Genomic DNA, 72,089 nt, shown 5'->3' on the forward strand with positions numbered 1-72,089 from the left:
TCCAGATGATCTCATGCTCGTTCTCCTCCTGTCTCCAGTATGTTGGTTAATGTTGCCACCAAAGCCCAGGGTCAGGGTCTAAGCCCACAGGCCTGGACTTCTCATGTTCTCCTTCCCTTTCCTTAGGCTTCCACATGTGAATGCTGTCCATTTTATCTCCACAACACCTCTGGCATTCCTCCCTTCCACTTCCTTTTCATTGCCACTTCCTCTCACCTGCTGACTTAAATTGCATCCTACCTGGCCTCATTGCCTGAGCCTCTCTCCCCTCCAATCCAGCTCAAGTCCTCCTGTGAGAATAATAGCCCTGAAGCCTAGTACCAATCAGCTCACTCCCGATCTGTTAAATTGCAACAGCTTCCCAATACTTTGCATAAAACGTGAATACCACAGCCTGGCATTCAAGGGGTGCAAATCTATTTTTCTAGTCTTGTATCTTGCTAGTTCCCTTCATATTGTTTATGTTTCAGTCAAGAGGATTATATGTTATCCCCAAGTTGATTCTGTGTCTCTCTCCACCTTCAGGCTTTGCCACGTGCAGCTTTCATGTGAAACATCCAGCTTCTCAGCCCAAACACACATATCCACTTGTGAAAATCCAAACTATTATTCAAAGTGCATCTCAGATGATAAGTATTTCCTTAACGAAGTCTTTCGTGAAATTCATACTCTTCCAAGTGTTTTGGCTGCATTGGGTCTTCGTTGCTGCACGTGGGCTTTCTCTAGTTGCAGCGAGCGGGAGCTACTCTTCATTGCGGTGCCCATGCTTCTCATTGCGGTGGCTTCTCTTGTTGTGGAGCACGGGCTCTAGGCGTGCGGGCTTCATTAGTTGTGGTACGTGGGATCTAGAGTGCAGGCTCAGTAGTTGTGGCGCATGGGCTTAGTTGCTCCGCGGCATGTGGGATCTTCCTGGACCAGGGCTCAAACCCATGTCCCCAGCATTGGCAGGCGAATTCTTAATCACTGCGCCACCAGGGAAGCCCTGTTTTGTATCTTTCTTATGACACTTCTCATATTCAAACCTTGGTTACGCTTATGTGTATACTTGTCTCTCCACTAGATGATAGGATGCTAGGAATCTTCCACTATCCTTAACAGATCCTCAATAAATATTTGTCAAATGTTGGATGGATAAACAAGGGAGTTGAGTTTGTTCATTTATTTCCGTGGGATGTGTGTGATGCTGGGAACAAGCAATGTCAGGCCACCAGAATATGTGCCTGGAGCTGGAATGACAGCATTTTCAATCGAGGAAGACTGTTGTAATATACACTAAGCTAAGAATGATCTCGTCTCAGGAAAATTGGCCAGAATCTTAGCACACCATTTTCAGGAAAGGGATACTGTCTCTTTACCTAAGACTTGGTCTAATCTTAGTACCAGAAACCTGAAACCTCCTAACCGGAGAATAAATGTTTCAATTTTTAATATGTCATAAACGGTGACAGAGGTGAAGGTATCATATTAGCCTGAATATTGGCCACCCCACCATGCCAGCCAAGGGGTATGTGGTGACAGAGCAGCTAGAGAAGCCTGAGGAGGGTGGGTCCTCAGCTTCTGGTCATGGTACTGGCAGCAACAGCTGCTACTTGGCTCTGAAGGCAGCCTTCTGCCCTCCCTCTTTGGCTAAGAGATGGATGAGAAAAGTCACACAGCTAAGAGATCCAAGAAGCGATGGGGAGGTGGGTGTACAGATGGGGCAGGGGCTCCAGGAAGACTCTGGCCTCAGAAGTGCAGCTGAGCTGCATGAAACAGGATGATTCGTTAGATCGTCTTCAGCCTATACAATGGTGATGATCTCTAAATTGAGTCATAATATCTGCTTGAGAGACTGGGGTGTAAACTTACAGGTGCCTCATTTTGGAGCAACATGAAAAAATTACAGGCACATAAATCTAGAAGTAGATAGCTTCGGCTCTATCATAATGGATGATGAAAAGTGAGATTAAATGATTCTGAAATTTTACCTGACATGATAAACCTCTATGACTTAAGAAAGTGAAACCTGCTTGGCTGGACACAGCCTCCCTAATATTATTATGGTAAAAGGAATTTCTTATATTTCAGGTCGGGGAAGCCAAATATGGTCTTCATGTCACAGTGTCCTGCACCCATCCATACACAAGATATTACTTTAAGATTAGCATTTGCAAGAATTGGTAAATCAGTTAATAGACTTTGTGTGGGTTTTATTCTAGATAAATATATAAAGGGTTGATCCACTTTTAATATTTAAAAATTTTTCTCCTTTTCACCTTCAATATAGCCTGGACTTGTTAATTTGTTTTTAAGTTCATGGAGAACAACTGTGGCCATAATCTCTTAGCACACAGATGAAGAAGACACAAAAAATTGGGAAAGATGAAAATCTGATTGCAAATCCATGACCCCCTCTCCTTGTCAATGCCTTGCTGGCAAGATTCAACAAGTTGATAAGCAATGTCTGTGGGTCTCCAAAATACAAAGTCTTAAGAACACACACAAACGTGGGCATCAGTGTTTACAGAACTGAGGAAGGCAGTGGCTTCTGGCTGGAAACAGGCTTGATGTTCTAGGGTGAGAAACTCAGAAACTTTGGCTCCCAGAGTGGGGACAACCAGTTAAGCCCAGTGGATCCCCCTTGGTCTTTGGAGAAAATTTGCTCAGCCAGTTTCCAGTGTGCAGCCTGCTTCTTGGAGGTCAATTCTAGAAGCTCTGGGGAAGAACTGCAACTTTGTGCAGAATTTGCTAATCCACACAGTTGAAGAGGGGAGAAGCCCACCATGCTCTTTCTCACAAAACACAAAAAGGTGTTTTGCCTTTTGCCTTTTGCATCCAAAAGAAGAGATTTTAGACTCTGCTCACCAATAGGCAATAGTGTGTGAAAAGACTCTCTATGTGACCATTGTGTAGGAAAATGAAATTCAAAACAATGAGAAACCAAAAGAATGGGGGGTAAAATGCAAAGCATTGATAATATTCCTTATGGAAGCATAAAGTGGTACAATCATTAGTTTGTATACTCATTTGAATTATAAATGGATATAGACTTGGGTCCCTAAATCTCATGTTTAGAACTCTATGCTACTGAAGAATTGACCAAAATAATTTGAAGTATAAGGACACTAATTGAATCAGAGTTTGTAAGAGAAGGCATTTCAAAGTAACCTAAAGACTGAAATAATGATCTTAGGCAACTGTGCTTGTAATATTTTAAGTGTAAAAAGTGAATTGCAGAGCAACAGCATAATATGATCCTGATTTTGTATATAACACATTTTTTGCATGTATACATGCTTATGCATTCATTGAAGAGTGAGCTGAAAAAAACACTAACCTGGTAACGTTTGTTGCCTTGAAGGGAATGTGATTGGAAAGAACAGGAGATGAAGGACTCAACTTTTACAGCTACTCACATTAGAAAATAAATAAAAACACAGAGTATTGGAGGGAATAGAAAGCTGATTATTTGTGAATTGCATTTGTAATTTAAAAAATCCTTTCTGTCTTTAGTTGTGGTCCATAACTGCTTTAAGCATATGGAAGTATTTTTTCCATTTTATTTCTATAAAACAAACATAAATACCCTTTTGATGTTTGTGTTTTATTCTAACTGAGGCAATTGACATGCACAGTAAGCTCTTTTGGGTTTCCCTATAATATTTTCAAGACTGACCCTCTGCCTTTCTTAAAATTTAACTGTTTTTGAAAAAGAGAAACATGTTAGAAAACTCCAGATAGATATAATTATGTAATATTTGGGGGAGGGGTAGTGTCCTATTCCTAAAATGGCCCAATAGCTATTCATCAAACCAGGAATTTCCAGGCTCGTCACCATCATGTCAATCTTACAACTTTCCCAACAAGGTCCTGCCTCCCAGAAACTAAATCTGACTTTCTCCTTGAGCCAGTACCAAGTCTCTGGGCAGAGCTTTAATGGGAGGCTTTTGGGGTCAAGGGTTTTCTCCAAGGAGGCTCAGAAAATGCTTCCCTTGCAGTTGGAGTTTGAAGGCTGCAGCTCAGTGGCAGACCAGGACAGCTAAGAATATTTTTAAGCAAGTAGCCACTTTTCTTCTCCTCTCACAGCCTTGTATGTACCCTGTTCTCTGTGCTCTTCCCTCTGAGGTTCTCCCCTGTTCCGATTAAACTGTACATCATAATTGCATGGCCATCTCAGATACACTTTAAAATAACATGTTTACTTTGTGGAAGCTCTTACTTTAGGGAAACCAGAGGTCAGGATTGCAGTTTGTTGACACATTTGTGAAATGGCTTTGCCGTCCTACTTCCTTGTTCACATCCATTTTATCTTTCATGGTATTATCTCTTTTCCAAGTTTATGGTTTTCTAATACTACCTCTTGTCTATACTACTTTGGACATTGGACTGCCTAGGACACATCTCTCTACCTTCCAACCCTGTATCCAAGCTTGTCTAACTTTAGCAAGTTAACCATCTTGAAATGAATTCACATCAGTGTGTTAATGGCAGAAAATGGTTTAATACGTTAACTTCTTTCAGTCACATCTGCATTTTATATAGTGATTTTAAACTCAAGTGAAAGAATATATTTTCAACAACATTTTCATGGACTAGCACAGGCTAGAGAAGGAGAGATCTTTGGCCACAGCTGCTTCTCAGGGTCCCTCACATTGTAATAGTTACCCCAAGTTGAGATGCTGCAAAGGTTGTACTTGACAGGAAACAAGTGAACAATGTTCTTTTTAAAAAGCATACTCTCAGCCTCTACCTGAAGAGGAAATGAATGGGCACCCTGGCACTGTGATGGATTGATCTCAACATCCTCCATTCATCCTCCATCCATTACTCATGTTATTATATTCCTTACTGATTGGAAGTTATGTTTACTTGTGTGATCCTTGCATGTTCTTTGAGTAGCCCCCAACTATTATGACTTTATTACCATCTTTAGCATCGATCTACAGGCTCTGGACCAATCCCGCGTGTAGGTAGAGGGAGTTTAAAGGAGATTTAAATTATCCCTCCAGCTTCACTGACACTTAGGGCTGGGAGCTGATTCTGTGGCTTAGTCCTATCTTGCCTAAGACCTGAACCTAAATCACAATTTGTATGAAGAGCTCTATTTTTTTCCTAAACTTCAGACTCTGACTTGATAATTGGTCAGGTGCCCCAGGCCTTCTAGATTTGTCATTTTTAATCCTTTTTGGTCATGAACTCCTTTGAGATTCTAATAAAAGTCCTATCTATGTCTGCACATATTCTCAGACTCACATACCCTCCTCAATTTCAAATATAGTTTTAAGGTTTTTATGAACCCTAAGGTCCACCTAGGAATGGGATCCCCAAATCTTGTAGGCTTTTGTGTCACATATAGTGCACCCAAGCAGAAATCAGCTCAGCTGAGGTGGTACCTAAAACACATGCTACTGATCTCATCTGCCCTTGGGGCACCAAAATCTCGTGAGCAATAGTCAGGTAGAGTCCACCCAGGACAAATATTTGTCTAAAGTAATACCCAGAGAGGCTCTTTGACTTACAACTTTATGAGAAAAATAAAACTATTTGCTGAGCATGAGTGAGCACTAGAGAAGGAGAACAATACAGAGTTTACTATACTGATAAGACCTTAATTGCATAGAATGAATTACAGAGCAGCGAAATTCTGATATGTACTTTCAGTTCTGCACTAAGGAACTTTTGAACTCCTATATTCACAGTGGTTAAAAGAATTGTGACCTGTGTTCTACAGACTAATATAAGCTCAACCATGAAATATTTGTTAAACGCTGACTGTGTGTCAGACCCCAAGCTAGGTTTTGTATATAAAAATATGAGTGAGAAGCTCAAATATAGTACAGGAGAAAGATGTGTAAATAAATAATAGTAAAAGTACTGCTACTTTCTAAGTGTAGGCACTGTGTTAAGGGTGTCACATATATTACTTCACCAAATCTTCAAAACAATTCTAGAGGCTGGCTTATTATTACCCTCATTTTATAAATGGGGAAACAAAAAACATAGAGAAATTGAGTAAATTGACCATATACCATGGTGGAGCTGAAATTCAGACCTGAGTCCAGGGAAGACCCAAGTTCTGGGGACCCTCTGAAATATGGAATGCCCTTCATACACATTAGTTGGCTATTATCAAAAGCCAAGAAAAACGAAACCAAAAAAACAGAAAATAACAAGTGTTGACAATGATGTGGAGAAATTGGAACCTCTGTGCACTGCTTGTGGGAATATAAAATGTGCAGCCACTGTAGAAAATGGTATGGTGGTTCCTAAAATATTAAATATAGAGCTACCATATGATCTAGCAATTCCACTGCTGGGTATAAACCTAAGAGAATTGAAAGCAGGGACTTGAACAGATATTTGTACTCCCATGTTTATAGCAACATTATTCACAATAGCCGAAAGGTAGAAACAACCCACATGTCTGTGGACAGAAGAATGGATAAGCAAAACATAGTATATACATACAATAGATTATTATTCAGCCTTTAAAAGGAATGATACAACATAGGTGAACCGTGAAGACTATGCTAAGTGAAAAAAGCCAGACCCAAAAGGACAAAGGAATAATACAAATATAATTCCACTAATAAGAGGTACATAGAATAGTCAAACTCACAGAGCTGGAAAGTACAATAGTGGTACCAGGGACTGAGGGAAGAGCAATTGGGGATTTATTGTTTAATGGATATGGAGTTTCAGGTTGAGAAGATGAAAAAGGTCTGGAGATGGATACAGTGGTGACAGTTGCACAATAATGTGATATACTTAATGCCACAGAACTGTACACCTAAAATGGTTAAAATGGTAAATTTAATTTTTTCACAAAAAAGAATACAAAATTAATAATAAAAATTAGTTACTAAGGTGAATATCTACTTGGAACGAAAAAATCATAACAAACATTAAAAAAATTTAGCAAATATCAAAACATCACAAAATCCAGAAAAATAATACAATATTTTATATTAAGCTGCCTGATACAACTCTGTAATACCTTTTCCTTACATTTTTGTTTCATAACCTTCAATTACCTCTTCATATGACAAAAAGTATATCATTTTCTATAGAGAGAATAGAAAGATAATTTAGTCTTCCAGGCTGGTTGATTAAAATTTGTTTTTTGTTATTGATAATGGGATGCATAAAACTTCACACACATTTGAAGTTCTGCTTCACATTTGTGCCTTACAAGCAGGATTCTCATAAATTTAATTTTGTATTATTCCCATCAAAAAATATGATGTGGTTTTAATTGTATATAAAGCACTATCAGATCTATTCCTAAGAGGAAAGAATTACTGTCTTGACTAGGATGAGAACCAAATTCTCTGTCTACAATTTTATATATTTGGTGATTGAATTTTTTTTCCGACAATCTGCTCTGCCTCTACATTTCACAGTCTCTTTCCACAGTCTACCAATTTCCAGAGCTGGGAGGTGTTAGGACACTTTTGCATTTTGATAAGACTTTGGGCTCTGCATGTTTCTTTTGGCATAGTGGATGCTACCATAATGGCTAGCAATAAATTATCCATATACAGAAATGACTGTGAACCACATAAATATATCCCATTAAACCCAAACTAAAATTCAACATTCCCTCATCTGGATCTCAAAATACCTGCAGCCTCTCTAACAACATCTGACACAGGAAACCTGATGATGGTGAGATGTCAAAGTATAATTGTGGTTAAACATCTTTTGTAAATTTTATATAAACATATGACCACCTGAAGACATTTCTAGGGCCTTTCCAGGATCTTGGAAGTGGGTTCAAGCAAGTTGAAGTGTCCTGAAGCTTAAGCATCATATTTTCACATTAACACCACCTCTACCCAAGTCTCAACGTTTTTGCTTCTCAAAACAATACTATTCCACCGCAGACAGTTATAAAGTAGGCAAAGGCAAGAAGAGAAACCTAACTAGACATTAAAGTCACACCAACAAAGGACACATAAAACAGCCTGGGTCAAGGAAGCCTTTGGATGAATTCACCTACCTCGTGCTGGCCTTTACTAGGATAGCACTGTTGTATTTCAAGCCTTTCATCTCCACTTTCAGAAAATTAACACTAAGCACCTCTAATTCCACATCTTGCCCACCTGCCTTATCCTGCCCAATGGTGCCATAAAAGATCTGTTTACTCCTTTTTTTAAAAAACAAAAAGTTTTGTTTAGAACACATATTTACAACAAATTAAAAGATTAAAACAAATGTCGGCATGACAGAAGCAAAGAATAAAGTAGGCAAAAGTTCCCAAGGCAAGAGCTCCATGCTTTCAATGAATTTATGTCTTTTCAAGAGGTATAAGATGCATGGTATTGAGGGAATGTTTGGATAAGATGGATGAACCGCAACCAGGAACTCCAAGGTACAGTGGAGATTCCCGTATGATGACCGTATCCTGGCACCTGCTAGCCCAAACCGCAGAGATGGAAGGGTGTATGTAGGTGAGCTACAAATCGTGAGCTCGATGCAACCCTAGGTAATATTCTAAAATAAGTATCAAATCAATTGTGTTAATCAGGTAGGGAATAGTCAATAAAATGACAATAGGGTTATCGATAATGAACAAGATACGTAAAGTATAAAAACATGCAGACTTCAATCATGCAATAAAGAAGTAAATTAAATTTAGTCAAGTGGTGAAGAATATTAGCCTGTAGAGGGAGTATCAACTAACAAATCAGACAATTAAAAGTTATAAAAGAGATTAACATTAAAAACTGGGGAAAGATACACATAATGTACAAGGTTGTACAAAATGGTGTGAGCTTGAAAAGTTCCATTGCCTCAAGTACACACCCACATGTTGACCTTTGGCTCATGAGGAGGCCCCCTGGTCCTGGGTAATACCTAACTGCGTCCCTGCTCCTCTCTCAAATTCTTTAATTGACATTTCAACCTTGACCCTGATCTTCTGATACAGTAACCTCAGCCCAACGAGATCATATGTCTCTTCTCTCTATTTTAATCAGAGACTATGCAAAACTGTGAAAACAGTAAAGTTGAAATTAATCAAACCTACAGTATTAACATGTTTGTATTGAGTTTAGGAATAATTTAACCATTGGAATAATCTATGAAATATTATTTTTAAGGTGCTCAAAACAGTTAATAGAACTTGACATTTTAGAATATTATATATATGAGCCATTTTATTTCAAAGGTATAAGAGAACTTTCTTAAGTTTGTACAGTGTTTAAACATTTAAGAGAACATAATTTACTAATGCATACATTTGATTTATTACTTTTACCAGAGTTACTTTAATTATTAGAAAAGCCTGTCCCCCACCCCTACCCCGGCCTTTAACTTGTCAAGTGTGTAAAAGACTAACATGTCAGGCATTTGAAATATTTGAAAGACTCCAATAAACTAAATTTATAATTCATATATTTTAAAATATTTAAAGCAACTTTTAGTTAACCAGGCCTATCAATTCCATTGTATGTTTAGGGGAATTAGCATTGGATTGAATATTCATCAAGGATTAAGTATAATTTGTATTTTCCACCTAAAAATACAAAAGCTTTAGAAAAACTAATTTTTAAACTTAGCAGCTTTAATACAGTAAATGGTGATTAAAGCCTATGTAGGACTATATTTTATAAGATTTAAAGATAACTTTGGTGGTGGGGCACAACACACTGAAAGGCAGAACTTTTTGTTACTTACAGCTCTGAAGGAGAGAAGGCTGCCAGGCAGGGCGGCACAGTGGGTTGCACCTGGAGACAATGTAACAGCAAGCTTGAGCTGTAGGAGCAGGTTATATATGGCAAGCAGGGTGGGGTTAGCTAGGTTTCCCGGGCTCTCTATGGATTGGCTAATTTTAATAATTTTGGCGGGCCCTGGGGCATGGGCATGTCCCCTAGCTGTCTGGTACCTGGCCTGGTAGAGATTAGGATAAGTGTATAGTGGCCCCAGAGTGTGTGAGCCTGATAAGGAAAGTGGTTGAGGTGTGGACTTAATCAGTTGTTCAAGAAGGGGAGCTGTCTAGTCTCTAGCCAGGGCTTCAAAACTGAGTCAAGACAGCACAATAAATTAAAAGTTTATTAAATTAAAATTAAAAATTATGTCTATACCTATATATATCTCAGTTGAGCCCTTAATGTTTTGACACCAGTTTTCTTTTTTTTTTTTTATTGTGGCATTATTTTTAATTGCAAAACATCAAAAATAATCTGAATCCCATACGTGAGATATTGTTATATTATGAAGCTATACAAAAAAAGAGGGTGATGTGTATTAATTATTTGTGATTTTTAGCATATACTGTTGGGTTTTTTTCAACAAGTAAAGTTAGCATGCTTTTTAATGTCAGAAATTAAGAGGAAATATGCATGTACGCATGTTTGTTTATACATATATAGTTCTTATTTTTGCAAATGAAAACTAGAAAGGTATTATAATAAGAAATTGGTTACCAACAGATGGTGATTTGTAAATAAGGAGAAAGGAATGAGGAATGAATGACACTTCTTTACATGTGTGTTTTGCATAGTTTTGATTTTGGAATTTTTAAATATGCATATTAATAAAAGAAACTAAATCAACAAAAATGGAGAAAAAAGTAAAATTGAATGTAAATGTAAAAAAACCCAAGTGTATTTCCAATGAACAACACCTCACATAGAAAAAAAAAAATACAAATAATTTTGAACACAACACTTTGACTATATTTTCTCAGTCTAAGGATAAAAGAACTTAAAAAATATTGAGCCCTAATTAGTAAGCTTGTTGTTCACAGTGATAGGGGTGTAATAATTCTGAAACTGCATTGTGTGTTTTATAGGACTGAGCAAATGAAAAAATATATTGATTGACATCAGTTTTGAGCTCAATTATTTGGGTATTTGAGTGGCCTGAATAGCAGAGGAGACCTCTAGAGAGTAGGATATAAGTTGCCCTAAACAGCACAGAAAACATTTCATTATGATAGTAAAAAGGAGGAAATGAAAGCAGAAGCAAGAAAAATATGAAGAGTCCCTAAAGGCTGGTTTGCAGCCAGGCTCCACATTTGTTTGATGTTAACCAGAAGAATAAATCAGTCGTGAAAGAGGCCTCCAGTAATATTTTGGTTGAATTACAGAGTACGTTAAAGGCGCAAGTTATGCTTTTTAGGATGTTGATTTCGTGGTCCAGGCTTTCTGTTGAGTGGACACTAGATTGGTGTTCTTATCCCATGTACAAAGGGAAGTATTAATAACATCACAAACTTCTCCTTGACTAGCTAGGGCAAATCTATTGTCAAAAACTATTTTTGCCAGGGTTCTCTGGCCTTGATTAAGCAGGCTTAATATTTGTTGTACTTTAGAAATATGAGATACTAGAGTTTCAGACATTGGTAGGTTAGTTTCAATGATTTTTGACTGTTGGGTTAGAGCATTGGCCTAACCCTGTGGCCATTCCAACAAGTCCCAGAGTAGTAGCGAATCCCAATATTACAGGTATAAATGCTGCATGTCGATGATGTTTGGCCAGGGTCAGGAAAAATTATTAAAGTTTATATAAATTGAAGATCATTAGAGGCTGGAGTTCATCATGTGGCTGTGGCTGGGAGGTAATGGAAGGGCAAAGTAGAGGAGATGAGACCCTCGTTCGTAGGACCACAGTGTAGTTCTGTGCTGTTGCCTTTAGATTGAAAAGCTGTACCTTGATCTTGGTAAATGGTAATTATCAAAGAATGGGATTGGAGGAAGACAGCAATTTTTGCTGGGTATATGTTGAGGGTCAGTAGCTCCCACGTGGTATGTACTGAGGAAACGTGACAGCAGTGACTTGCCATGAGGGGGCACTCCAGAATCAGGGGAGATGGCTACTTCCCGATATTTTCCTCCTCTGGGCCAGATATCACCTGGATAAATGTGTGATGTCGTATATGTGGAAACAGATTGATAGCAAGTCCGACAGTTATGGGTAGTCAGTGCCTGAGAGGCTATTTCAGTCAAATGTATGCCTATGTTAGATATGTAAATATTCAAGAGTCTAGGGTATTGGGTTTGCATTTTACTTGCCTTATAGTCTTTTAGAGGGAAAGAGGCATAGACACTTAGGCATAGACAGACTAAGGTGTGGGTGTGGGTGCTGAAAACTGTGGAGGGGGAGGGGAAGAGGATGAAGGGGAATGCATGGTCTGAGGCCAGCAGAATTCTCCTGTTAAATCTAGGAGAGCACACAGTATGGATACTTTGGTAAGGCTGCCCTTTAGGAAGGAGCGGTGGATGGTATTAGAGCAACCTGAATCTTGGGAGCATTGGGGAGACATTGGACTTGGTCCCATAGGGGCTTAGCATGGTATAGGTTGAATTATAATCATAGGGATAGAACTTATTGTTTTAGAGGTATCAAAACGTAGAGTTGGGTCATGCAACAAGCAAATTGCTATACCTGGAAAGTCACTCCAGTCTGGTGGGTCCCACCTTTTATAGCAGGACTCAATAGTGATAAATCATTGGAAAATCAAGAGTCTGGGTCTTCTGTGGGTGGTGAGGCTTTCCCAGCTCTGGTATAGTTGGGACTCCTGGTAGTTGGTTGAGAGTCAGAGGTGAAGTCATCTCTTGGGCACTGTGATACTGCAGTATCCTTCCCATGTAGATATCCACTCAGGTTGCTGTGGGTCATATCTTTGTGGCTCTATGGTTTTAAACTGAGGCTGAGCAGCTTGTAGAATTTGAAGATAGTGTTGGGCCCTGGAAGCTTCATTTGCAAATATCTTTTAAGTCAAAAGTTTTGTGGGTACACAGCTAGCATGATGCTGGCATCCCTGATACTGCTGTCATTAGAGCAAAGTGCCAGAACATGACAGGCATAATTAAAGCTCCACTTAAAAGTAGCTGAATCTAAAAGTTCTCAGTTGTCCAAGGTTTTGCCCAGATAGGTGATGAGAGGAGTTCTGCTGCAAACAGGTTTTAAATCATAAGGCCTGATTTGGGTCCATGTGGTTAATAGGCTTTTAGGTGGTTTGACAATTAAAATATCCATGGCTGAGGCTGGAGCTCCAGTATTAGCTTCAGACAAGCCCCCCAATTTAACCAATTACTATGGGGTTTTTGTCTCAGTTATTTTTTTCTTGGTTGGTGTTGGGCAAGCCATTGAGATTTGGGGCTACAGGGTTTGCATTATTGAAGTTCAATGGCATTTGGGCCTCAGAATTTGCCATATTTGGTTGAAATAATGGCTTATTTGGAGGGTTTGTGTGTCTGGATTGCAAACCAATGAAAGTACCTAGACCCATAATAAGACCAAGATCCAACAGAATGGTGTGCAGCTACATCTTAAAGGTTTTTTGTTGCTTGGTGTTTCTGTCTGGCATGAATTATTACCAAGGAGGGGGTTCTGGTTTTATCATGATGGGGTAGAGTGTTGGTTCTAACATTATTTTTAAGTGTGATTTTAATTTATCAAGTGGAATTGCTCATCTCCCTTCTTGGTAGTCCACATCATCTGTGGAAATGGCCCTGGAGCAATAATTTCAATTTCCTTGAGGGGTTAAGACTGAAAGGCTGGATTAATCATCCATCCATTATAGCTTGAATAGTATAGAAGATTTTTAGGTGATGGAAATTTAGGTTCAAATGGGTCCCCTAACAAGTGGATGCATGCCGAGCCTGTAGGACAACCTATCATGGATGGGTCAGCTTGTTCATTGAAAAGAGCCTCAGGCCTGTTGGCCTTGGTATGAGCAGGGACATAGGTGACCCAGATTTTAAGACAATACTCATCAGCTGTTGCCAAATGGATGGCCCCTATGGCTCATTATCCTGGATAACGAAATTGTTCTTTTTCTATTGGCCAGACCAAAAGCAAGAACTTTGGCTATTACCCAGGAATTTTATAAAAGTTGTCGGTCTTTGAACATTATGTGGGGTGATAGCCAACCTCTGACTTGAAACCGAGTCACCGTGGCATCCAGGTCTTCCTGGATGGCCTTTAGTAATTGAGATTTTAAGAGAATATCATATATATAATGACAGCAGTGAGTAGAAACAAAGTAGGTATATTATCCAGGTCTTGGTGACAAAGGTTATGGGCCATGACAAGGCTGTTTAAATATCCCATAGGCAAATAAGTAAAGGTATATTGCGTACCTTGAAAGAAGGCAAATTGAGTCTGCGAAACCTCAGTATAAGAACAGAATAAAACACACTGGCTAGGTCAATGACAGCAAAAATATTTCCCAAGTGCCTTTGTCTTCGGTCACCTCAACAATATTGGGTATGGGTGCTTTGATGGGAGAAACCACAGCATTTAGATCATGATGACCAATGGTAAGCCTCCATTTTTTTAATGACCCTTTGTATATTTTTATCATTAAGATTTTACTTTCTGAAGAGACTTTTAGGTTCACAGCAAAATTAAGAGGAACATTCAGAGATTTCCATATATCCTCCACCCAGACACATATACTCTCTCCCACATTATTAACATCTCTCACCAGAGTGGTACTTTTGTTACAATAAATGAACCTACATCGACATATCATAATCACCCAAAGTCCACAGTTTACATTGGGGTTCACTCTTGACGTTGTGGGTTTATGTTCATTTTATGTGTTTGGATAAACATATAATGACATGTATCCATCATTATGGTATCATACAGAATATTTTCACTGTCTTAAAAATACTCTGTGCTCTGCTTATTCAACTCTCCCCATCTAACCCCTGGCAACCACTGATCTTTTTATTGTATCCATAGTTTTGCCTTCTCCAGAAAGTCATATAGTTGAAATCAGACAGTATGTAGCATTTCAGATTGGCTTCTTTCACTTAGTAATATATATTTAAGGTTCTTCCATATCTTTTCAAGGCTTGATAGCTCATTTCTTTTTAGTGTTGAATAATATTCCATTGTCTGGATGAATCACAGTTTAATTATGCATTTATGTACTGAAGGACATCTTGGTTGCTTCCAAGTTATGGCAATTATGAATAAAGCTGTTATAAATATCCATGCATAGGTTTTTGTGTGAACGTAAGTTAACTCATTTGAATAAATACCAAGGAGCACAACTGCTGGATAAAATGGTAAGATATGTTTAGTTTTATAAGAAACTACCAAACTGTCTTACGAAGTGGCTGTATCATTTTGCATTCCCATCAGTAATAATTGAGAGTTGCTGTTGCTCCACATACTTGCCAGCATTTGGTGTTGTCAGTGTTATGGAGTTTGGCCCTTCTAATAGGTATGTAGTGAAATCTCATTGTTGTTTTAATTTGCATTTCCTTGATGACATATTACGTGAAGAATCTTTTCATATGTTTTTTGCCATCTGTATATTTCTTTAGTGAGGTGTAAGTTAAGGTCTTTGGCCCATTTTTTTTCTTTTTGGCTGCACCACGCAGAATGTGGGATCTTAGTTCCCCGACCAGGGATTGAACCCATGCCCCCTGCAGTGGAAGTGCAGAGTCTTAACCACTGGAACACCAGGGAAGTCCCATGGCCCATTTTTAAGTAGGGTTTATTTTTTATTTTTATTTTTTATTTTTGGCTTTTACCTTCTTATCTCTTCTTTTTTTTTTTAACATCTTTATTGGAGTATAATTGCTTTACAATGGTGTGTTAGTTTCTGCTTTATAACAAAGTGAATCAGTTATACATATACATATATCCCCATATCTCTTCCCTCTTGCATCTCTCTCCCTCCCACCCTCCCAATCCCACCCCTCTAGGTGGTCACAAAGCATCGAGCTGATCTCCCTGTGCTATGCAGCTGCTTCCCACTAGCTATCTATTTTACATTTGGTAGTGTATATATGTCCATGCCACTCTCTCACTTTGTCCCAGCTTACCTTCCCCCTCCCCATGTCCTCAAGTCCATTCTCTAGTAGGTCTGCGTCTTTATTCCCGTCTTTCCCCTAGGTTCTTCATGACCATTTTTCTTTCTTTTTTTTTTTTTAGATTCCATATATATGTGTTAGCATACAGCATTTGTATTTCTCTTTCTGACTTACTTCACTCTGTATGACAGAATCTAGGTCCATCCACCTCACTACAAATAACTCAATTTCGTTTCTCTTTATGGCTGAGTAATAGTCCACTGTATATATGTGCCACATCTTCTTAATCCATTCATCTGTTGATGGACACTTAGGTTGCTGGCACGTCCTGGCTATTGTAAATAGAGCTGCGATGAACATTTTGGTACATGACTCTTTTTGAATTATGGTTTTCTCAGGGTATATGCCCAGTACTGGAATTGCTGGGTCATATGGTAGTTCTGTTTTTAGTTTTTTAAGGAACCTCCATACTGTTCTCCATAGTGGCTGTATCAATTTACATTCCCACCAACAATGCAGGAGGGTTCCCTTTCCTCCAAACCCTCTCCAGCATTTATTGTTTGTAGATTTTTTGATGATGGCCATTCTGAATGGTGTGAGATGATATCTCAATGTAGTTTTGATTTCCATTTCTCTAATGATTAATGACGCTGAGCATACTTTCATGTGTTTGTTGGCAATCTGTATATCTTCTTTGGAGAAATGTCTATTTAGGTCTTCTGCCCATTTTTGGATTGGGTTGTTTGTTTTTTTGATATTGAGCTGCATGAGCTGTTTGTAAATTTTGGAGATTAATCCTTTGTCAGTTGCTTCATTTGCAAATATTTTCTCCCATTCTGAAGGTTGTCTTTTCGTCTTGTTTATGGTTTCCTTTGCTGTGCAAAAGCTTTTAAGTTTCATTAGATCCTATTTGTTATTTTTGTTTTTATTTGCATTTATCTAGGAAGTGGGTGAAAAAGGATCCTGCTGTGATTTATGTCATGGAGTGTTCTGCCTATGCTTTCCTCTAAGAGTTTAATAGTGTCTGACCTTACATTTAGGTGTTTAATCCATTTTGAGTTTATTTTTGTGTATGGTTTAAGGAGTGTTCTAATTTCATTCTATTACCAGTAGCTGTCCAGTTTTCCCAGCACCATTTATTGAAGAGGCTGTCTTTTCTCTACTGTATAGTCTTGCCTCCTTTGTCTAAGATAAAGTGACCATATGTGCATGGGTTTATCTCTGGGTTTTCTATACTGTTCCATTGATCTATATTTCTGTTTTTGTGCCAGTATCATAGTGTCTTGATTACTCTAGCTTTGTAGTATATCTGAAGTCAGGGAGCCTGATTCCTCCAGCTCCGGTTTTCTTCCTCAAGATTGCTTTGGCTATTCGGGGTCTTTTGTGTTTCCATATAAATTGTGAAATTTTTTGTTCTACTTCTGTGAAAAACGCCATTGGTAGTTTGATATGGATTGCACTGAACCTGTAGATTGCTTTGGGTAATAGAGTCATTTTCACAATGTTGATTCTTCCAATCCAAGAACATGGTAAATCTCTCCATCTCTTTGTATCACCTTTAGTTTCTTTCATCAGTGTCATAACTTTTTGCATACAGGTCTTTTGTCTCCTTAGGTAGGTTTATTCCTAGATATTTTATTCTTTTTGTTACAATGGTAAATGGGAGTGTTTTCTTAATTTCACTTTCAGACTTTTCATCATTAGTGTATAGGATTGCAAGAGATTTCTATGCACTAATTTTGTATCCGGCTACTTTACCAAATTCATAGATGAGCTCTAGTAGTTTTCTGGTAGCATCTTTAGGATTCTCTATGTATAGTATCATGTCATCTGCAAACAGTGACAGCTTTACTTCTTCTTTTCCGATTTGGATTCCTTTTATTTCTTTTTCTTCTCTGATTGTTGCAGCTAAAACTTCCAAAACTATGTTGAATAATAGTGGTGAGACTGGGCAACCTTGTCTTGTTCCTGATCTTAGTGGAAATGGTTTCAGTTTTTCACCATTGAGGATGACGTTGGCTGTGGGTTTGCCATATATGGCCTTTATTACGATGCGGTAAGTTCCCTCTATGCCTACCCTCTGGAGGATTTTTATCATAAATGGGTGTTGAATTTTGTCAAAAGCTTTCTCTGTATATTGAGATGATCATATGGTTTTTCTCTTTCAATTTGTTAACATGGTGTATCACATTGATTGATTTGCGTATATTGTAGGATCCTTGCATTCCTGGGATAAACCCCACTTGATCATGGTGTATGATCCTTTTAATGTGCTGTTGGATTCTGTTTGTCAGTATTTTGTGGAGGATTTTTGCATCTATGTTCATCAGTGATATTGACCTGTAGTTTTCTTGATTTGTGACATCTTTGTCTGGTTTTGGTATCAGGGTGACGGTGGCCTCGTAGAATGAGTTTGGGGGTGTTCCTCCCTCTGCTATATTTTGGAAGAGTTTGAGAAGGATAGGTGTTAGCTCGTCTCTAAATGTTTGATAGAATTCACCTCTGAAGCCATCTGGTCCTGGGCTTTTGTTTGTTGGAAGATTTTTAATCACAGTCTCAATTTCAGTGCTTGTGATCAGTCTGTTCATATTTTCTATTTCTTCCTGCTTCAGTCTCGGAATGTTCTGCATTTCTAAGAATCTGTCCATTTCTTCCAGGTTGTCCATTTTATTGGCATAGAGTTGCTTGTAGTAATCTCTCATGATCGTTTGTATTTCTGCAGTGTCAGTTGTTACTTCTCCTTTTCCATTTCTAATTCTATTGATTTGAGTCTTCCTCCTTTTTCTCTTGATGAGTCTGGCTAATGGTTTATCAATTTTTTTATCTTCTCAAAGAACCAGCTTTTAGTTTTATTAATCTTTGCTATTATTTCCTTCATTTCTTTTTCATTTATTTCTGATCTGATCTTTATGATTTCTTTCCTTCTGCTAACTATGGGGTATTTTTGTTCTTCATTCTCTAATTGCTTTAGGAGTAAGGTTAGGTTGTTTATTTGAGATGTTTCTTGTTTCTTGAGGTAGGGTTGTATTGCTATAAACTTCCCTCTTAGAACTGCTTTTGCTGCATCCCATAGGTTTTGGGTCATCGTGTTTTCATTGACATTTTTTTCTAGGCATTGTTTGATTTCCTCTTTGATTTCTTCAGTGATCTCTTGGTTATTAAGTAGTGTATTGTTTAGCCTCCATATGTTTGTATTTTTTACAGATTTTTTCCGTAATTCATATCTAGTCTTATAGCGTTGTGGTTTGAAAAGATACTTGATACGATTTCAATTTTCTTAAATTTACCTAGGCTTGACTTGTGACCCAAGATCTGATCTATCCTGGAGAATGTTCTATGAACACTTGAGAAGAAACTGTATTCTGTTTTTTTTGGATTGAATGTCCTATAAGTATCAATTAAGTCTGTCTTGTTTAATGTATTATTTAAAGCTTGTGTTTCCTTATTTATTTTCATTTTGGATGATCTGTCCATTGGTGAAAGTGGGGAGTTAAAGTCCCCTACTATGATTGTGTTACTGTTGATTTCCCTTTTTATGGCTCTTAGTATTTGCCTTATGTATTGAGGAGCTCCTATGTTGGGTGCATAAATATTTACAATTGTTATATCTTCTTCTTGGATTGATCCCTTGATCATTATGTAGTGTTCTTCTTTGTCTCTTGTAATAGTCTTTGTTTTAAACTCTATTTTGTCTGATATGAGAATTGCTACTCCAGCTTTCTTTTGATTTCCATTTGCATGGAATATCTTTTTCCATCCCCTCACTTTCAGTCTGTATGTGTCCCTCGGTCTGAAGTGGGTCTCTTGTAGACAGCGTATACATAGGTATTGTTTTTGCGTTCACTCAGCCAGTCTATGTCTTTTGGTAGGAGCATTTAATCCATTTACATTTAAGGTAATTATCGATATGTATGTTGCTATTACCTTTTTCTTAATTGTTTTGGGTTTGTTATTGTAGGTCTTTTCCTTCTCTGTGTTTCCTGAGTAGAGAAGTTCCTTTAGCATTTGTTGTAAAGGTGGTTTGGTGGTGCTGAATTCTCTTTGCTTTTGCTTGTCTGCAAAGGTTTTAATTTCTCTATCAAATCTGAATGAGATCCTTGCTGGGTAGAGTAATCTTGGTTGTAGGTTCTTCCCTTTCATCACTTTAAATATGTCCTGCCACTCCCTTCTGGCTTGCAGAGTTTCTGCGGAAAGATCAGCTGTTAACCTTATGGGGATTCCCTTGTATGTTATTTGTTGTTTTTCCCTTGCTGCTTTTAATATTTTTTCTTTGTATTTAATTTTTGATGGTTTGATTAATGTGTGCCCTGGCGTGTTTCTCCTTGGATTTATCCTGTATGAGACTCTCTGTGCCTCCTCACTTGGTTAACTACTTCCTTTCCCATATCAGGGAAGTTCTCAACTATAATCTCTTCAAATATTTTCTCGGTCTTTTTCTTTTTCTCTTCTTCTTCTGGGATCCCTATAATTCAAATGTTGGTGCATTTAATGTTGTCCCAGAGGTCTCTGAAACTGTCCTCAGTTGTTTTCTTTAGTTTCTTTATTCTGCTCTTCAGTAGTTATTTCCACTATTTTATCTTCTGGGTCACTTATACGTTCTTCTGCCTCAGTTATTCTGATATTGATCCCTTCTAGAGAATTTTAAATTTCATTTATTGTATTGTTCATCACTGTTTGTTTGCTCTTTAGTTCTTCTAGGTCCTTTTTAAACGTTTCTTGTATTTTCTCCATTCTATTTCCAAGATTTAGTATCATCTTTACTATCGTGATTCTGAATTTTTTTTCAGGTAGACTGCCTATTTCCTCTTCATTTGTTAGGTCTGGTGGGCATTTACCTTGCTCCTTCATCTGTTGTGTGTTTCTCTGTCTTCTCATTTTGCTTCACTTACTGTGTTTGGGGTCTCCTTTTCGCAGGCTGCAGGTTCATAGTTTCTGTTGTTTTTGGTGTCTGCCCCTAGTTGCTGAAGTTGGTTCAGTGGGTTCTGTAGTCTTCCGGGTGGAGGGGATTAGTGCCTGTTTTCTGGTGGATGAGGCTGCATCTTGTCTTTCTGGTGGGCCTGTCCATGTCTGGTGGTGTGTTTTGGGGCATCTGTGGCCTTATTATGATTTTAGTCAGCCTCTCTGTTAATGGGTGGGGTTGTGTTCCTGTCTTGCTAGTTGTTTGGCATAGGGTATTTAGCACTTGAGCTTGCTGGTCGTTGAGTGGAGCTGGGTCTTGGTGTTGAGATGGAGATCTCTTGGGGATTTTCACCGTTTGAAATTACGTGAAGCTGGGAGGTGTCTTTTGGACCAGTGTCCTGAACTTGGCTTGCCCACCTCAGAGGCACAGCCCTGAGGCCTGGCTGGAGCCCCAAGAGCCTGTCATCAACATGGCTCAGAATAAGAGGGAGAAAAATAAAGAAATAAAGAAAGAAGATAAAGTAAAATAAAATAAAATAAAAGTTATTAAAATAAAAAATAATTATTAAAAATAATTTTTTAAAGTAATAAAAAAAATGAAAGAAAGAAATAAAGAAGAGAGCAACCAAATCAAAAATCAAATCCACCAATGTTAACAGGCACTGAAAACTATACTAAAAAAAACAACAAAAAAAAAACCGGACTGGGGCTTCCCTGGTGGCACAGTGGTTGAGAATGGGCCTGCCAATGCAGGGGACACAGGTTCGAGCCCTGGTCTGGGAAGATCCCACATGCCGCGGAGCGATTAGGCCCGTGAGCCACAATTACTGAGCCTGCGCGTCTGGAGCCTGTGCTCTGCAATAAGAGAGGCCATGATACTGAGAGGCCCGTGCACCGTGATGAAGAGTGGCCCCCATTTCCACAACTAGAGAAAGCCCTCACACAGAAACGAAGACCCAACACAGCCATAAATAAATAAATAAATAAATAAATAAATAGTAATTTTTTAAAAACCCCAAAAAAAACAGACAGACAGTACCCTAGGACAAATGGTAAAAGCAAAACTATACAGACAATATCATACACAGAAGCATACACATCCCCACTCACAAAAAGAGAAAAAGGGAAAAAAAATATATGTATTGTTGCTCCTTAAGTCCACCTCCTCAATTTGGGATGATTCATTATCTATTCAGGTATTCCAAAGATTCAGGGTACATCAAGTTGATTGTGGAGATTTAATCTGCTGCTCCTGAGGCTGCTGGGAGAGATTTCCCTTTCTCTTCTTTGTTCACACAGCTCCTGGGGTTCAGCTTTGGATTTTCCCCCACCTCTGCCTGTAGGTCACCTGAGGGCATCTATTCATCGCTCAGACAGGACGGGATTAAAGGAGCAGCTGCTTCGGGGGCTCTGGCTCACTCAGGTCGGTGGGAGGGAGGGGTATGGAGTGCGGGGCAAGCCTGTGGTGGCAGAGGCTGGCGTGACATTGCACCAGCCTGAGGCATGCTGTGTGTTCTCCCTGGGAAGTTGTTCCTGGATCACGGGACCCTGGCAGTGGCAGGATGCACAGGCTCCCGGGAGGGGAGGTGTGGATAGTGACCTGTGCTCACACACAGACTTCTTGGTGGCGGCAGCAGCAGCCTTAGCGTCCCATTCCTGTCTCTGGGGTCCGCGTCAGTAGCCGTGGCTCGCGACCGTCTCTGGAGCTCCTTTAAGTGGAGCTCTTAATCCCCTCTCCTCGTGCACCAGGAAACAAAGAAGCAAGAAAAAGTCTCTTGCCTCTTCGGCAGCTCCAGACTTTTTCCCGGACTCCCTCCTGGCTAGCTGTGGCGCACTAGCCCCCTTCAGGCTGTGTTCACGCAGCCAACCCCTGTCCTCTCCCTGAGATCTGACTTCTGAAGCCCTAGTCTCAGCTCCCAGACCCCACCCGTCCTGGCGTGTGAGCAGACAAGCCTCTCGGGCTGGTGAGTGCTGGCCAGCACTGATCCTCTGTGTGGGAATTTCTCCACTTTGCCCTCTGCACCCCTATTGCTGCACTCTCCTCCGCGGCTCCGAAGCTTCCCCCCTCTGCCACCCGCAGTCTCCGCCCGCGAAGGGCTTCCTAGTGTGTGGAAACCTTTCCTCCTTCACAGCTCCCTCCTAGTGGTGCAGGTCTCGTCCCTATTCTTTTGTCTGTGTTTTTTTCTTTTTTCTTTTGCCCTACCCAGGTACGTGGGGAGTTTCTTGCCTTTTGGGAGGTCTGAGGTCTTCTGCCAGCATTCAGTAGGTGTTTTGTAGGAGTTGTTCCACATGTAGATGTATTTCTGATGCATTTGTGGGGAGGAAGGTGATCTCCACGTCTTACTCTTCCACCATCTTGAAGCTCCTCCCTTCTGTTTTTTTTCTAATTGTTGAGTTTTAAGAGTTCTTTTTATATTTTGGATAACAGTACATATTTTATCAGATGTGTATTTTGCATATATTTTCTCCCAGTCCATGGCTTGACTTCTGATTCTCTTGGCACTGTCTTTCACAGAGCACAAGTATTTAATTTTAATGAAGTCCAGATATCAATTATTTCTTTTACAGATTGTGACTTTTGTGTTATATCTAAAGCCATTGCCATTTCAACGGTCATGTAGATTTTTGCCCGTGTTATCTTCTAGGAGTTTTATAGTTTTGCATTTTACATTTAGGTCTCTGATCCATTTTGAGTTAACGTTTTTGAAGGGTGTAAGTTATGTGTCTAGATTTGTTTATTTGCATGTGTATGTCCACTTGTTCCAGCACAATTTGTTGAAGAGACTACCTTTGCTCCATTTTATTGCCTTTGCTTCTTTGTCAAATATCAGTTGCCTACAGTCAGCCCTCTGTATTAGGGAGTTCTGCAACTGTGGATTCAACTAACCACAGATTGAAGATGTCTTACTTCTTCCTTTCTGATTTGTATGCCATTTATTTATTTATTTATTTATTTATTTATTTATTTATTTATTTATTTATTTATTTATTTATTTATTTATTTATTTATTTATTTATTTATTTATTTATTTATTTATTTATTTATTTATTTATTTATTTATTTATTTATTTATTTATTTATTTATTGTGCCTGATTGCTCTGGCTAGGACTTCCAATACTAAGTTGAGTAGGAGTGGTGAGAGGGGGAATCCTTGTCTTATTCCTGATCTTAGCAAAAAAGCTTTTAAATTTCACCATTGAGTGTGATGTTAACTGTAGGTTTGTCATATATGAGCTTTATTATATTGAGGTATGTTCCTTCTGCACCCAATTTGTTGAGAATTTTTAATTATGAAAGGATGTTGAATTTTGTAAAAAATATTTTTCTGCATATATTGAGATGATCATATGATTTTTATCTTTCTTTCTATTAATGTGGTACATCACACTTATTGATTTGTGTATGTTGAACCATCCTTGTAACCCAAGAATAAATCCCACTTGATCATGGTGAATGATCCTTTTAATGTGCTGTTGAATTCATTTTGCTTGTATTTTGTTGAAATTTTTGCATCAATATTTATCAAAGATATTGGCTTTTAGCTCTTTTCTTGTAGTGCCTTTATCAGACTTTGGTATCAGGCCTTTAAAATGAGTTTGGGAGTGTTGCCTCCTCTTCAATTTTTTGGAAGAGTTTGAGAATTGACATTAATTCTTCTTTAAATATTTGGAGAATTTACCAGTGAAACCAACTGGTTCTAAGCTTTTCTTTGATGGGAGGATTTTGATTACCAATTCAATCTCCTTACTAATAACTGGTCTGTTCAGATTTTCTATTTCTTCATTATTCCATCTTGGTAGATTATGTGTTTCTAGGAATTTGTCCATTTTTTCTAGGTTGTCCAATTTATTGGCACATAATTATTCCTAGTAGTCTCATGACCTTTCACATTTCTGAGGCATTAGTTGTGCAAATCAATTTAATAGTTAAAATTATATCATCATCTTAATAGATGGAGAAAAATTATTCTGAAAAATTCAACATCCTCTTTCATTTTGATTTTATTTATTTGAGTCTTCTCTCTTTTTTCCTTGGATTGTCCAGCTGAAGGTTTGACTATTTTATCTTTTCAGTGTTTCAGTGAGTTTTTTCCTATTATTTAGTCTCTATTCCATTTCCCTGAACTGAGGGGTTTAATTAACTTGATATCTGTACCTGAGAAAAGTATATAACTAAAGGAATGAAACACTGTCCCTGTCTTCATGGAACTCACTCCTGAAACTCTAACAGGCAGATAAGGTGGAGACATGGTTAGTTCAATAGTGGACATAGCACAGGCTGCTTAAAAATAGTACTTAGACTGCAGGGTGGCTGGGGTAGAGGGCTATTATAGGAGAGATTTATTTGGACAGGTACAAGTTAACCAGGTGAAATAGTGAGAAAAAGCAGAGATAATCCCAGACAGAGAATACAGAATGTCCAAAAGCACAGCTGAGATGAAGAGAATGATTTGGAAAACTATAAGTACAACTCTGAGAGACCGATATTACTGTCTTGTTAGTTCATTCAAGATTATTTTATTAAACACTTACTATGTATCCAAGTGCTTACATGTGCAACCGAGATTCAGATGGTTTGTATTTTGCTTAAGATCAAACTTAACATAAGAGTTGAATGAGCTGGAGCCAGGATTCAGGCTCAGCCCTTCTGATTTCACAAATACCATGATCCTTCCCTCTCTCTCCTCTTTCCACAAGTGGTAGAGAAGGAATTCTTGAATTAGATGGAGACTTGGACCAGATGACCTGCAAGATTTGGGATTGTGTTCTGTGAATAACATTACTAATCCTTTAATGGTTTCTGACACTCTTGGAGGTCCATCCATGACACATGTGTACAGACAATTTAAAAGTAGAGCAGTTGTTCTAAAATGTTTCTGAAATAACTGAGCAGTATGAACTTCAAACATACACAAGGGAATGTTTTAATATCCTGTTGTTAGGTAAATGCCAGAAGCAAGCTGGCTGAAGGTCCCTGGAGGGGACACATAGCTGGGCTTAGAGAATCTGACCTGGGCAATATTTGAAAGTCATAGACAATGACACTACTTAGGGGTCATGGCAATGCATTGGCCTGGAATTGAGGCAGACACTCAAAGGAAGGGATAAGGTAGAAGGTCAAGACACTAGGAGTCAGCAGTGGTGTGAAAATATAGTTCCAAATGTATTTTAATTGATCTACAGATTAAAATATCCTTTGTGACAAAGTAGATTACTGATCAATTCATCACCAAAAATGGAAAAGAGTACTCTGAATCATTCCAATGATTTTAATCCGTATTTTTCCTTTCATCATTTACATTCTTATTTCTTAAAGAGGAAGTGTGTGCTCACTAAAATCCATCTTTATATGACTTTCTTTAAATTTTAGAATACAAATTTAGATATATACCCAACCTCTCATTCACAGGTTAACAGGCACAGAGAACAAACATATATAAAAAAACATATAAAACATAAAAAAAAATTTAGATATATATCCAACCTCTCATTCACAGGTTAACAGGCATAGAGAACAAACATATAAAAAATTTAATCTATAAGTAATTGAAATGCAATCAGGTTAATTTCAAGTTCTTTTCTTTTTAAAAATAATTTGCAAAGTTGTTTTCCTGTTTCCTCATTCTCCATGAACCTTTTAGTAACTGGCCAGCAGACAGGTAAAAACAATAGGAGAAGAAACACAGAATCTAGATAATTTTTAAATTCTATGTTCAGCTTTTACTTTAGTTTAGAATTATTTACGAATACTTTAGGGGCAATTTAGTCTACATTTTTGTTATTATAATATTTTAAATATCCATTATTATGGAAAAATATTAAACTGCTTGGTGTGTTTTCTAAGTCAGCCCTAAGATTAGAGTGGCACTAAAGCTAAGCATCATTTCTCTGTAAGTAAGAAAACTCTCCAAAAATAAAAATATTCTCCATAAATCCCAGAGGAAAGGAAGAGGTGAAAGTTGATTATTTTAATCATGATTGCAAAAGCTGCCAAGTCTGCAAATGCACAATCAGTCAATCTTGCTGTTAGATTCAGTGCCATGTCTCTGTAGGGTTCAAACAAAGCCCTTTCTGATTTTAGATTTTAATGGGCCATTTGGAACTATCACTCAAGAGTCAGGACTCTGAAGTTAGAGTTTAAAAATCCTTATCGTCAATGATGACATTTTTCTCAGCAGACAAGTGATTCCACCTGAAATTTAAGTCTGGCTTAAGGCTGTATTTAATGTCTAGGATCATCATCATCACTGACTTTCTCTGATCACCTTGGCTTATCTGAAAAATAGCAGTTATAAATATCAACTGTGTAGGGGGCTTGTAAAGCTTAAATAAGGTTTAAAAGTACTAACATAGTGCCCAGAACCTAGAAGTTCTCAATAAACTGTAGCTTCTTTTTTTGAAAAAATATGACTTTGTGTATTTGTATGCATGACTTTTGTGCTGAACTAGTTTTTATCTAACGTGTTTGATTAGAATGGCTTTTTTTCATAAATAATCACAACTTTGAGGTCAGAGTCTATCTAAATATTAAAGACCTCCTACATTTTGATTTTGTTCATTTGTAAATTTAGAGATTCTTACACAATTTTTTCCTTCTTTCACCAAATCTTCTGAAATCTAATATGATATGTGTGAACAAGATACTGTATATATCCAGTTTAAGTACTTTATAAGCATTGTGATTTTAACTATAATCCTAAAATATGTATAATATGCATTGTTCATGTTAAATTCTTTAACAGGTCTTTCTATGAGATTTCTTTTAAACATTTAAGACATGAGTGACAGAAAAGAAGGCTTTGTGTTTCCCAAGGAACTGATAAAATTTCTCCTCTCTGAAAGTTAGAGCTTTGCAATAGATCATAATTTCCTTTCTGCCCCTGGCTTCCATATGACCATTTCACTATTTCTTGATCCTTATTTCATATTTCTTTTTTCTTAAACTCATGTCCATATAGTTTAATGTAAGCAGTTTCTATTTTGGGGGGGAAAATAGGTAGCACATTTTATTAAAGAGTTTTATAGTTACTATCATATGGACCCAATGTGGGCTTCTAGCATTTTCACGAAAATGTCAAGGGTTTTAAGACATTTTGGAGAAGTCCTACTAACTTCCTCCTCTTCCTCTTCCTTCTTCTTCATTTAAAAACAACTTTATTGGATATAATTCACATACTATACAATTCAATCATTTCAGCTGTACAATTCAATGGTTTTATATATCCATAGATACATGCAATCATCATCACAGTCAATTTTAGAAACTTTTCATCACCTCAAAAGGAAATTCTTCTAGCTATTACCTGTTTCAGCTCCCCCAACTTTTGCCCCTAGTGCTAAACAACCACAAATCTACATTCTGTCTCTATTGATTTCCCTATGTTGGACTTTCATATGAATGGAATCATTTAGTATGTGGTCCTTCATTACTGGCTTTTAGCACTTAGTATAATGTTTTCAAGGTTCATCCGTGTTGCAGCATGTTTCAGTATTTCATTCCTTTTTATTGCCAATAATATTCTATTGTGTGGATATACCATATTTTGTTTATCAATTTGTCCATTGATGGACGTTTGGATTGCCTCCCTTTTTGGCAATTATGAATAATGTTGCTATAAACATTTATGTGTAAATTTCTGTTTAGACATATCTTTTGATTTCTTTTGGATGTATACTTAGGAGCAGAAATCCTGGATTATATGGTAACTCTATGTTTAATTGTGTGAGAAACTGCCAAACTGTTTTCCAAAGTGGCTGTACCTTTTTACATTCTCACCAGTAGTGGATGAGGGTTCTGATTTTTGCACAGTCTTTCCAACACTATCTGACTTTTTGTTTCTAGACATCCTAGTGAGTGTGAAGTAATATCTCATTGTGGTTTTGATTTTTATTTCCCTGATGATTAATATTGCTGATCTTTTCATGCGCTTATTTGTCATTTGTATATATTCTTTGGTGGAGTGTCTATTCAGATCCTTTGTTCATTTAAAAAATTGGCTTATCGTCTTTATTACTGAATTGTAAGAGTTCTTAATAAATTCTAGATATAAGCCCCTTGTTAGATATATAATTTGCAAATATTTTCTCCCATTCTTTGGGTTGTCTTTTCTCTTTCTTAGTGGTGCTTTTTGAAGGACAAAAGTTTTTAACTCTGATTAACTTCAATTTATTATTTTTTTCTTTTGTTGCTCAGGCTTTTGGTGTCATATTCAAGAATCATTTGTCAAATCCTATGTTATGAAGATTTAATCCTATGTTTTCTTATAAGAGTTGTATAAGCTTTACTCTTACATTTAGGTCCTTGATCGAGTTTGAGTTAATTTTTGTTATGGTGTGAGATGATTCATTCTTTTGTATATGGCTATCCAGCTGTCCCAGCACCACTTGTTGAAGAATATTCTTTCCCCATTTAATGGTCTCTACATGCTTGTTGAAAATAAGTTGACCATAGTAGATATATGGGTTTATTTCTGGACTCCCAATTTTAATCCTTTGATATATATATCTGTCCTTGTGCCAGTACCACACTGTCTCCAATACCATTACTTGTAGTAAGTATTGAAATTGTGAAGTATACTGACCTCTTCTTGAAACAAATAGATCTTGAAACTTCAACATTGTTATAGTGTTCTTTAACTCTATAATAATAACATCATATACTCTTTTGGCACAATCAGGTTTGCACTTAATTTTTTTACATTTTTATTAGAATATAGTTGATTTACAATGTCGTGTTAGTTTCAGGCATACAGCAAAGTGAATCAGTTATACATATACGTATATCCACTCTTTTTTAGACTCTTTTCCCATATAGGCCATTACAGAGTATTGAGTAGAGTTCCCTGTGATACACAGTAAGTTCTTATTAGTTATGTATTTTATATATAGTAGTGTGTATAAGTCAATCCAAATCTCCCAATTTAACCCTCCCCCCCTTTGCCCCCGGTAACAGTAAGTTTGTTTTCTACATCTGTAACTCTATTTCTGTTTTGTAGATAAGTTCATTTGTACCCTGTTTTATGTTCCAAATATAAGCGATATCATATGATATTTGTCCTTCTGTGTCTGACTTACTTCACTCAGTATGCCAGTCTCTAGGTCCATACATGCTGCTGCAAATGGCATTATTTCACTCACTTTTATGGCTGGGTAATATTCCATTGTATATATGTGTCACATCTTCTTTATCCATTCCTCTGATGATGGACATTTAGGTTGCTTCCAGGTCCTGGCTTTTGTAAATAGTGTTGCAATGAACACTGGGGTGCATGTATCTTTTCGAATTATGTTTTTCTCCAGATATATGCCCAGGAGTGGGATTGCTGGATCATACGGTAGCTCTATTTTTAGTTTTTTAAGAAACCTCCACACTGTACTACATAGTGGCTCTACCAATTTACGTCCCCACCAACAGAGTAGGAGGGTTCCCTTTTCTCTATACCCTCTCCAGCATTTATTGTTTGTAGACTTTTTGATGATCGCCCTTCTGACCAGTGTGAGGTGATACCTCATTGTAGTTTTGATTTGCATTTACCTAATAATTAGTGATGTTGAGCATCTTTTCATGTGCTTTTTGGCTATCTGTATGTCTTCTTTGGAGAAATGTCTATTTAGATCTTCCACCCATTTTTAGATTGGGTTGTTTGTTTTTTTGATATTGAGCTGCATGAGCTGTTTGTATATTTTGGAGATTAATCCCTTGTCAGTTGCTTCATTTGCACATGTTTTCTCCCATTCTGAGAGTTGTCTTTTTGTTTTGTTTAAGGTTTCCTTTGCTGCGCAAAGGCTTTTAAGTTTAATTAGGTACCATTTGTTTAGTTTTGTTTTTATTTTCATTACTCTAGGAGGTGGATCAAAAAAGATCTTGCTGCAATTTATGTCAAAGAGTGTTCTGCCTATGTTTTCCTCTAAGAGTTTTATAATGTCTGGCCTTACATTTAGGTCTTTAATCCGTTTTGAGTTTATTTTTGTGTATAGTGTTAGGAGTGTTCTAATTTCATTCTTTTACATGTAGCTGTCCAGTTTTCCCAGCACCACTTATTGAAGAGGCTGTCTTCATTCCATTGTATAGTCTTGCCTCCTTTGCCGTAGATTAGTTGGCTATAGGTGTGTAGGTTTATCTCTGGGCTTTCTATGCTGTTCCATTGATCTATATTTCTGTTTTTGTGCTAGTACCATACTGTTTTGATTACTGTAGCTTTGTAGTATTGTCTGAAATCAGGGAGCTTGATTCCTCCTGCTCTGTTTTTCTTTCTCAAAATTGCTTTTGCTATTTGGGGTCTTTTGTGTTTCCACACAAATTGTAAAATTTTTTGTCATAATTCTGTGAAAAATGCAATTGGTAATATGATAGGGATTACATTGAATCTGTAGATTGGTTTGGGTAGTATAGTCATTTTGACAATATTGGTTCTTCCAATCCAAGAACATGGTATAATCTCTCTATCTGTTTGTGTTATCTTTTATTTCTTTCATCACTATCTTATAGTTTTCTGAGTATAGGTCTTTTGCCTCCTTAGGTAGTTTATTTCTAGGTATTTTATTCTTTTTGATGTGAGGGTAACATCATATACTCTTGACTAAAGTAAGGAATCTTCTATTAGGAAACATCATCTTCTATAAGAAAATGTGTAGTGTGTAATTTTCAAAAGAATGTCCATGGACTCAGATAATTAAAAAATTCAGTAATGTAGAAGGATATTAAATTACTATAAAGAAATAATCTGTATATACACAAAAATAGCCAGTTAAATGATAAAATGATACAGAAAACTCTATTTACATAGCAAAAGAAGATAAAATTCTTAGAAATAAACTTAGCAAGAAATCTGGAAAATCCGTGTGAGGAGAACACAAAGGTAGATTTGAACAAATGAAAAGATATCCACTATTTTGGGGTAATATGACTCAATCATAAAGATGTCAATTCTCTTTATGTTAATTTACAAAGTTAATGCAATCTTAATAAATATCAAAAAAATTTTATGGATTTAGATAAATATTTACTAATATGCAGAAAAAAAATCTCACCCAGAATAGACAGCAGAATACTGAAAAAGAAAAGCTGTGTGATGGGACTAACCTTCTTCCATAGCTATTAACATATACTAGAAAGCCTTTATAGTTAGCACAGTGTGGTAACTGGCACATGAATAGGCAGATAGTTCAGTGAAATCAAATAGAAAGTCCAGAAATAGACCCAAATACATATTTAAATTCATATATAATTAAAATGATGCCTCAAATCACCAGAGAAAAGATGGACCTCTTTTGAAAAATGAAAACCATTAAATAAATTGCTGCAGAAAGAGAAAAACCATTTGAAAAATAATACAGTCAGATCAATACCGCACTCTTCACGCAAGGAAAGCATCACATGGATCAAAGATTAAAGAGACAGGAGAAAGAAAGAAAGAAAGAAAGAGAGAGAGTAAAGGAAGGAAGGAAGGAAGGAAAGAAGTTACAAGTACTAAAAAAAAATGGGTGAATTCTTCTATAATCTAGGTGTGTAGGGAAAGACTTTATAACCATGATTCAAAATCCATATTCAATAAAAGAAAAGATTGATATATTTGACTACATAAAAAATGTTCTCAAGACAAAAATTCCATAAATGAAGTAGAAAAAAACAAATGGTAAATTTGAAGTAATTTTTTGCAACTTAACGTCACAGATAAAAGGCTGATATTCCTAATATATAGGTAACTCTCAAAAAATTGAGAGGAAGAAAGACCAAAACCCAGTAGGAAAAAACAGGCAAAAGACAACAGGAATAGACAACACAAAATGTATTTTTATATTTCACAAAAATTATATAAATTATCTTTAAACATATGAAAAGTTATTCAACCTCATTTAACAAGAGGAATGCAAATTAAAACTACACTGATACCAACTGTCACTTATCAAATTGGCAAAAAGTGTAAAAGTTTAACAACATACTCTCATATGCATGTTCTCATGCATTGCTGGTGAGAATGCAGAATGGTATGACCCTTACGGAAGAGGATTTAACAGAACTACATGTGTGTTTAATTTTTGACACATCAGTCCCACCTCTGGGACTTTCCCATGAAGATACACCTTACAACAATAGAAATATTATGAACAGGATTATTCAATGCAGCATTTTTTTGTCATTGCAAAATATGGACACAACTAAAATTCCCATACATGAAGATCGGGTGTGTAAACTATGATATGTCAGGCAACTTAGTATTCTGCAGCTGTTTAAACAAAAAGAAAAAGAGGGAGGGAGATGATTACTATAAACTGATAAGGAACAATTTTCAGAAACATTAAATAGGGGAAAAAGCAAATTTAAAAGTGTCTGTAATATGCTCTCTTTTGTGTAACAGAGAATGGGAAATGAGAAAATAAATATGTATCTTCTTATTTTTTAAAAGAAACACAAGAGGGGTGGGCCACAAAGCAGTGTGATAGGTTTCCTACAGGTGGTTAGTGACAATGGGGTAGAAGAAAGAAGGGGGTCGAGGGAGGGATGTGTCTCTAGTATACTTTTTTGTATAGTTTTGACTTTGGAAACTTTGCTAACTTTTGATGTTCCCCCCAAAAATAAATAAAACCAGAAAATATTGGGGAAAATACAAAATTCAGTACAAACAGAAACAAATGAACTGAACTTTCTTACACTTTTTTTTTTGAGGTCAAAGACCGATATTTCATTGGACTTGGCTTTGACGAGTACTGACAGACCTTGCAGACACAAATACAAAATGATTTTTCCCCCAATTTTTATTTTAGAATTTCAAATACAGAAAAAATGTTTAAAATAGTACAATAAACCTATTCTTTACTTATATTCACTAATTGTTAACATGTCACTGTGTTTGCTTTACCTCTGTACAGTTTAAGGATTACTAACAGACATTGGCTTCATTTTTTTCAATTAAATAATTATGTTAATACAGATCTTTGTAATAATAATCTAACTATATTTAAACATCTTTATTGGAGTATAATTGCTTTACAATAGTGTGTTAGTTTCTGCTTTATAACAGAGTGAATCAGCAATACATATACATATATCCCCATATCTCCTCCCTCTTGCTTCTCCCTCACACACACCTTTTCCCACTCCTCTAGGTGGTCACAAAGCACCGAGCTGATCTCCCTGTGCTATGCGGCTGCTTCCCAATAGCTATCTATTTTACATTTGGTAGTATATATAAGTCCATGCCACTCTCTCACTTCGTCCCAGCTTACCCTTCCCCCTCCCCGTGTCAAGACCATTCTCTACGTCTGCGTCTTTATTCCTGTCCCCGCCCAGGTTCTTCAGAACTTTTTTTTTTTAGATTCCATATATATGTGTTAGCATACGGTATTTGTTTTACTCTTTCTGATTTACTTCACTCTGTATGACAGACTCTAGGTCCATCCACCTCACTACAAATAACTCAATTTTGTTTCTTTTTATGGCTGAGTAATATTCCATTGTATATATGTGCCACATCTTCTTTATCCATTCATCTGTCGATGGACACCTAGGTTGCTTCCATGTCCTGGCTATTGTAAATAGAGCTTCAATGAACATTGTGGTACATGACTCTTTTTGAATTATGGTTTTCTCAGGGTATATGTCCAGTAGTGGGATTGCTGGGTCACATGGTAGTTCTATTTTTAGGTTTTTAAGGAACCTCCATACTGTTCTCCATAGTGGCTGTATCAGTTTACATTCCCACCAACAGTACAAGAGGGTTCGCTTTTCTCCACACCCTCTCCAGCATTTATTGTTTGTAGATTTTTTGATGATGGCCATTCTGACGGGTAGGAGGTGATACCTCATTGTAGTTTTGATTTTGCATTTCTCTAATGGTTAGTTATGTTGAGCATTCTTTCATGTGTTTGTTGGCAATCTGTATATCTTCTTTGGAGAAATGTCTACTTAGGTCTTCTGCACATTTTTGGATTGGGTTGTTTGTTTTTCTGATATTGAGATGCATGAGCTGCTTGTATATTTTGGAAATTAATCCATTGTCAGTTGCTTCGTTTGCAAATACTTTCTCCTATTTTGACGGTTGTCTTTTCGTCTTGTTTATGGTTTCTTTGCTGTGCAAAATCTTTTAAGTTTCATTAGATCCCATTTGTTTATTTTTGTTTTTATTTCCATTTCTCTAGGACGTGGGTCAAAAAGGATCTTGCTGTGATTTATGTCATAGAGGGTCCTGCCTATGTTTTCCTTTAAGAGTTTTATAGTTTCTGGCCTTACATTTAGGTCTTTAATCCATTTTGAGTTTATTTTGGTGTATGGTGTTAGGAAGTGTTCTAATTTCATTCTTTTACATGTAGCTCTCCAGTTTTCCCAGCACCACTTTTGAAGAGGCAGTCTTTCCTCCAACTGTATACTCTTGACTCCTTCATCAAAGATAAAGTGACCATATGTGCATGGGTTTATCTCTGGGCTTTCTATCCTGTTCCATTGATCTATATTTCTGTTTTGGTGCCAGTACCATACTGTCTTGATTACTGTAGCTTTGTAGTATAGTCTGAAGTCTGGGAGCCTGATTCCTCCAGCTCCATTTTTCTTCCTCAAGATTGCTCTGGCTATTTGGGGTCTTTCGTGTTTCCATAAAAATTGTGAAATTTTTTGTTGTAATTCTGTGAAAATTGCCATTAGTAGTTTGATGGGGATTGCACTGAACCTGTAGATTGTTTTGAGTAGTATAGTCATTTTCACAATGTTGATTCTTCCAATCCAAAAACATGGTAAATCTCACCATCTGTTTGTATCATCTTTAATTTCTTTCATCAGTGTCTTATAGTTTTCTGCATTAGGTCTTTTGTCTACTAAGGTAGGTTTATTCCTAGATATTTTATTCTTTTTGTTGCAATGGTAAATAGGAGTGCTTCCTTAACTTCTCTTTCAGATTTTTCATCATTAGTGTATAGGAATGCAAGAGATTTCTGTGCATTAGTTTTGTATCCTGCTACATTACCAAATTCATTGATTAGCTTTAGTAGTTTTCTGGTAGCGTCTTTAGGATTCTCTATGTATAGTATCATGTCATCTGCAAACAGTGACAGCTTTATTTCTTCTTTTCTGATTTGGATTCCTTTTATTTCTTTTTCTTCTGTGATTGCTGTAGCTAAAACTTCCAAAACTATGTTGAATAACAGTGGTGAGAGTGGGCAACCTTGTCTTGGTCCTGACCTCAGTGGAAATGGTTTCAGTATTTCACCATTGAGAACTATGTTGGCTGTGGTTTTGTCATATATGGCCTTTATTATGATGAGGTAAGTTCCCTCTATGTCTATTTTCTGGAGGGTTTTTATCATAAATGGGTGTTGAATTGTGTCAAAAGCTTTTTCTGCATCTATTGAGATGATCATATGGTTTTTATCCTTCATTTTGTTAATATGGTATATCACATTGATTGATTTGCACATATTGATGGATCCTTGCATTCCTGGGATAAACCCCACCTGATCATGGTGTATGATCTTTTTAATGTTCTGTTGGATTCTGTTTGATAGTATTTTTTTGAAGATTTTTGCATCTATGTTCATCAGTGACATTGGCCTCTAGTTTTCTTTCTTTCTGACGTCTTTGTCTGGTTTTGGTATGAAGGTGATGGTGGCCTCATAGGATGAGTTTGAGTGTGTTCCTCTCTCTGCTATATTTTGGAAGAGTTTGAGGACAAGTATTAGGTGTTCTCTAAATATTTGATAGAATTTGCCTCTGAAGCCATGTGGTCCTGGGCTTTTGTTTGTTGGAAGATTTTTAATCACAGTCTCAATTTCAGTGCTTGTGATTGGTATGCTTATATTTTCTATTTCTTCCTGGTTCAGTCTCTGAAAGTTGTGCTTTTCTAAGAATTTGTCCATTTCTTCCACGTTGTCTATTTTATTGGCATGGAGTTGCTTGTAGTAATCTCTCATGATCCTTTGTATTTCTGCAGTGTCAGTTGTTATTTCTCCTTTTTCATTTATAATTCTATTGGTTTCAGTCTTCTCCCTTTTTTTCTTGATGAGTCTGGCTAATGGTTTATCAATTTTGTTTATCTTCTCAAAGAACCAGCTTTTAGTTTTACTGATCTTTGCCATTGTTTCCTTCATTTCCTTTTCACTTATTTCTGATCTGATCTTTATGATTTCTTTCCTTCTGCTAACTTTGGGGTTTTTTTTGTTCTTCTTTCTCTAATTGCTTTAGGTGCAAGGTTAGGTTATTTATTTAAGATGTTTCTTGTTTCTTGAGGTAGGATTGTATTGCTATAAACTTCCCTCTTAGAACTGCTTTTGCTGCATCTCATAGGTTTTGGTTCATCGTGTTTTCATTGTCATTTGTTTCTATGTATTTTTTGATTTCCTGTTTGATTTCTTCAGTGATCTCTTGATTATTAAGTAGTGTATTGTTTAGCCTCCATGTGTTTGTATTTTTTACAGATTTTTTCCTGTAATTGATATCTTGTCTCATAGTGTTGTGCGGAAAAGATACTTGATACGATTTCAATTTTCTTAAATTTACCTAGGCTTGATTTGTGACCCAAGATATGATCTATCTTGGAGAATATTCCATGAGCACATGAGAAGAAATGATATTCTGTTGTTTTTGGATGGAATGTCCTATAAATATCAATTAAGTCCATCTTGTTTAATGTATCATTTAAAGCTTGTCTTTCCTTATTTATTTTCATTTTGGATGATCTGTCCATTGGTGAAAGTGGGGTGTTAAAATCCCCTACTATTATTGTGTTACTGTTGATTTCCCCTTTCATGGCTGTTAGCATTTACCTTATGTATTGAGGAGCTCCTATGTTGGGTGCATAAATATTTACAATTGTTACATCTTCTTCTTGGAATGATCCCTTGATCATTATGTAGTGTCCTTCTGTGTGTCTTGTAATAGGCTTTATTTTAAAGTCTATTTATTTGTCTGATATGAGAATTGCTACTCCAGCTTCTTTTGATTTCCATTTGCATGGAATATCTTTTTCCATCCCTTCACTTTCAGTCTGTATGTGTCCCTAGGTCTGAAGTGGGTCTCTTGTAGACAGCATAAATATGTCTTGTGTTTGCATCCATTCAGTCAGTCTATGTCTTTTGGTTGGAGCATTTAATCCACTTACATTTAAGGTAATTATTGATATATATGTTCCTATTACCATTTTATTAATTGTTTTGGGTTTGTTATTGTAGGTCTTTTCCTTCTTTTGTGTTTCCTGCCAGAGAATTTCCTTTAGCCTTTGTTGTAAAGCTGGTTTGGTGGTGCTGATTTGTCTTAGCTTTTGCTTGTCTGTGAAGATTTTAATTTCTCTTTTGAATCTGTATGAGATCCTTGCTGGGTAGAGTAATCTTGGTTGTAGGTTTTTCCCTTTCATCACTTTAAATATGTCCTGCCACTCCCTTCTGGCTTGCAGAGTTTCTGCGGAAAGATCAGCTGTTAACCTTATGGGGATTCCCTTGTCTGCTAATTGTTGTTTTTCCCTTGCTGCTTTTAATATTTTTTCTTTGTATTTAATTTTTGATAGTTTGATTAACATGAGTCATATTGTGTTTCTCCTTGGATTTATCCTGTATGGGTCTCTTTGTGCTTTCTAGACTCGATTGACTGTTTCCTTTCCCATATTAGTGAAGTTTTCAACTATAATCCTTCAAATATTTTCTCAGTCCTTTTCTTTTCCTCTCCTTCTTCTGGGACCCCTATAATTTGAATATTGTTGTGTTTAATGTTGTCCCAGAGGTATCTAATACTGTGCTCAATTCTTTTCATTCGTTTTTCTTTATTATGCTCTTCAGTAGTTATTTCCACTATTTTATCTTCCAGGTTATTTATCCGTTTTTCTGCCTCAGTTATTCTGCTATTGATTCCTTCCAGAGAATTTTTAATTTCATTTATTGTGTTGTTCATCATTGTTTGTTTGCTCTTTAGTTTTTCTAGGTCCTTGTTAAATGTTTCTTGTATTTTCTCCATTCTATTTCCAAGTTTTTTGGTCTTCTTTACTATCATTTCTCTGAATTCTTTTTCAGGTAGCCTGCCTATTTCCTCTTCATTTGGTCTGGTGGGATTTTTCCTTGCTCCTTCATCTGCTGTGTGTTTCTGTCTTCTCATTTTGCCTAACTTACTGTGTTTGGGGTCTCCTTTTCACACGCTGCAGGTTTGTAGTTCCCATTGTTTTTGGTGTCTGCCCCCAGTGCCTAAGGTTGGTTCAGTGGGTTTTGTAGGCTTCCTGGTGGAGGGGACTGGTGCTTGTGTTCTGGTGGATGAGGCTGGATGTTGTCTTTTGGTGGGAAGGACCATGTCTGGTCATGTGTTTTGGCATGTCTGTGACCTTATTATGATTTTAGGCAGCCTCTCTGCTAATGGGTGGGGCTGTGTTCCTGTGTTGCTAGTTGTTTGGCTTAAGGTTTCCAGCACTATAACTTGCTGGATGTTGAGTGGAGCTGGGTCTTAACGTTGGGATGGAGATCTCTGGGAGAGCTTTCTCCATTTGATATTACATGGAGCCGGGAGGTCTCTGGTGGAGCAATGTCCTGAACTCGGCTCTCCCACCACAGAGGCACAGGCCTGACCCCTGGATGGAACACCAAGACACTGTCAGCCACAATGCTCAGAAGTAAAGGGAGCAAAAAAGTAAGAAAAAAATAAGTAAATAAATAAATTAAATAAAGTTATTAAAATAAAAAATAATTATCAAAAATGAAAAAATTAAAAAGTAATAAAAAAGAAAAAAAGAAAAAGTAAAACGAAGGAAAGAAAGAGGAGAGCGACCAAACCATAAAACAAATCCACCAATGATAACAAGCTCTAAGAGCTATACTAAAAGAAAAAAATAAAATAAACCTGACAGACAGAGCCCTAGTTCAAATGGTAAAAAACAGAGATATACAGACAAAATCACACAAAGAAGCATACACATACACACTCACAAAAAGAGAAAAAGGAAAAAAAAAATCTATATTTAAAAGAAAAAAAGGAGGAAGCAAGCAACCAAATCAATAAACAAATCTACCAATGAAAATAAACTCTAAATACTAAAGTAAGATAAACATAAAACCAGAAAGAAATTAGATGTAGAAAGCAAAGCCTAATTCTACAGTTGCTCCCAAAGTCCACCGCCCCAATTTTGGGATGATTCGTTGTCTATTCAGGTATTCCACAGATGTAGGGTACATCAAGTTGATTGTGGAGATTTAATCTGCTGCTGCTCCTCAGGCTGCTGGGAGAAATTTCCCTTTCTCTTGTTTGTTCTCACAGTTCCTGGGGTTCAGCTTTGGATCTGGCCCCACCTCTGCGTGTAGGTCACCTGAGGGCATCTGTTCTTCGCTCAGACAGGACGGGGTTAAAGTAGTAGCTGATTAGGGGGTTCTGGCTCAGTCAGGCCATGGGGAGGGAGGGGTATGGAATGCGGGGTCCAGCCTGCAAGGCAAAGGCCGCTGTGACGTTCCAACAGCCTGAGGCGCGCCGTGCGTTCTCCCAGGAAAGTTGTCCCTGGATCGCGGGACCCTGCCAGTGGCAGGCTGCACAGGCTCCTGGGAGGGGAGGTGTGGATAATGACCTGGGCTTGCACACAGGCTTCTTGGTGGCTGCAGCAGCAGCCTTAACATCTCATGCCCGTCTCTGAGGTCTGCACTGATAGCCGCGGCTTGCGCCCGTCTCTGGAGCTCCTTTAAGCAGTGCTCTGAATCCCCTTTCCTCACACACCCTGAAACAATGGTCTCTTGCCTTTAGGCAGTTCCAGACTTTTTCCTGGACTCCCTCCTGGCTAGCTGTGGTGCACTAACCCCCTTCAGGCTGTGTTCACTGGGTGCAGCCAACCCCAGTCCTCTCCCTGGGATCTGACTTCCAAAGCCTGAGCCTCAGCTCCCGGCCCCCACCCACCCCGGAGGGTGAGCAGACAAGCCTCTCTGGCTGGTGAGTGCTGGTGGACCCCAATCTGCTGTGTGGAGTCTCTCTGCTTTGCCATCTGCACCCCTGTTACCGTGCTTTCTTCCTTGGCTCCAAAGCTTTCCCCCAGCCACCCCCGGTTTCTGCCAGTGAAGGGGCTTCCTAGTGTGTGGAAACTTTTCCTCCTTCACAGCTCCCTCCCAGAGGGTCAGGTCCCTTCCCTATTCTTTTGTCTCTGTTTTTTCTTTTTTCTTTTTCCCTACTCAGGTACGTGGGGAGTTTCTTGACTTTTGGGAAGTCTGAGGTCTTCTGCCAGTGTTCAGTAGGTGTTCTGCAGGAGTTGTTCCACATGTAGATGTATTTCTGATGTATTTGTGGGGAGGAAGGTGATCTCCACGTCTTACTCTTCTGCCAACTTGAAGGTCTCCTCCAATAATCTTACTTTTGAATTTGAATTCTGAGACAGATAAAGCACAAAACCTTGCAATGAGTTTGTCACCTAGAAGAAAGAAGACATCACCTTGAATTTTTCTTTTAGATACTTTCTTTGCTTTGCTTCCATGGCACTTTCCCTCAGGAGAAGTGCTTTTGTAATAATTGAAAATTAACAGTTATACAACAGTTGGAGGATAGAACAGAGGAAGTCATTAGCACACCCTATCGCTTACTACTACTTTATAACATATTCAATTTAGAATATTGCAACAACAGATACAAATACTGTTTTTCTAACACCATATTTTTGTCTTAACAGAAACATATACAAGAAAAGGAAAGACACAAAGCTCCACTGTGCTATCTGGTGCCTTGATATAAAGGAGTTTTGGATGATATCAACATGTTGAATTTTCCCTTTATACGTGAGGTGATGAATAGTAAAATCAGGAAAGGTGAGAAATAAAGTGAAAGATGGTCAACATCATTTAAAGAGACCTGAACAGGGTCAACTCTTTTAAACAGAGGCATTGCCAGCACGTGAGGTGAAAAGATAAAACTGCAAACCTCAACAGATCTATAAAGAATCATGAATGAGGATGAGTACATCAATGGAGAGATTATAGATATGCCAGGTGAGTACAAAGATGCAGGTTAAGCATTACACTCAAGAGACTTTCAAATATTCACTGTCATCAAAAGCATTTGGGTGAAGGGGGTCAAAAGGTACAAACTTCTGCACGTTTGAGAGTTGCTGGGAGAGTGGATCTCATCACAAGAAAAAACAAGTTTTCTTTTGTGACAGTGTGGTGTGACATATGTTGAAAAAGAATCATTTGAGACTATGAAGAAAGACAGTGTCTGAACTCAGAGTCAGGACAGTGGACATATGGGTATCAGTAAAAACAGCAATTTAGGAGGGAAATGATGGGGTCAATTCTTACTTTACTTACTGTACATGTGACTCTTCAGTAGTTTTTGTCTATGTTTGACCGATCTCAGAATGATGGCTCTGATACACATTTGTAGCATTTGTATGTCAGTTCATTTTACAGAACCATAGGAATTTATATCTGACCTTTGTCCTCTCTTAAAGCTGGGTTAGGAATCAGTAGTGTGCCTCTCTAGTAAGAAGCTGGAAGTACCAGCCCATCCTGTTCTTTCTTTCTTTTTTTTTTAATTTTTTTAATTTTTTAACATCTTTATTGGAGTATAATTGCTTTACAATGGTGTGTTAGTTTCTGCTTTATAACAAAGTGAGTCAGTTATACATATACATATGTTCCTATATCTCTTCCCTCTTGCATCTCCCTCCCTCCCACCCTCCCTATCCCACCCCTCTAGGTGGTCACAAAGCACCGAGCTGATCTCCCTGTGCTATGCAGCTGCTTCCCACTAGCTATCTATTTTACATTTGATAGTGTATATATGTCCATGCCACTCTCTCACCCTGTCACATTTTACCCTTCCCTCTCCCCATATCCTCAAGTCCATTCTCTAGTAGGTCTGTGTCTTTACTCCTGTCTTGCCACTAGGTTCTTCATGACCTTTTTTTGTTTCCCTTAGATTCCATATATATGTGTTAGCATACTGTATTTGTTTTTCTCTTTCTGACTTACTTCACTCTGTATGACAGACTCTAACTCCATCCACCTCACTACAAATACCTCCATTTCGTTTCTTTTTATGGCTGAGTAATATTCCATTGTATATATGTGCCACATCTTCTTTATCCATTCATCTGTTGATGGACACTTAGGTTGCTTCCATGTCCTGGCTATTGTAAATAGAGCTACAATGAACATTTTGGTACATGATTCTTTTTGAATTATGGTTTTCTCAGGGTATATGCCCAGTAGTGGGATTGCTGGGTCGTATGGTAGTTCTATTTTTAGTTTTTTAAGGAACCTCCATACTGTTCTCCATAGTGGCTGTATCAATTTACATTCCCACCAACAGTGCAAGAGTGTTCCCTTTTCTCCACACCCTCTCCAGCATTTATTGTTTCTAGATTTTTTGATGATGGCCATTCTGACCAGTGTGAGATGATATCTCATTGTAGTTTTGATTTGCATTTCTCTAATGATTAATGAAGGTGATCTCCGCATCTTACTCTTCCGCCATCTTGCCCAGACCCTCTCTTTCCTTCTTATACAACAGGTTTCTTCCTTCTTCTTTATGAAAATCTATCATTCTTTCCCTTTTTCTAATACTGTCTTCTCATACAATCTTTACTTAGAAAGAAAGAGAGCTACATTTCCTCATTTAATTCACTATAATTATGAAAGCAGAACTGCAATAATGTAGCATATATTCTATTCTTGGATATGTTCATAACAAAACTTGAAGTCACAAAAGACCACATACGAAAGATCAGTGGTTGCCTAGGGCTGGCTGGGGGAATGAGGAGAAAAAAATTTCTCCTAATGAATGTGGAGTTTCTTTTGGGGATAATGAAAATGTTCTAAAACTGATTGTGGTGACAGATAAATGACTCTGAATATACTAAAAGCCATTGATTTGTATACTTTAAATAGGTGAATTATATGGTATGTGAATTGTATCTCAATAAAGCTGTTAAAAAACAAATTAAGTAAAATTTATGGCTAAAACATAATAAAACCTGGATTCTTTGATCGATTAAATAAAAATTGAATTGAGAAATGATTAGGGAAGTCCCAGGAGTTAAAGGTGTATGTTTTTTTTCAAATGGTGAATTCAGTTTTAAAAAATATGTTACGTTTGGGGGAAAATGACTTTATTATATTCCAGAACTTTTTAGATTGCCTAACTTCATTTTTATGTTTTCCCATTTTTAGTTGAGGAAAATGGAACTTCCTTGTACTCATTTTGGATAGTTGTTTAATTATTATATGATCTACCAAAATCAGCTAATTTTGGCTTTAGTTTCCAAAATACACATCACCCACTGGGTAGTTCAGTGACAGGTTACTGAGGATAAAACCTACTGGTTCAAAGGTTTCAGTCTGTTTGCTCTTCTTAAAGCGAGATACTATTGAAACAATGATTTCCAGTCTACCCCTACAGATTTCAAAATATTAATGTGGATTCTAGAAGCCAGCTTGTTACTTGAAATGTGCTTAAGTGGGAAACCAGCACTTCAGTTTACTTCTATTCAGGGGGTTATATCAGTGTAGGTTTTTCATTAAAAAGCGAAGCACCTCTTGGGCTCCTTTCCTTCCTTTCTTTCTTTCTAAATATGTTTCTGAGAATAGAACTCTATTAATTAGACCTTGACATTTTGGTGACATTGTATTTTCAAAGTGTTTTAAAAAACAACACATCCTAATCTCATCAGAATATAAAACATCTTTTCTTTCCTCAAATACAATACATCTTATAGCCAACGCTTGCTCAGTTTTCTTAAAGCATCACCCCTTGTTCACTCACCCCTTAAGAATTTATAGTTTTTTCTTTGCTATCTATTAAATTAAGTCTTAACTTCTCAACCTCATTAATTTGGGATTCATTAATTCAAAGAACCTTAAAGATAGAACAACACAACTTTCATACTTATGGGACATATTCCAGCTTTTTAGATATGGGAGAACTAAAACCTGGGATTGAATATACCTGTTAAGCCTGTTTCTCCTGACCACCAGTACCCATGAAAAAAGTTGAACATTTCTTATTGAAACCTATCTAGAAAGCAGCTTGGAAACTGAAAGACCAAGAAGGTAAGGGAAGTCAGCCTATAGTATGGCAGTTATGGTTACCCTAAAGGCTCAAGTGGCTGTTAGTGGTAGTCAAGATTCTTGGAGCAGGGTTTTAGCACACTGGATGAGCAGAAGAAAATCACTTCTTTCTGCTTTTCTTCTGGGAGTAAGCGTGCTAAATTCTTCATGGATTAACTCTTTTAATCTTCACAAGCTTTTAAACCTCACAACAAGGAGGAGGTACTCTTATAGACTAATTTTGTGTGTAGAGTAAAATAAAGTTAAGCAACTAGCCACAGGCAAGCAGAAGGTGGTAGAGTTGAATTCAAAGCAAGGCAGTCTGACTTGAGAAACTAGAGAGGAGTCTTTAAATGAATATGCTGTGTAGCGAGAGAAGGCTACAAAAGACCTCACATCCCCAGAAAATGATAAGATTTGGAGGCTCTCCCTGATTTTTTCAACTAATATTGGAATGTCAGTTTTTTGGGCCCTCTTTCCACTACCTCAGTGTGCTACACTTTGGGTGCTAAATGGTACAGGAAAAAAATATGTAAAGGAAGAAGTTCTTAGAAGGGAGCAAGATTAAGGCTGGGTCAGTTAGGGAAGGGAAGTGAGTCATGAACATGACCTTGAAGAACAGGTGGAACATATATTTTTAAAAGAGGAGAAATCAAGGAGATTTCAAGCAAGAGAAAGTTCCTTTCTCTCACTACTATATCCAACAGTCTTATAATACGATCATTAATATCTTCTACACAATTCCATTTCCATAACCTTTAGTTTTCATCATTACCTGAATGCTCTTATTCTTTTTGTCAATTCAAATCCTTTCCCATAAGGTCTGCCTCACTTCTCTCCACTGTGAAACTCTGCCCAGGCCAATTTAACCCCCAAATGGTTCTTTTCCTCATCTGAAATGCCTTCAGTCCTCATGGTCAAAATTGACAGGGTACCACCTTGGGCATCAGTGCTTGCCTTACCATAGCTCCCCAGCTGTGCCATGTATGTGATTCTTCTCTCCTCAGACTCAAGGGAAAGAGTCGTCTCTTTTACCTCTTTTGTGTCTTAAGAAGTTTTTATTTATGTTTTCACAAACTATTTAATGAGTGGCTCCTAGAAGTCAGGCAGTTGACTAGACGCTGGGTACGAAAGGTGAGTCAGGCCCTGAGTCGACCCACAATGAGGGTGCTAAAGCAATGGAAAAGACAAGAATGCAAATTCTTATTATTCAGTTATAAAAATTTTTATTATGGAGATATGTTCTAGGGAACTCAATTGAAAGTAGTCAACTCTATTTTTTCTGTAACTCTACCCTTCAAGATATGTTGGGACACAATAACTAAAACATTAGACACAAATGACTTGTATTGTGAATATAATTTTCTATGTGTGGCTCCATAGCAATTCAACAAAGTATAATGTTGGAAGAATTTCTGACTTTATAAAATTACAAAATTTGTACTCAGAGTCCTGCCAAGGTTAACAGTTGTTTTTTTTTTTTTTTTTCTTTTCTCTAGTTTTTAGTACTCTTGAGTCTCTCTATGACTGACAAACTCCCAATCAGACTTTCACGGTCAGTTGGTTTGAAGATAGATTCCAGAATTAGAAGATGCTGAGAATGAACCCCAGTATGAACCCTCATTCTGTCCAGACAATATAGATGTATTTGCTTTTCTTAGAGAGACCAGAAACAGAAAGGATTTTTTCCTCCATTTACACTAGGTGAGTGAAAAAAGAGTAATGAATTCATTCAGGCATAATAGGGGTCAAATTTGGGAGCAGAAGCAAAGTTTTGGGCCCACAGTAAGTGTTTAATAAACTCTTGGTCAGTGAAGCCCCTTAAGGCATGTGCCCCCTAGAATTCTCTCTTGGGTTATAGTTTTAAAAGACTCTCAGTTCCTCTTAACTCTCTGGCTTAGGAGTGCCAATGCTCGGAGGTTTAAGCTCAATTCTAGAGTAGCTAGCAAAGCATGCTCAAATGTATCAGCATGGGGACCTGCTTTGTACTCTAGGAAGCCACCTATACAGGGTGTCAGAAAGGTTCGAGAAATCAGATTTGTGAAAGTGAAAAGGAAGTTGCAGCCCTGGAGAGGTTTCAGAACCACCACAGTTGGCTGCCAATGGCTGTATAAGGCATTAAGACATTGTAAGGGTAAGAGGGGACAGAGAAGGATCATCTAACTGCACAGAGCCTGTCCAAAAATGTCCCATTGAACAAGCTATTTTCTCTGCCCTGGGATTATAGAGGCTCACTGAAAAGGAAAAAGTCACTTCAGATTCCTCTGTTATTAGTTGTTAAAGGAGCTACCAGAATGGATGCAATGTATAAACTATCATAATAAGGATAAATTATAATGCACAGGACATCCTACAAGGACATTGTTTCTGCACTGTGACTTATAATTGTTCTGAACTTGATGTTTTGATTAATAAACACAGCTACCATGGAAATATATGAATATATTAACCTAATGTGTATAATGGATGAGGATATAAACAAAAATATGACCTAAGAGAAACACTTGCAAACTTTCTAAATGTTGTAAATTATAAATGTTGAAATTGTTGGGTAACTTGGCCCTGAAGGATGATCAGTTTTGATTACTGATAGTTATAATTCATGTAGTAAAAGAAAATATCTAGACATTTGCAACTAAACATAAGCAATGTCAATGAATTAAAGCCATTCATTCATTTATTCAACAAATATTTTTGACCTCTTATACTATTCCAGGCTCTGTGTTAGATACACAGACCTCAAGAAGTTCACTACCGGAGGAGAAAACACATTAACATGTGATAAGAGTGCAAGATGAGCTCTGAAGTTATAAAGACAGACCCCTTTGCAATGGGAGTCTACATTTGTTTGGGACCACAGGATGTAGCACCTGAAAGACAAATAAGTGAATGAATGAAAATAAGGAATCTCACAAGTGGGAAAAAAATTACAAAGGCATGAGATATGAAAGCATGTTGGATATACTAGACAGGATACTTTTTTCTTGCAATCAATAGAAACCGATGCTGGTTAACGTAAGCAGAAAAGTGATGTATTGAATGATATTTGCATAGCCCCCAGAATCCTCAGGAAGTCTAAAGAACTAAGCTCAGAATAGAGAAAAAAAAAAACAAACAATAGGAGACTGGGTAGCTAGAGGTGGCACTGATAGACCCTGGAAGCATCCACTGGCAGTCTTGGCCTTACTGGTCTGGTCACTGGTCACCATGACTGCCGTTCCTGAGACCACTGCCTCTTGACACTGGACTTTGCTGCTGCCAGAGCCATAACTGAAATGAATGCTTTACTGTCCCCTCTTCTTTACATCTCTTATTCCAGGGACAAAGTCCTGGGAGCGATATCCCTTTGGGTAAATGTAGGTGCTCTAGCTTCAGGGAACTCAGACAGGGAGTAACACTCTTCCATCTTCATCTTTCAGAGTTAGAAGCAGGGCTCCACTTTTCATCAATCTTCTCATTTCCTCAAATAGGAAGGTTGTTTGGATGCTGGTTATTAAGCTCTGTCCTTCTGTTCTCTGCTTAGTGGTGCTGGGGCTGAGACTCTGCAAACCACATTTCTCCTTTGCCTGCTGTAACCCTGATAAATTCTGTTAATAGGGGGTACTAGAGGAAGACTAGAAGGTTACAGGATGGAGAAGGGGCTTGTTTCTTCCTCTTTTCCTCCATTCTCCTATCAGAGTCCCCCTAGAAATGGTTGTTCAACTTGATAGGGGCAGCTGATTCCAGTCTTGAGTTTTTCCCCACGTGCCAAGAAGCAATGTCATAATTGCCCATCTCCCACCGAGATACCTGCTCCAATAAGCCAGTGCCCCCTTTTCAGTAATCTGGAACTAAGCTACATGGAGACTTACTTCTGAGATACTAAAGCATCAGGAGGGCTGCACCTCCTCTTGGGATGTCTGGATCCCAACTCTACAAGGCCTTTTCCCCAAGCTTCCAGGTTCTACTAATCCCAATATCTTCCCTTTGTTCCCCCAACCACAGGCTGACAGATGCCTCCTGAAGTTACTATTTGTGTTGCCTCAGTTGTTTCTTTTGCCTTTTCAGTCCCCCAGTACATATTCAACTGATTCATTTTGTTAAATTCTTCCTATTAACAAAACTACTGTGGGTCTTGGGGTTTTTTTTTTTTTTCTTGTTGCCGTTGAGCATCCAAAATGACAAATGTTCTCTAGAGCACATATGTTTATAACTTAGTATTTCTGGAGCACAAAGTACGAGAACAAGCATGGCAGGAGATGAAGCTGAAGAGTCAGAGAAGAGCCAGATGACGGGGGATTTGTTTGATCTTTAAGGAGTTTATACTTCATTCTATAGGTGGCAGAGAGCTATCAAATATTTCTAAATAGAGGGGTGAAAGTCAGATTTATTTGTTAGCATAACAACTCTGGTAGTGCTATGGGATGAATTGAGGAGGACTGAGTATAGAGAGAATAGTAGGAGAGTACTGCAAAGGTACTAAAACTATTGAAGCAAACACAACTGGTTTGGATGACCAGAAGTTCACATTCATTAAGAAAGGGAATATTGGAGGAAGAGCAGACTTGAGGGTTAAGATGAGGTGATTAGTTTTGGAAATGTTGAATTTGAAGTGTCTGTGGGACGTCCTGGTGTATGCTTCTGATATACAGATATAAATTTGTGAGCTGTAAATTTGTGAGCCTTTAATTCATAAGTGGGAGTTGAAGTAATCTTTTGAGATAATATAGAGTTAAAATATCCTCCCACCCATCAGGAGGGCAAGGGTGTGCTAGACCAATGCATCAACCATGCAGGTCAATACCCCAGGACTAGAGCTAGGTCCAAGCAGCCCACCTGAGGCCTTGAGAAGGAAGAACAAGAAGAGAAGAGTTTGCAAAAAAGACATACAATGGCCAGGAGAGGGAAGTCGTTAGATGGGACCAAAGGCTACGGGTGGGATCACAATTGGGAAAGAAGTCAAAATGAGGCACTGGTAGCAACTGGAATAGAACCATAACAAGGCTGAAAAATATTCACTGAGATTTGCAATTAAAGGTTAACTGCTGACAGTAGAGAACACAGATGCAGAAGAGTAGGGGTGCAAATGTCGGTGGGTAGAAGACTACACGGCAAGAGAGCAAGTGGAGTTAACAGAGTAGACCTCCTGCTTCTAGGAGAGAAGCTATGCAGGGAAGAGAGACTTAGGCAGGGTAATTGAAGGCTTTTAGTTTTGCTTGTTTTCAGATGTGAGTGAATTAAGCTTTTTACGTGCTAAGAAGAAATGGAAGAGGAAAACTTTGAAGACATAAAAGGAAAACTGTGTGGGTTGGATTGAGTTTCAGAACTCAGATAAAAGGATTATGTTTGGTTGGAGGAGCAAGAAATCTTTTGGTGTGGGTGTGTATGTGTGTGTGACAAAGGGAAAGAAGGTATGGATGGAAAAGGGCGGGTAATTTTGCAGCTAGGATTGTTGAAGAGGCTCAATCCAGAATGCTTCATTTTCTCTGGAATCACAATCTTGGGTGGTGGATGGGGAGTAGGCAAAATATGGAGACTGCAAAATTGTTGTGAAGAATAAGAGAAAAAGATAAGAAAGGCAATAGAAGAAGGTTTTCATAGACTGATTAAAGCATAGCTGAGTCATTTTATGTCATTGCCAATTCCATGATTCAGAGAAGAAAGCATTAATATTTTAAGAGGAGAAAGTTTCAAAGTGAACCAATTGGAAGACATTTCACAGTTTCTTATAAAACTAAACATACTCTTATCATGTGATCCAGCAGTAGCTTGGTATTTGCCCAAATGAGTTGAAAACTTATGTCTACACACAAATCTGCATGCGGATGTTGATAGCAGCTTTATTCATAATTGCCCAAACTTGGAGCCAACCAAGACGTCCTTCAGTAAGTGAATGGATAAATAAACTGTAGTACCTTCAGACGATGGAATACTATTCAGTGTTAAAAAGAAATAACAAGCCTTGAAAAAACATGGAGGAAACTGAAATGCACATTACTGAGTTAAAGAAGCCAATTTGAAAAGGGTTCATAGTGTATAATTCCAGCTATATTACATTCTAGAAAAGGTAAAACTTTGGAGACAGTAAAAAGATCAGTAATTGCTGGGAGCTGGGGAGGGGGAGGGATGAACAGCCAGAGTACAGAGGATTTTTAGGGCAGTGAAACTATTCTGTACGGTGCTATAATGATGGATACATGTCATAAATTTACAACCCATATAGTGTACAACACGATAGGGTGTACTTTCACCCCTAATATAAACTATGGGTTTTGAATGATAACAGTATATCAATGTAGGTTCATTGATTATAACCTCTCTGGTGGGGGATATTGATAGTGGGAGAGACTGTGCATGTGTGCCGCCAGGGGATATAGGCGAAATCTCTATACTCTTGGCTCCATTTTGCTGTGAACCTAAAACTGCTGTAAAAATTAAGTCTATTTTTTAAAAAAGTCAACCAATCAGGATCTTAAAGTTTTGTTCCTGTTTTTTTCTTTGAAACAAAGGCTGAATTAATAATGAATATTTAAGGCCCCAGAGGAAATACAAATTTCATTCTTCAGTCTTATGCTGATGTAGCATTCCTTTCCACAGGAGTGAGGTAGCCAATCTCAGGGCTGGCCCCCAGCTAGAGTGGAGAACTGCTGTGGAAAGATTAGATATGAAGTAGCTGTGTCAATCAGATTATTTCTCTTGGCAGTTTGAATTTACAAACATGAAGTGAATCAGTCCTCTGAAGGAGAGCAGAAGTGAATTGGCCACTCTGAGAGAGGCTGTGAGGGCAGTGGGCCAAAGTTGTGAGTTTCATTTAGGTGGAAGCAGGGACCTGAGGTTAGGGGAGAAGAAAGTGGGTAGCAGTAGTCAGCACCAGGATGGTAGCCGGCAGCTGAGTGAGGGGCAGATCGCATGGTCTCCTGTTGCTGATGGGACACAGGTTGTCAGCCTTCCAGTTCCCTTCTCTGTGACACAGCTGTCCTGTTGTGGTTCCTGTCCTCAGAGGTTTACAAATAAGGATCCTGTTGGCTTTAGTCTTAGTATCCTTACAATTACCTTTCTTCACTGAGCTATCTGGGTGGAGTCTTTATTCCATGCATCCAAAAGAACCTGTTTAACATGGGTACCATAAAAAGGGAGAGAGCACATTGTATATTCAAACAAGTTTAATTCACTTTATGAATTTTTCAAGTCATCTCTCCTAGTCAGAAAATATGCTCTTTGAGCAGGAATTGTATATAGTAATCAAACATTTGCCAAGACAGAATTACTCTACAGTGAAAATCCTTTTCTGCCTCATGTCTTCCTTCTTAAGTGTAGTAGTTCCAATAAGAATATACCTTCTGGTTTCTGAATAAAGTAAAAATTTGATAAATCAGATTATTCGGGGGGTTACTTATCCCACAAGTCTTTATGATGACCTTAACCCATCTCTTTTATAGGCTTAACAGCCTGCTTTTTATTTCCTTGATGCTAGCATAGTGCTAACACATGATTGAAAATTAACTTATTGTCCTCACTTTTGTAATATTTCTATATCTTTATTTTATGAGTATAGAGATTCATTGATAAGAAACAAACTCTTAGTAGGAAGTTAATAGAGTCATGCAACTAAAATGTGTAGACCTGTCTTATGCCCTGGCTACTCTAAAATAGCCTCGCCTCTCCTCTCCAAGGAGCTTACAGTCCAGTGTAGGAGATAGAAACATAAAATAAATTCAATATAATGTGACAACTGCTAGAATGGAGCTAGGTGTGAAATGCTCAGAAGCACAGAGAGAGTGACTAACTCTGAGGGAAGAGAGAGAAGGAGGAATGAGGGAGATTTCGATCCATCACAATATTGCTGGTGTCATAGGAGCACTTGAGTTGCAAGATCTTGAAAAGTGAGTGGAATTGTCCCTGGCTGACAAAGACAGGGGAGATGAATGTTGAGGAATGTGGGTGACTGTTGTAAGCCATCCAGACGCTGCAACACCATGACAAGGTCATGGGACGCTCCAGTGCGGAACTGCAAGGTGGAACCACACGTGGAAGGTGGACTACACTCCTCGTAAAAGCAATACTTATAATTTCTATATATATAAATTTAAGTGTGGCAGGATTTGCCCCAAGGAAAAATCTTAGATTTCCTGACTTCCCCTTTGACTACTGTTTGGCAAGGCCCGGTGCCTAAAGAGGGACATTGGGAAACAGTGACTAAATCTGGACATAGGGAAATGTTTCTTTGGAAAGCACCATCCTCCCTAGAGATATGGCCATATGAGGGTGTTTATGATGGTAATAATAATTTGTGGTTCAATATTAATGGTAGTTTAGTGATATTTGATCAATTAACTGGTGAACAGATATGTTCTAGATAAGGGACAAATAGAAATGATTTGGAAAGTTATTCTTTAATAGATTATTGGGATCCTAATATTGTTTGTTGCTATATTAAATTGTCTTTGAGTAGCAATATTCAAAATAGAAATTGTAAAATATATTTTAGATATTTTTATGGCATTATAAAAAAGGAATGTCCATGTAGGAAAAGCTATGTGGAGGCTAAGGATATATAGAATATAAGGATATATTTAGACTTAGGTGTTAAGGTTGGTTAACCACCAAGAATAATTCTTAGAACATGTGCTGTACGTAATGGTAACCTTGGAATTTATCTTATGAGAAAATCTAGAAACTAAAAGGTATGGTTTACGTAATCTTTTAAGGAAATCTTTGTGGGTTCAAAATGATTCATTCTTTCGACTCAAAACAGTAATATTACAATGTATGTTAATGATTTATGTAATTCTACTGTAATCTATATATGAGTATATGAAATAAAGAAAGCACGAGCTGGTGCTATTTTTACTTGGCTGAGTCCACGAGTCTCAGTCTCCTTCCTGTTGACTTGGCTGAGTCCACGAGTCTCAGTCTCCTTCCTGTTGTTCATCGCCGACGCTGTCCATCCTTTTGGGGTATCCTGGATCCTGTTGGAGCTGGACTCCGACAGGTGACATATTAATAACCATGGACTGAATTGAGACTTATTTTAAACAGAGAGAATAGCATCTTTAAAAACAGTGAGGAGGTGAAAGGTCATTTGTGTTCAGGAACTATAAGCAGTTTGGTATTTATATCATGTCTATCCATTCTGTTTGGCCACACTAAAGCTCTGTAATAAATTATTCCAAATCCAGTGGCTTAAACAACAAGCATTATTATTTACCATGAATCTATGGGTAGGCTGAGTGGTTCTGTGGATCTGGCTGCATTCTGCACATCTAAGCAGGATTCACTCTTGCATTTGTGATCTACTGGCCTGTAGCTGGGAGCTGGCTGGTCTAAGATGGCCTCAGCTAGGATGACTTGTCTCTGCTGCGTGTGAACTCTCCTTCTCCACCAAACTGGCATGGGCTTGTTTTTGTGGCCGAGACAGGGTTCTAAGAGACAGCAAAAGCACATAAGGCTTTTTGAGGACTGGATATGGAACTGTGCCCCATCACATTCAATTAGGCAAAGCAAGTCACTAGTAGGAAAATCAGTGGGTGTTCTATAGTCACATGGCAGCGTCGGGGGGTGGGTAGGGGACTGGCGTCATTTTTGCTATCAATCTATGTCACTAAATAGGAATGGAAGGAGCATGTGAGAGGGTGGAGGGAGGTGAGTCTGGAAAGTTTATAGCACCCCAGGCCTTGTAAATGGAGGTAAGAAATGCGAACTGGTGGGTCAAGTGAGACTTGGAAGGATTGGAAGCGGAGCAGTGATAGGATCAGTTTCTCACTTTAGGAAAATAACTCTGGCAGCATAAAGAGGATGGATTGGAGGCATCAGACCTTTTCCCTGTAAACAAATATCTGAGATGGAACTCTGCATAGTTATCTATTTATTTATATCCCACCTCATTCCAAAAAAGATATGATGCTGCAACTCTTCCATAGTTGCTCTCAAAAATATACATATTTACACCCTTTCTATGTCTAAAAAAAATTTGAAGCAGCTCTAGTTGAATTAGGCCCAAAAACCATCTTGGAAGTATGTTGTTGTCTGTCTTAACTGAGCCACCGGTAAATGAAGCTCCCAGAGCTTCTAGCCAAAGAATATTCCTGGAGGTGAAATAAACAGAGGTGAATTTGGCTGCTTAAAAACACATGTAAGTTCTTTATTTAGAACTCTGATTCCATGGTGGCTGAAGAGAAAGAAAGGTATGGCAGGCAGGGTGAGTTCAAAAAGAATATTTACCATTCCAGTCCATCTTAGGAAACACTGCAATAATTTCTGCTTAGCAGACACAAAAATAGGCTGGTAAAACTGATACCCTGCAGGCAGAACAAAGCTGAAATAACCAAAAAGGCTCTGCAGAGATTGAACAAGTAATTGGCAAAGTTGAAGTTGCCTTAAGCTTGTGGTTAACATTGGGATAAACTTGAAAATATCTATTTCGCTTTCACTCTTACATTTGCATGTGAAAACAAAGTGAAGTAGAAGTGAGGGTTAGAAGCACTGACATTTTCTTAGGAGGTTCTTCCTGAAACTCAATCAGTGTGGTTTTTAATAACCAAGAGGGGAAATTCATTTCTTTAGTTCAGTGTTAGTCAGTGTAGTAAATCATATACTTTTCAGGATTAAGAACCTCGATCACACCATTTTCATTTGACTTACCTACATTTATTGAAGATGCATTGTGCAGCTCTGTGCTGAATCCTGAGGCTCCAGAGATGAGTAAGATAATGCTCTTTATTCTTGAGTTGCTCACAGATAGGCGGGGAATAAAGCCAAGGGCCACATATCTTTCAAGTGCTAGTATCTAAATATGAACAGAAAGGTGTGGTGCCACAGGAAAGAGGGCAGAAGCCGTGGTTTACTCTGTATCACTGCCCTTTGGTCTCAGAGTTTGTATCCTTGGGACAAAAGGCAAAACAGAATTATGTTCTCACTTTCTACACACTAACATGTATTGAGGCTCATTTAATCAGGGACCAAGACCAGAGGTGAGGCTTCTAGCTGGTACTATCGCATAGGTTTCTCTTGTCTAAAATGATCCCAGAGAGCTTGTGATACTTCACGGTGCATATGCACAGCTGAGATGCTTGTCTTCTTATTTACAGACGTGATACTAAGAAGCAGTCTTCCACTTCTTGGTGCAACCCCAGTTTCTGTCTGTTATCCGAAAGTATTTATTAATAACAACCCCCTCTAAAGAGTTCTAGTTTGGCTGATAAATTATATGGTCACCATACTAATATTAATGACAGACCCTCTGTTAAACCTGAGTAACTGAGCTGGTTTTCCAGTCATGATTCTTTTTGGTGGGCTCCAAGTCATCCCCACTCTCTTTTTTGACCAGGGATGTGAACTCTCATGATGTCCGGCCTAATTTAAGAGTGCTGTTAGTGGTTATGCAACAAGTTTTTCTCAGAGCAGAGATAACTACTCTGTGTGGAGACCATGACCATGGGACCATGACCATGGTTCCCCTGCACTAACCGAGAGGGAAGCTGACTCTAGTAACAACTTGATAACTGCAACCTTGGCAAAGAGGAGAGAGACAGTCCCTCCATATGCACCTGAACAAAAATTCACATGTCAATCTTGAAGGTTCACCACTGTGTTATTTCAGTACTTGAGTATTTGTTAAATACTTGTCATGCTTCCTAAAATATGCTGAAAATAAAGGTTTTAAAAATAATTTTGTAAGGTCTTATCTTAGGACAAAACCTTTTCTGCTTTGTGTGTGTTATGGGCAGGACTAGGATTTTGGCCTTCGTTCTCCTTTCCTGTCACAAATGATGCATAGATTTTTCACGTAAATTGATGGCTCTTCAATTAACTATCCTTAGGAACTTTACAAATTGGATGTGACTCAACCATTCCTTGTTTGGTTAGTAAGCTTTTGTGGCTTGGATTTCTATATTACTTACTCTTTGGAAAGGGCCTGGTTTGAGTTCTATTATTACATGAACTCCTGGAAAGACAGACTATGGTCTTTAGACCAGTTTTTGAGCCTGAGCTTTGCCAGTCTATAACTGTGTGACCTGGAGTAGGTTACTTACCTTCTCAGACCACAGTTGCACTATTTGTCAAATGGGTATATTAGAGTCTCATGTAAAGAGACTCTAGAGTGGTATTGTGAGGACCATTATAGGGCTTTATATCTAGTAGATGCTCAACACATGCTAATTCATTCCTTTGCATCCTACTAAAGAAAATATCTCTCCCAACCTTTTGACTCTACTATTTTAGGGATCTTATCTTACTGTCATGAAACTACCTGTAATCAAATTCTTTGAGTATAAATATCCATAAATAATATAAATATTCTTGGAAGAATGACACCAATGGTTCTTCAGGCTTCAGATTTGGGGGACTCTTTTGCTAATTCAAATGCAAGTGTCTGATTTAAGGAAATAAAAAACTGGTAGGCTGCTTTCTATTTGTACATATAAAGTGTTGGATTAAACATTTGTTAACTAACTTAAATATAGCTTTCTAAAATTAGCTGGGATTATTTTTCTAAAAATTTTAAAAAATGTGTAAAAAGATTTCTGTAGTAATAGAGAATAATGACCCACATAAAAAATAATAGAAACTGGCAGCTTGTTCTGAAAGAAAAATACATTGCAGCATGTGAGGAAGATTTAGAAGAGTGAACTTGGAGACTATGTCCAAAAGCAGAAATTTTGTAGAGGACATATATCTATTATAAGACAGTCATGGTATAAGACAAATGTTTCTTTAAAATGCCATTTAGAGGAACAAATATCTCTCCTACTGGGAGAACACACCCTCCATTGTAAGCCGTGGAAAGATATTTGATGAACTGGAAAAGGGACAAGTATGCATGGAGGTGGAAGAACACCACACAAAAATGGGGGAATGTTTTACACAGGCAGAAAGGCAGGTGCTGCATGTCAAAGGGAGACTTTGAATGGAAAACATCATGACAACTACTTGAACAGAGAAACCAAATCATGGAAATATCTTCTAATTTTTTGTGCAAATGTCATCCTTGCAGGGAAGAAAATTACCACTCATTGTGAAATCAGGCTCTCACACCTCTCATCTTTTTTTTAATTAGCGTCTCACCTTTTTCTTTTCTCTCAAAAGTACTAATCACATTTTAAATTGCTATACAATTTACTTAGCAATTTTGTGTATTGTCCATCTCCTCTAGCTAGAATAAATGAAGGCAAGTACATCTGTCCATTTTTTCTTTTGTTCACTTTTATATCCCTGACATATAGTAATACAAGTTTCTTGAATGAATGTATGCTCACATAAGGCAGTGATCGTAGGATGGAAAAGATGGTATCTTTTAGGAGAAGGGAATACTGCATGTTAATTCTATTCAAAATTTATTGTGTTACATGCTCACATGCACAAACATTGACAGAGTGTGAGGTAGATGGAAGATCTCCCAAAACTGAAAACTCTCATTCTAAATATATAACTAGAAAAGATTCCTTAGAGTGACTCCTTCCTTAAGTTGCTTTTGGGGCTTTTTATTGTTTTTGTTTATTTGTTTTTCTTTGTAGATGTAAATATTACTGATATGGCATATTTGTCTTCATTTGATAGATACAAAAATGGCAGTGAGTGTGCCTCAGATATGAAAGGACCAAAGGACAGTCTGATTGTAGCCTTCAGGAAGAAACCAGAGAGGAAAGCACAAATATTGGAAACAAGGTCAAATGGAGAAGAGAGACACAGAAACAGAGTCGAATGTGCCATATATTCTGGAAAGGCAATTCTCATCTTTATTCTCACTTCTTTTGCCCTGCAAAAGGACAGAACAGTTAAAAGCACCTGATTATGAACATTAGTAAAAATCTATACATTTTATTATTCAATAAATATTAGGCAAACGTAGTCTTGTTTAACAGGTTAATTCTGGCTAAAGATAAAAGCAAAGTCACTTAACTCAGGGAAACACCAAAAAGGGTAAAGACATGTAAAAATAAGAATTATATAGGAGTATTAACATTATACTAACATTCAGAATAAGCTAAACTTTGTGAAAAATGTAAAGAACAACAATTAGCTATTATGCCTGAAATGTCAAATGCAATTGTATGCCATATTTCTTTATGATTTTTACTAATCTAGATATTTTGAAAGACTATCTCTTAGAGTAGATGCTAAAATTTTAAGAGGAGAAAAAGAAAATGATCAGTTTCTCTTTTTTGCAAGTGGAGTGATCTTTAAGTTGTAAAGGGTAGAACAAATAAAAAGATTGTAAAAGAATATAGTGAATAATTGTGTACCAACAAATTAAATAATCTAGATGGAATTGGCAAATTCTTAGAAAGAGATAAACTATCAAAACTAACTAAAAAGGAAATAGAAAATCTAAATAAACCTATAAGAAGTAAAGAGATTAAATCAGTAACTGGTAAACTTTCAACAAGAATAGTTCATGATCAGATGGTTTCACCTACGAATTCTACTAAATATTTAAAGAATAATTAACATTAGTCATTTGCAAACTCATCAAAAAAGTGAAATCCTTTTCAAACTCTTCCCCAAACTTTCAAACTCATTCTATGAGACCATGATACCAAAACCAGAAAAACAGATCACTTCAGACTAATATCCCTCACGAATAGAGATGCCACAGTGAAACCACAGTGAAATACTACTTCACATTCACTAAGATGCCTTTAATAATTTTTAAAGGGGGGGGGGCATTGTGCTATTCTTCAAATAGTTAAACATAGAATTACTATCTGACCCAGCAATCCTACTGCTAGGTATATACCCAAGAGAACTGAAAAGAGAGACTCAGGTACTTATACACCAATGTTCATTAAACCATTATTCATAATAGCCAAAAATGAGAACAACCCAAATGTCCATCAAGTGATGGAAACAATGGATAAACAAAATGTCATATATTCATAAAGGGAATATTATTCTGTCATAAAAAGGAATGAAGTATTGACACAAGGTACAACATGGATGAACCTGAAAACATCATACTAAGTGAAAGAAGCCAGGCATGACAGACCACATATTGTATGATTCCATTCATATGAAATGTCTAGAATAAGCAAATCCAGAGAAAGCAGATTAGTGATTGCCAGTGCTGGTGGGAGGGGGAATGGGAAGGGATTGCTTAATAGGTATGACATTTCCTTTGGGGATGTTGAGAATGTTCTGGAATTAGATAGTGGTAATGGTTCCACAGGTTGAGAATGTACTAAAAGCCACTGGATTGTATACTTTTTTTTTTTTTTCAGATTGTATACTTGAAAATGGTTAAAATGGTGAATTTTATGTTAGGTGAAATTTACCTCAATAAAAAATACACAAGACTGATAGGAAAATAGGGTTAGGGATATAACACTCATAAACTTCTCAGTGGCACATTAAAAAAAGATAGGAATGTAACTTAAAAAAAAACAGACTGGATTCTAATAAAATTTGTAGCCCAGTTTTAAACATGTTAAGTGATTAAGGAATGAATAAATACTGTAATACATATGGTACTTTAGTTTGAAAATCATCTGAAGTTTGCTTGTAGAAGTGGGTGCCTTCACTTTCATCAGGCTTGCCTGTTTTGGATCTCACTTCTTTCACCACATGTACCACAGGAAGAGAACAAAGTAAGAGAAAAGAGAGATGAAAAAGAGGAGGGAGAGGGAAAAATAAAAACAAACTGAGAGGAAATGGGAATGTTAAAGAGTTTAGAGCAGGAGCCATGTGGCATTGGCCATGAGAAGGCTTATAGCTTGAGAGTTTCTGAGAACTGGTGACAGGTGTTAAAAGGAACCTTATAACACCAGATATGGATGGATGTGGCCCAGTATACTCATGAAGTATGTGTCTGGATGCATTTTATATAGTCCTATGCAGCTTCATTCAGCTGGGGGCAGTTTATTGCATTCACCTAATGGCTCAGGTTAGAACAACTTTAGATTTTCAAAACATGCATTAAAGCAGAACTGACTACATTTTAATAGTTTTTTTTCATATAATTATGGCTAATTTTTTAATATTACCCTAAAACTCAACAAATAGTTGTTAAAGATTAGCTTCACTGTAGAATCTAAAACCATATTAATAAGTTTTTCATATTCTGTTACATTAAAATTTATGATCTATCTTGTTCTTTAAATAGATTGCTTACCCATGCATGATTTTGTAATATCATCCTTTGGCTATTTGGAAAATATTGGTTCATGGAGTTACTAGCAAACCGACTCCAAAGATATTTTAAAAAAAGGATTATATTCCACGACCACATAGGATTTATTCTAGAATGCAAGGTTGTTTCAACATATGAAAATAAATAATATGAAATAAATCAACATATGAAAATAATATGGTAATGCACCATATTAATAGAATAAAGGACAAAAACCACATAATCATCTCAAAAGATGCAGAAAAGCATTTGACAAAATCCATCACCCTTGCATGATAAAAAACATTTAACAAATCAGGAACAGAAGGAAACTTCTCCAGCTTGATAGAGGGCACTTACAAACCCCCATAGCTAACGTCATACTTAATTATAAAAGACTGAAATCTTTTCCACCAAATCAGGAATAGGACAAGGATGTCCACTTTCACCACTTTAACATTCAACATACAATACAACATTGTACTGGAGATTCAGCCAGCATAATTAAGCAAGAAAGGGAAATAACAGGGATCCAAATCGGAAAGGAAGAAGTAAAATTTCTGTATTTGAAGAAGATATGATATAAGAAAAAATCATGAAAAATCCAAAAAATATCCTATTAGAGCTAATAAACAAGTTCAGCAAGGTTTCAGCATACAAGTAATGATGCAAAAATCGGTTATATGTTTATAACACTAGCAATGAACAATCTGAAAGGAAATTTTTAAAAATTCCATATACAATTGCACCAAAAAGAATAAAATTGTTACAAATAAAATCAACAAAAAAAGTTCATGACTTATACACTGAAAACTACATAACATCATTGAAAGAAATTAAAGAACTAATATGCGGAAAGACATCTTATGTCATGGATTGAAAACTTGATATTGTTAAGATGGCAATACTCCCTAAACTGATCTTCATAGTCAATGTGATTCCTATTAAAATTCCAGCTGTCTTTTTTTACAGAAATGGGCAATCTATCCTAAAATTTAGATAAAAATACAAGACACCCAGATAGCTTAAACAATCTTGGAAAAGAACAAAGATGAAGGACTCACATATATCAATTTCAAAACTTACTACCGAGCTATAGTATTCAAAACAACGTGGTACTGGCATAAGGATAGACATATAGAGTACTAGAAGAGAATTGAAAGTACAGGAATAAACATTTCCAGTCAACTGATTTTCAACAAGGATTCCAAGAATATTCAACACAGAAAGATCAGCCTTTTTAACAAACTGTGCTAGGACAACTGGATATCCATATGCCATAGAATGAAGAAGGACCACTATCTCACACCATATACAAAAACTAATTCCAAATGGTTAAAGACCTAAAATTAAGAGCAAAACTATAAAACTCTTAGAAGAAAATATAAAAGAAAACATAGATATAACTTTCTAACTTTGGATTAGGCAACGGTTTCTTACAGATGACATTAAAAGCACAAAAACAACAAACATGCATACATATATACAAGTTCATCAAACTTAAAAAAATTTGTGTTTCAAAAGACACTACCAAAAAAGTTAAAAGAGGGACTACCCTGGTGGTGCAGTGGTTAAGAATCCACCTGTCAATGCAGGGGACATAGGTTGGATCCCTGGTCCAGGAAGATCCCACATGCCGCACAGCAACTAAGCCCATGTGCCACAACTACTGAAGCCCGCGCGCCTAGAGCTCATGCTCCACAACTAGAGAATCCACTGCAATGAAAAGCCCGCTCACCTCAACGAAGAGTAGCCCCCGCTCCCTACAACTAGAGAAAGCCCGCGCACTGCAACGAAGACCCAATGCAGCCAAAAAAAAAAAAAAAAAAGTTAAAAAATAACCCATGGAATGGGAGAAAATATTTGCAAATCATACATCTGATAAAGGACTAGTATCCAGAATATAAAAGAACTTTTGCAACTCAAAAATAAAAAGACAAGTAATGCAATTGAAAAATGGGCAATTTCTTTGGATATGCATTCTTCAAAGAAGATATACAAATGGCTAATAAGCACATGAAAAGATGCCCAACAGCATTAGTCATAATGGAAATGCAAGTCAAAACAACAATGAGATACCACTACACACGCACTAAGATGTCTATAATCAAAAAGTTGAACAATAGCAAGTGTTGGCTAGAATGTGGAGAATTGGAACTCTCTTACACTGTTGGTGGGAATATAAAATGCTACAACTGCTTTCTTTTTAAGATTTTTTTGACGTGGACCATTTTTAAAGTCTTTATTGAATTTGTTACAATATTGCTTCTGTTTTATGTTTTGGTCTTTTGGCTGCGAGGCATGTGGGGCCTTACCTCCCCTACCAGGGATCAAACCCGCACCCCCTGCATTGGAAGACAAAGTCTTAACCACTGGACCACCAGGGAAGTCCCTGGTATAACTGCTTTTGAAAACAGTTCCCCAAGAGGTTAAACAGAGTAACACTGTAACCAATAAATTCCACTCATGTGTATATACCCAAGAGAAATGAAAACACATGTCCACCCAAAAACATGTATGCAAATGCTCATAGCAGCTTTACTCATAATAGCCAAAAAGTTGAAACAACTCCTATTTCTATCAATTGATGAATGGATAAATAACACATGGTACATCCATACAATATTATTTGGCCTTAAAAAGGAATGAAGTACTGACACAGGCTACAACCTGCATAAACATTGAAAAGATTAAGTGAAGGAATACAACCACAGAAGACAACCTATTAAATGATTCTATTTATCTAAAATGTTAGATAATAGGCAAAATCTGTAGAAACAGAAAGTAGATTAGTAGCTGTCTAGGACTGAAAGTTTGAAAGAAAATGGGGAGTGACTGCTAATGGATACAGGATTTCTTTTCATGGTGATGAAAATGTTCTGAAATTAGATTTTGATGTTTGCACAACTCTGTGAATATAATAAAGCCACTAGATTGTACAATTTAAAAAGGTAAATTTAATAATATGTCAATTATATCTCAATAAAAAATGGAGAGATATAGTGATTATTAGGAGCTAGCAATGGATCATTTAAGAATAAATAATACTTTAATAATCTCATTGACTACCATTTTTTCATAAGTGGACCAGACATATAGATCAGAGAAGTGACATACATGTAGGCAATGTATGTTGATTTAAATAAGTAATTTGACCCAATCATTGTTCCTTTATTTATTCAGTAATTCATTTTGCAAATTTACTGAGAACGTGCCTGAAGTATGCTGGCTATTGGAGATATATAGATCAACATGAAACAATTCTTTATGGAATTAGCCTACTAATTAAAAACTATTTTGTAAGTTAGACAAGAGAAGTTCAGAGATGTTAACTAACTGCCCCAATATCACACAGGCAGTCCGTGACAAAGCAAGGATTTGAACCCAGTTACATTTGGGTTCAAAGCCCGTGATGTTCCATTACATCACACATCCAACAGCAGCGTGCTGGTAGGTAAGAATAGGAACTGGGTAACAGTGTAATTAGGGAGATTTACAAAGAGAATAACTGTATGCAGAGAATGTTAATTCATGGACTGATCTCAACCTGGAGGGACATCATCAGAGTGGTCAAAAAGTGTTCTTCCCATGGCTGGATCCTATTTGATAGTCTTATCAACAACATAAATGAAGACACAGAAGGCAGACTGGTCACATTTGTTGTTGACAGAAAGCTGGAAGTGATAGTTAGTATGCTCATAAAAGAATCAGGATTCAAAAAGATTTCATCAGACTGGAAATATGGGCTGATATTAATACAATATGCAGGGACAACTGGCTTAACAGGAATTCATGTGAAAAAGACTTGGATATTTAATTGAGAGCAAGCTCAATATCATTCAAGGGTCTGAGCCAAAAAAGCTAAGGCATTCTTACCTTGCATTAAATGAAAAGTAGTGTCCAGGAAAAGGAATGTAATTGTACTTCTAGTCACTGCTCTTGTCAGACAAATTCTGAAGTATTTTGTTCAGTTATTGTTAAGAAGAATATTGACAAAGTGGAATATGTTCAGAGGAGAGAGATCAGGAGAATGAAATGTGTCACGTGAAGAACTGGAGATGTTTAGCTTAGTATGAAGAGTTGGACCGTACAGTGGAAGTGGGAGGAGGGAAATGAAATAGTTTTTTTCAAAGACTTGAAGGCATATCTTAGGGCCGTAGGTTTAGTTTAATTCCATTTATTCAAACAAACAGAACTAGAACGCACACAAGATAGGAAGACAGATTTGTGCTCATAAATTATCTTCAAATAATTGGAGTTGTGGAAAAGAGAATAATCTACTTTGTAATTTACTGAGCAGTTACTCATGGGAATCACTCTAGAAGAGTCTGGATGACCACTTGTAAACTGGAGATACCTGGAACTTCACTGCAGTTTGGATGAGATGACCCATGAAATCCATTTGAAGTCAAAGACCCAATAACAATTATAATAATAATCATTATTATTGTATCAGCTAATATGTATTGAGAAAGCTACTATAGAAAATATTCTACATGCATTATCATATTTAGCTCTGACAAGAACTTAATGAAATATTTTATTATCCTCATTTCATAGATGAGGAAACTGGGGCTTTAGACAGGTAGAGTAACTTCCCCAAGGATGCATGGCTTATTAGACGTAGCACGCAAACTTAAGGTGCTGTGATCTCAGAGCCTCAGATCTTAATGCTTTCTAAAAACTCTTTTAATCTCTATGTTATTTAATGAGTTATAAGACTGTGATTGTGAGATAATTTAGCTCAAATTCTATATGTTCACAGTGAACATATTGGAGGGTATTGTATTGCTAGACATCTGAATAATTCAAGGTCAACAGGAACTCTTATCTTTGTGGAGAGTAAAAGCCTGTCCAGTGGAATTTCAGGATTGACACGTTCAGTGTTTAAAAAAGCAAACAGCTTAGCTCGTATTTTCATTCTTGGATTATTTTAAATAAGACAATGCCAGAGTATATAAAAGCAGACAGCTTGGTTTCAGATTTTTACTCCTGAATTGAGATTTCAGTATGTATGCCATGATAGCAGATGCCTACCAAAGAATGGAAGGAGTAAGGGATGGAAATTACTGGATTTACTCTTGCGGTAGGCAGATAACTTTTCTTCAACTTACATAGTTGTTTTGATTTCCTATAAATAGTGAACCAGTGATGAACAGGTGACCTCTGATATGCTGCTCAGAAAAACGTGTTTAATTTGAACTTGTAGGTCCCACCACAAAGTTTAAGTCTTTGGAAGAGACAAAGGACAACAGTGTTTTGCTTCAATAAATTCTTTTCTAGTTTAGAGTATTTCGAGGACAGTCAAATCAGAAATAAATTCATTCATTCATTCATTTTAGGTAACAAACACATTACTATAGATTTTAATAAGTAGAAGAAAGAATATACATATGGTGCGCTCACAAAAATTAAGGAGAATCTACTTGGGTGAGATGACCAAGAAAGGGCACTTTGAGTTGGTGACTATTTAAAATTTTTTTTTATTGACATATAGTTGATTTACAATGTCATGTTAGTTTCAGAGGTACAGCAGTGATTCAGTTATACATATATAGATATATATGTATATTCTTTTTCAGATTCTCTTCCCCTATAGGTTATTACAAAATATCAAGTACAGTTCCCTGTGCTATACAGTAGGTCCTTGTTGGTCATATATTTTATATATAGTAGTGTATATATGTTAATCCCATCCTCCTAATTTATCCCTATCTCCTACCTTCTCCTTTGAGAACCATAAGTTTATTTTCTATGTCTGTGGGTCTGTTTCTGTTTTGTAAATAAATTCATTTGTATCTTTTTTTTTTTTCAGATTCCACATATAAGCTACATCATATGATATTTGTCTTCGTCTGGCCTACTTTATTCAGTAGATTAATCTCTAGGTCCATCCAATGGCATTACTTCATTCTTTTTTTATGGTTGAGTAATGTTCCATTGTATATACATATATATATATATATCACATCTTCTTTATCCATTCGTCTGTCAGTGGACATTCAGGTTGCTTCCACGTCTTGGCTATTGAAAATAGTGCTGCAATGAACACTGAGGTTCATGTATATTTTCAATTATGGTTTTCTCCAGACATGTGCCCAGGAGTGGGATTGCAGGATCATATGGTAACACTATTTTTAGTTTTTTTAAGGAGCCTTCATACTGTTCACCATAGTGGCTACACCAATTTACATTCCCAGAGTTGGTGACTTTTAAACTGAAGCCTGAGTAAAGGGAGAGAGCCCAGGGAAAGAGCACTCCAGATAGAAGACACAGCAAGGTGGGACTTCCCTGGTGGTCCAGTGGTAAAGAATCCACCTTATAATGCAGGGGATGCGGGTTCAATCCCTGGTCAGGGAACTAAGATCCCACATGCTGCAGGGCAACTAAGCTCGCGCGCTTCAACTAGAGAACCTGCGTGCCACAAACTACAGAGCCCACACGCCCTGGAGCCTGCGCGTCACAACCAGAGAAGAGAAAACCCGCACGCCACGACTAGAGAGAAGCCCGAGCACCTCAGCGAAATGTCCTGCATGCCTCAGCGAAGAGCCTGCGTGCCACAACTAAGACCCGATGCAGCCATAAATAAATAAATAAATAAATAGAAGATATAGCAAGCTGAAAGGCGCTGTGGCTGGGAGGAGTTCAGTATATTCTAGGCATACATAGAAGAGACAGCAATCGTCCAGATGAGGGATGTCTGTGTCTTGGACTAGGATAGTAACAGTACAAATGGAGATGAGTGGATACACTAGAGGTATATTTTGGAAATTGAAATCAGACACTAGAATGAATACTATGCGTGTATGCAACATCCTAGGTGCAGCACGTATGCATACAAATAGCTCTAGAATCCCTATTCTAATTCTATATAATCTCAAGAAATCTTCGACACGTTTCAGTCTTTTATCAAAAGTCTTGAATATAAGCAATTCTTTTTCCTTAATGGGATCCTCCTTCAGACAATTCACTTTCTGTTAGTTAGAAAATCCCTCCCTCCCTCCCTCTCTTCCTTGCTTCTTGCATTCCTTCCTTTTTGCCTGCCTGTCTTTCTTCCTTCAGTAGTATGTATCAATATTACATGGCTACGTGGTGTCTAGCAATGGGTTAGCTACTGGGCATATGGTTATGACCAAACAGTCCTGGTTTCTGCCTTCATGAAATTTTTCATTTAATTCAAACCTAATTAACCCAGGGCAAAATTTTACCGCTTTTACATGCCTATGTTTTTTAAGCTAGTAATTGCTGAATGCTTATTAACATCAGACAGTATTCTAAACACTTTATAGGTGTTATCTTAATTAATCCTTAAAGCAAACACATCCCCACTCTACTAATGAGGAAGCTGGAGCTCAGCAAAGTTACTTTCCCTAAGAAAATGGCGGAGCTGAGGTTGGCGCCCAGGTCTCTGGAACTCTGAGTTCTACCTCTTAATTGCAATGCATTGAAGCCTCTCTAATTCTATTTTAAAACTAACTAACCAAATATAAAAATAAAAGCCAAAGAATGGACAAACAAAAACTTGCTCAAGCATCAGCTGTTTCTTCCCACAGTTGAATCCGTGGTCTTCCTTTAGTTGGAAGGGAACTGGAGAATTTTATACCTCCTTTTCTCAGGCTGCTCTGGTCTACATGCATTTAGATATATTTCAAGAGAAGTCATAAAATGGCGATCACCAGGCACAATATCAATGACCTATTAGTTAACCTGAATCTCTAACTGATAACCATTCATTATCTCCTAGTGTGAAGAAAACAAGGTATTTTTGTATATTTCCATTGTCTCATTTTGAAAGTAACTAAGTTGAAATGCAGAAATTGAGTTTTGTTTCTTGTTTCTTCCTCCTTGTGCAGCCACACAAATTTCACTAATGGTACTACAAACTCTATTTGAGATCTGTAGCTTCATCACATGAAGCAATGTTTTACTAGAGTCAAAATAATGCAAACTATTGTTCCCCTCTTGCTTTTTACCTCCAATTCCATTCCATGTAGTAGTCAGAGTGATCTGCAAAGGTGAATCAAGTCGTATTCCTCATCAGCATTACATTCTCCAACAACTGCCATTGCACTGAAGTAAAAGATCAACACTTCCCTGCAACCTACATGGCCTTACATGGCCTAGCCTCTATCATCCTTTCTATCCTCTCCTTGTACCACCCTCTCCCTTGATTACTACCCTCCAGACAAAGTGTTCTTGGAGTTTCTTCCACCTGAAATGCTCTTTCTTGAATTCTTGCAATGGTTAATGTTTTCCCATGTTTTAGTTCTTTTATTTCACCTCCTCAGGAAACTCTTCCATAATTATCATATCTAAAGAAGACCTATCTTTTCCAGTCTCTCCAGTGGATTTTTCCCTATAAGCAATGGTTATTGTCTGTTTACTTGCTTTTTGTCAGTGCCACCCAACTAGAATGTAAACTCAATGAGGGGCACAATCTCTCTTGCTCCTTAATTTATCTCCAGTGCCTAGAACAGAGTTTATAGAAGCATGTAGAAGGCATTAAAAAACTGTGTTGGATGCATGAATAGGTGATATTCTTTCAATTACATTCTTTAGATATATTTTAAAAACCTACTGGATTTTGATAAAATAGTATTCCATTTGGAATTTGCTGAATTGGGTATGTCAAATATACTAATAGGAACTTCAGAAGTAATAGTTACTATGATTAGTCACCTGTATCGCAGGCTAAGAGGACAATGTTGGACCAGTCATTGAATAAAATAAATAAATTTTTGCACTGTAATGACTTGAAAATTATGAAATGAAATGTGATGACCTCAGAAGTTTCTATCTGTTAGTTGACAAATAAACCATTTCTGAGAGACAGGATTTATGCTAAGATTTGTGATGCATCATTTACCTACATCTGTAGTAAAATCTAAATGGAAGGTATATGTTCGAGTCAAAGTATATTAAATTTATGAAATAAATGATTATAATTTATATTTTCCATGCAATTCAATACTTGTATTTCTGGATTTTAAAAATTACTCTGTTCTTGTTAAAAGAACAATAAAATTCTTTACAAGGTAAGTAGTAATGAACAACTCTTTCTAAGTTACCACTGTCAAAGAGAGATCCATCTTTATTTACTTAAATAATGTACCTTAAAAAAATCAATGTAGATGTTAGTAACACAACATATCAGCAATGTGAAAGTGTGAAGAAATTGTTGTTCCTGAATCAGAACTGACAGATTCATTTTTTAAAGTTAGTTTTGGGCTCATGCCACATTTTAATTATGGCAAGGAGAAAGTTTGTGCAATATCAGATATGCTAGGCTGTCATTTATTTCTCTCATCACCATGTCCCAGACTAGGCAGTGTTGGTGGTTGCAAACTGAGTGCTGAACCCTGGGCAGCAATGCCCATTACTCATCCTCTCAATCAAATATCAATGTGGAAAGTGGTGACTTAGGCCAAAGATGAAAAGATCTGACCAGCTGTTCCTCTCCAGCTCAGTTCTGATTCCTGTGTGAAGAAAGAATACCTTAGAAAAGTAATTTTGAGTCTGAATACAGTGATTGCCAAGCAAAGAATCCAGCTCTGTTTATTTTGGAAGGGCCACATGCATCAATCTGGCTGTGAGCAAGGCATAGCAAGGTTCATCCATCTCATTTGAATGGAGATTCCTCTGAGTGAATTTTTTGTCTTCTCTACCCTGTCCTTGGCACCTTCTGAAAAGAAGAATGTCTTTAAGGTCAATAATAAATGATTACTAATTATGCATGAAACTGAAAACCAGAAGTCTGGTCAGAATGGGCATCCTTGAGGATTCAAGCTCTGACAGTACAGAGGGATAAACTGTCCTAAAGGTTAATGTCAGTAGAACATAGGAGTTTAACGAGGGATTAACGAGGGATGGTGAGGCGGCAGGATAGATCTCCAGGCAGGAGCAGGACACTCTTGGTCTCTGATCATGTTATTCCCCATCTGACTCACCACTTTCCCATTGGTTCTTGTCTGTGCTTCTTATGTATCAAGTCTAAATTGGAACCTTCTTGGCCCTGAAGTGTGGATATGCTTTCCAATTTTTCCAGGTTGTTGACATTCATAAATGCTAACAATGATTAGGTTCTCTGGTCTAAAGAAGCTCTGGCTCTTCCACATTGCAATTTACTTCTACATGTCATACAAGTAATTTTCATTCAGTTATATTCCATTTTCAATAAGATATTCTGAAAAATTAAGTTATGAAGACTAATTCTGGTTTCTATTAAGTAGTATTTTGTTTCAAGGTTAAAATATATTGGATCTTAGAAAAGAATTTTTTAGTGTTAAATATAAATTCCTTAAAGTCTTTTGAATTCATATGATACTTATGATGTATGAAGAAAAACACATTTTACTAAAGACAGTTCTGATATGGAACTTTAATTCCAGAAGTTTCAATTCTAGTTACACATTGAATTGGCTCCAGGAAAATATTTATTCTAGCATGTAACAAAACACATTTGTTTTAGACATCAATATTTATGTTGATGTCTTTCAACACTTTTAGTTTTACAGGGTTTCATATGATTAGCTATTTATACTGCGTTATGCTTTTCAAGCTACTTTTTTGTTGGGGACATGGTGAGCTAGGATTTCACAAAGGAGATATTAAAATTTTATCATAAACGTTCCTCTGCTAAAACAAGGCAGATAACTTATGTAGCAGAGCACAACATAAAAACAATAGATTAGTGCAGCTATTCACTCTCCAAGTGGAATTTCCCCTTCCTAATCTTACATTTCATCTGACTGAGTATATACTGTAATCACCTTGAAGACGATGTAGCTTACCATATTGTGTTAATAGTTGTGTTTTTCTTTACATTGACAATAGTCAACTAAAGATGTTTCTAGTTTGAGAAGATTTACCTCAAAATTTCACACTGGTTTTAAGTTATTTGAATACCAAAGACCAAACTATATGCCAGGGATTTCAGTTGATTGTAATATATAAGAGAAATTCATAATTTATCTTAAAAATTAAATTAAGTAAAAAATTAATTTTCCCCATATCATTACAAATCAAGAGGATATATTAGGTTGAGTAAAACAAAGTAACAAACAATGTTATAAAGCCATATCTGAATAGAAATTAGATTTTTTGCTATTTTTTTGGTTTTCATGATAATAAGCATTATATAGTTTTTAATGAATACACGTTAATGCCTTAGTACCTGTGAGAAGTATTAATTCCTCAAAAGATTAAGGTCTACCAACTTAGAGAATTCAAATATTATATGAGATATTTGATGATCATAGATATTCAAAGATGAAGGGACATTCCCAATCTGTAGTCCAGTCCTCTCATTTATGTATAAGAAAACATTACTTGAGATGTTAGGCAAATTTGCAAGGTTACACACATA

The sequence above is a fragment of the Eschrichtius robustus genome, chromosome 17 (genome assembly GCF_028021215.1).
Source record: "Eschrichtius robustus isolate mEscRob2 chromosome 17, mEscRob2.pri, whole genome shotgun sequence".
NCBI classification, from domain to species: domain Eukaryota; kingdom Metazoa; phylum Chordata; class Mammalia; order Artiodactyla; family Eschrichtiidae; genus Eschrichtius; species Eschrichtius robustus.